At 43.5% G+C, this 70,064-nt stretch overlaps 3 protein-coding genes across 11 annotated transcripts; 1 reads left to right on the plus strand and 2 right to left on the minus strand.

Annotated features, from left to right (window-relative positions):
- Positions 1-930: 930 nt before the first annotated feature.
- Positions 931-4,561, minus strand: CCDC103 (coiled-coil domain containing 103). 5 transcript variants are annotated; one of them, XM_061588730.1, is made up of 4 exons: positions 4,424-4,561; positions 3,393-3,538; positions 2,522-2,654; positions 931-1,653 (listed from the first exon to the last, which is right to left on the minus strand). In XM_061588730.1, the coding sequence occupies exons 2-4, from the start codon at positions 3,527-3,529 to the stop codon at positions 1,210-1,212; spliced, it is 714 nt and encodes a 237-aa protein (XP_061444714.1). In that variant the 5' UTR covers positions 3,530-3,538; positions 4,424-4,561; the 3' UTR covers positions 931-1,209. The 5 variants fall into 5 exon arrangements, with proteins under 5 accessions (XP_061444714.1, XP_061444713.1, XP_061444712.1 ...); XM_061588729.1 differs by lacking the exon at positions 4,424-4,561 and adding an exon at positions 4,225-4,414; XM_061588728.1 differs by lacking the exon at positions 4,424-4,561 and adding an exon at positions 4,176-4,414.
- A 1-nt stretch (position 4,562) lies between these two features.
- On the plus strand, positions 4,563-37,019 carry EFTUD2 (elongation factor Tu GTP binding domain containing 2). The gene is made up of 28 exons (XM_061588725.1): positions 4,563-4,698; positions 6,226-6,340; positions 6,770-6,935; positions 10,474-10,552; positions 12,975-13,050; positions 13,855-13,920; positions 14,437-14,472; positions 15,070-15,160; positions 16,189-16,271; positions 16,862-17,028; positions 19,594-19,718; positions 21,046-21,109; positions 21,907-21,997; positions 23,316-23,451; positions 24,830-24,957; positions 26,414-26,607; positions 27,013-27,124; positions 27,724-27,864; positions 28,560-28,661; positions 28,831-28,913; positions 30,593-30,679; positions 31,176-31,302; positions 31,709-31,796; positions 32,676-32,794; positions 33,902-33,996; positions 34,842-34,995; positions 35,811-35,918; positions 36,030-37,019. The coding sequence occupies exons 2-28, from the start codon at positions 6,236-6,238 to the stop codon at positions 36,123-36,125; spliced, it is 2,919 nt and encodes a 972-aa protein (XP_061444709.1). The 5' UTR covers positions 4,563-4,698; positions 6,226-6,235; the 3' UTR covers positions 36,126-37,019.
- A 1,327-nt stretch (positions 37,020-38,346) lies between these two features.
- Positions 38,347-59,893, minus strand: HIGD1B (HIG1 hypoxia inducible domain family member 1B). 5 transcript variants are annotated; one of them, XM_061588968.1, is made up of 4 exons: positions 59,790-59,893; positions 42,005-42,107; positions 40,398-40,532; positions 38,347-39,115 (listed from the first exon to the last, which is right to left on the minus strand). In XM_061588968.1, exons 2-4 carry the CDS (start codon positions 42,099-42,101, stop codon positions 39,069-39,071), a joined length of 279 nt encoding a protein of 92 aa, XP_061444952.1. In that variant the 5' UTR covers positions 42,102-42,107; positions 59,790-59,893; the 3' UTR covers positions 38,347-39,068. The 5 variants fall into 5 exon arrangements, with proteins under 5 accessions (XP_061444952.1, XP_061444951.1, XP_061444948.1 ...); XM_061588967.1 differs by lacking the exon at positions 59,790-59,893 and adding an exon at positions 43,124-43,392; XM_061588964.1 differs by lacking the exon at positions 59,790-59,893 and adding an exon at positions 42,939-43,114.
- Between the last annotated feature and the right edge of the window lie 10,171 nt (positions 59,894-70,064).

Raw genomic sequence — 70,064 nt, forward strand, 5'->3', positions numbered from 1 at the left:
ATGGTCAGACAGAGAGGCAGGACCAAAAGGAACTGATTGCTCTTAACCTTCCCTCTCACTGAGGTCAAAAGGAGCTTGAGGCCTACATCACTCTCTTCCTGTAAAACAGGGCTTTATAAAGTTGAAGTGGTTCTGGAGATGTACAGATGCACTACAATATAGGTTAGGGGTTTCCTAATTTTTTCCATGTCCATGCCAAAATGTTTCATTGTCTTGTTGGGAATGGCGTATTCCCTCATCCTTTCTACCAAAGCCAGATCAAATCAATGATGTGTCCATTTAAACTTTCCTATTCCTTTGATTTAAAACATGGATGTGGAACCTGTGGTCCTCCAGATGTTGCTGGACTCCAGCTCCCATCGTTTCTAAGCATTGGCCATGTTGGCTGGGGCTGATGGGAGTTGGAGTCCAAGAATATTTATTATGACCAAGTTAACATCAAACCTGGATATACAACAGTATCTCCAGTTTTCATATTTTTCTCACTTTGATTGCTGTGTCTGAAGAAGAATTCAAAGACTGCCTTCCAAAATTTTCATTGGCCACTGCTGTTAAAAGCCATCTTGAAAATATGGGAGACAAGCAATCCACCATACCTTGTGCATGCCATTGTGCAACTCTAGGGGGAAAATGTCAGTTTTTTTTTAAAGGTGCTATGGCTCAAACTTGCCTTCAAGTTCTGTCATCTGACATAGAAGTCCTTCTCTCTAATCCCATATGTTAAGGGCTGGTTATTATTACCCATTAGTGAAGGGAAAACACTGCATATTCTCAAAGGCACCCACACTGAAAGTTAGTTTGGGTGGGTCTTGGTAAAGCCAGCTAGTTCTGGAGCTAAGCCTTGGCAGTTCTAACAGGTGCCATGAGACAGGAAATAAATTACAGCAGAAATTAATTCATTAACAAATATTATTTATTTACAATGGACTATCTGCCTTGTTGGAGAAGGTAGAGCCCGTCTAAAAACCCAGTCACTGATACATAGAGATAAAAGGCAAGCAGTAAGGGCCCATTCACTGAATATATGTTCTACACAAGCTGTACTGAGATTAACTGGAGATGCACAAGAATTCATGTATGCCCTAGAGGATCTCCCATTCACCTTAATGGGAATCAACAGAAGATATTCTTGGTGGACGTTCCTATCCTCCATATCTTGTGCATCATTTTCCTGTGTGGCCTGTCTGGTGACAAATGCTGTAGACAGTTTTAGGAGACTTGGTAAAGATGCATCAGTTCTATCAATTTTCTTTCATCTGGTCCATCTGCCTGGCAATGGATTTGGGCAACAGGCATACCTTCCTCAGGAGGACTGCTGGGGTCAGTCCCCATCCTTTGTAATTTTTCAAACAACTGCTGACAGTTTTCCTTCTCTTGCTCCCCCAGGAGTTCCACATTCAGTCCAAAGCGTTTGGTGTCTGAAAAGCTCTCCAAAATCTCCAAGACATAGTCCCGGTCTTTGATGCAGACATTTTCAGTGAACACTGCTAGGAATTCACCTAGGAGACCAAAAGCGAGATCTGTTTGGAAGATCCTGCCCAGGTTCTGGGATCCAAGTTGGAGCAGGAGCTGGTAGCGTTCTTGACTGTTTTTCATGCATCTTCGCCAATCTCTGTAGAATTCTGCAGAGGTCTCAGGTAGCCGTTCCAATTTCTGGAGGATAAGAACAATATCACAAATTCCAATCCATACAGATCCTGCCTCACTCTCCAGCCCCCTGGAGAAAGACTTCATCCTTGAAAAGGGTGGTTTATATTTGTGGCCATTATGCCTCTGATGGAAAGTGTGAGATTTAAATAGGGCTCACTCCTGTGCTGAATTCCCCTAATCCTGCCTCAAATTCTGTCCCTAAAATGTGCTGCAAAGCTATTCAAGATTTAATTATATGCCATTTTTTCTGTTGTGCACATTTACAATAAGCCCTTTAAAACAGCTGAAGCATAGAAAACTCTAAAGAATATCTGTTCTATACTATCACATTTCCATTCAAATTATGAACTCAGAATTTGCTGTGAAAATCAGTATTGTGTGCACTGATAATGCCTATTTTGCATATATATTGTTTGCTAACTTTATTCTAAATATGCTGGTTGAGCTTTTGTAGAATTTGAATTAAAAAGAAAACTTGGAGTAGAAAGAGAATATGAATGAATGACGGGCAACAGGGGGTGTATGATTAAAAGACAGGGATGGGAGTCAATGAGAGAGAGATAACTGTCATACAGAGCTCAAAAACTCAACCTCTCTAAACACTGGGTCCTTTTGCTATCACTGTATGTTTTCAGGCATTGTTCCTCAACTAAACAACGAGGATTAGAAACAGACTTAAAAATAAATATGAACTAAGATTCTCATCATGATTCTACACACACTGCCAGATTCTTCCAAATTTTGCCCGCAGCAATCCTCTTGTTCCAGCACCCACACTGGGGCAAAATCTGCCATAATCCATCTGGAAAAACAAAAATCCTGTTCAAAAGGGACCAAAGATTTCTAAACTCCTAGAAAGAAGCAATCTCACCTGAGACAGCTCTACCTTGTTCTCTTGTTTGCAGCTTGCTTTCATTGCACAGGAGTTCCACAACACATTTCTTTTATTCCCCATCTTGTCCTTTTTCTCTAGAGGCTTTAAGTGCGATGCTAAAACAATATCTCTGCAAGCAAGAGTGGAAGGGGTGTTATTGCAATTTTGAAGGAAATTCAGCTAGTATAATGTTGCAAAGATGAGAAGAGCTGTACCTGCTGAAATTTCCTCTTCTATATAATTTACAAGGATATAGGTACAGGAATCTTAATCATTCTTGGATTCACCCTACCTGAGCACTGTTTTGCTTGCCTAAGGGTCAGGATGGCCTTGGACATCTGAAACATTAGGTGGCTATTGAGATCATCCTTGCCACCTGCAGCTTACTAAAATGTACACTACAACATGGAAAGCAGATTGTAAGGTGACTACCTCCACGTCACGACAATTTCTATCAGTAGCAAAGAGATATGGTAAAATTATTTTCATCATGTCATGTGCTCCAGCTGCTCCTATTTACCAAGGTCACCTCTTATTGGTAACTTACCCTTGATAAATCACTGTCCCTATTTTATCTTTGGGGGCATTTTCAGAGTCCCCCCCCAATTAATAATGTTAATTGCCTCCTTTCTCTCAGACATCCAAAAGGTTAAATCAAGGGTGACAGAGCTGCATTTAACTGATAATATACAATAAATGAATGCACATGACATTTAAGTGTTATTTAGTGCATAACCTGCACCAGCCTGCCACTCGGTTGCACAGATGCTGCATTAAATTCACAAGAAGTTGCCCCCATGGAAAAATGTTTGGCTGTATCTACTGTTTGTATCACACAAACCAAAGGAACCAATGGAATTAAAGAAACCTGAATTCTTCGTAAGATGCCACTTTCTGGTGCACTGCTCGGAACTTGGCCTCATTTTCTCTCAGGTACTTCTCGTCAGCAGCAATAGCTCCTTCCAACTCTTTCTCCAGAGCACGGATATCTATCGCACCCTCCATTTGGGGACTCTAGAAACAACATGGATATCCAACATCCCATTTAAGACAACTCTTATTCCAAAGAAAGAGCTGAACGGTCAAATAATCTCATGGGAACAAAAACAATAATGAATTGGAACAAACAAGTGCAAAGAAATTAAATCATGCTAGTGCTAATCCAAGAATATTGCTGTGCGCTTCTTACTTCTTCAGGCAGTCAGAAATTGCAGAGGTGGAGGTGCCCCACAGGGTTTTGTTTCCTTTGAAGAGACAGCACTAAACATTTACAGTATTTTTGCAATATTTGTTTTACAGATATACAAGAAGAGCATAGTAGAAAGAAATCAACACTGTATTGCAAATCCACTAACCCAGAATCAAATTCTCAGAGAAAGTCCCTGCACTCTGAAGTGCTTTATCTTCAGTCAGCTAACAACCTCAGACTCTCTTCGTCTCTTAGCAATTCAAACTGAAAAAACGGGATATAGACAATTTCTCTATCCCTTCCTTTAGCTCCGAGGTATATGTCCTTCCCAAATTTAGATGGTTATTATTACATCCCAAGGTCTGGAGAGAAATGTCCAGGCCACTCCATATCCTCTGCCACGGGCTACATTGTGTGTGTCTCCACATACATCTCAGGAAAAGTGAATCTGGATATACCCACACCACCACACAGATACCAGGAAGGGGACTGAGAAAGGAAGGCTTTTTACTCCAGTCTAGGGCACTATGGAAGTCTTTGCATTCCCTTCCCTCTTCCGACTAGGCATCAGGTTTCCATGGAAACGAGGCCTCTGTTTGATTTCCATAACAACTAGAATACGCGGAGGCGGGATGGACCCGCGGCGATCAGAGCTGACCCTACTAGACGCTTGATCAGAATCTCCTTTGTGCTTATTTCTGTTTGCTCACCCACACCAGTAAGAGTCAAGGCTACATCTTAACACATCTCCCGAACACCGAGATTTTATTTTATTTTTTATGAAAGGGAAAAGGCAGCAGATCAATCAGGCAATGGAGAGAGCAGCCTCATCCGGAGGAAGCGGGAAGGTCTTTTCACACCAGTGTCGCAGCGGCGCGCGACAGGAAAGAACGTCTCAGGCAACGCGCGCTTGCTTTAGTGAAACTCCATCTGGGTTGAGAAAAGAGTTGCCAAGGAAGGAAAGTTAAAGAAAGGAAGGGAACAGGTGCGTGTTATTTGTATGCGTATATGAATGCGTTTTCCAGCTGTTTTATTTTGCAACCTAGATAAGGACTAGGAAGTTATTCAAAACGAAAACAAGAAATGACAATTTGAGCTGCGATCCTAAACACATACAGCGGAATGGGACTACATACCGTGAAAACAGGCATAGGATTGTGCTGTTAAGAGTTGTGGAAAGGAGCAATCGGTAGAGGCTAAGGGGTGACAGCTTAGGACCAAAACGGAATGCCTTCCAACTGTATAAATACAGGCCAAACAAATATAAGCACTTCTAAGTCTCATTGATTGCAATGGTGGAAAACTGAGTATGTTTAATGTGCCTGCTGAAATGAAAGGGATTTTAGAAGTAGTTGCTCTGGTGGAATACTGCCGTTGGTGTGTGTGTATATATATATATTTGCCAAAATGGTTAAAAAAACTGCTGTTTTGTTTTATTTTGTTAAATGGATGTTGTGGCACCAGCTTTAAAAAGTGAGTTTATGTGATTGATTTAGATGCTGTTGATTTAGAAAATATATAACTAAATATTTATACAAAAGTAATGTCTCATACATTCAAAACAGTACTTGTAACTAGCGAGCGTTCTCTTTACTGGAATTATTTCAGTTGAGCCATGGGATGTAAGTGGAGGTAACGGGACAGGCTTTCTGTTTATAAATGTTATTTTTGCTGTAACCTTATGAAAAATACAGCAAAGTTACTGAACTTTCACAGTTGCATGCTTTATCTAATATGTCTGCATATTTTTTCTGCAGATGTTTAGAACAGAGCCTCCCCCCCCCATGAAACTGGAGTATTGAGGAAATTTGGGCTACCCAGGGATGGACATGCTGTGGCCCTCCAGATGTTGCTAGAATGCAGCTCCCATCAACCCTGACCGTTGGCTGTGCTGGCTCGGGCTGACGGCAGTTGAAGTCCCAACAACATCTGGAGGGCTAAAGGCTCCCTATGCCTGCATTGGAGGAATGAGTGATGGTAGGATTGGGTACTGTGAGGAAGTGAGACTGAGGAGAAGAAGGAGGACATCGTGAAACAGTCTTATGACTGAAAAAGACTTGGAAGAAGGTATAGGTAATGTAGTTAAAAGAAACTGAAATAAAGAGGAGGGTTGGGAAGGCTTGAGGTGTTTGGGAGGAAAATTATCTGTTATGGAGATGTAGGAGTTAAGAAGAGAAGAGGTGATTGGGTAAACTAGTAGGCAGGAAGCTGGATGAACTGGGAGCTGATGAGGGATGTGGGAGGGGACAAGTTAAAGAACTGGAAATAGGGACCAGGCACTATTGTGACAGGCAGCTGCAGAAGCTGCTAGAAGTGAGGGCCACAATAAAAGTGAGCTACAAAAAACACAGTAAACAGGAAAATAACCTAAAACACAAATATAAAATCCTTTCAATCAAGTGCAAACACCACCAAATAACTAGTGAGATGCAGCAATAAAATACAGGAATAACACTTTCAGGATACAAAGTGGCATTGCTGTATTTATTTCTATGGTTTCTTTTTTCCTAAGGTCCAGCAACATGGATACAGACCTGTATGATGAATTTGGGAATTATATCGGCCCAGAGCTTGATTCTGATGATGACGATGATGAGATGGGTCACGATTCAAAGGATCTTGATGAGGTATAGAGACCATGTTGTAAATGCTGAGTACTCTAAAGACCACCCAATGATAATATGGTTTTGCTTAAGGCTGTCAGCCGATTAAATATTTTGGTCTTTCATTTTGTTAAGCACTTTATTATATTTCTGTACTGTTATACCTCAAAGGTCCCTTTTTGAGGATCCTGAAAAAAGGTGCAAGTTGCTTCAAGACTAGCCACATTATACTGTTGTTGCAAAGGCAACTGAGTGTCCTGCAGCTATAAAGGCAACTGAGTGTTCTGTCCTATAGTCTAAGAACCATATTGTAACATGAGCTTTTGCAGCCTTGATGTTGCAGTCATCAGTTAATTAATGTGCATGAAGGAGCCGGCCCCAAGTTCTGTAATTGGGAGCGTGCTGGATGGAAGATACTGGAAACCAGCTGAGGGTCCTTTATTTTGTTTTCAGCTTGACGATGACGACGACGATGATGAGATAGGAGACCATGACGATGACCACCCTGGAATGGATGTGGTGCTGCACGAGGATAAGAAATACTATCCAACTGCTGAGGAGGTCTATGGTCCAGAGGTGGAGACCATTGTACAGGAGGAAGACACGCAACCTTTGACAGGTGAGAAGTTTGAGGGGTAGGACTCTAGTTTTAAAATACTTTATTACCATGATTATGGCAACCAAGAACTATGTGGGTAGGACCAGAGCCGACCCTAGGCACCAAGAAGCAGGGCAGTTGCCCCGGGCCCCACACTTTGAGGGGCCCCCGCGCTTGGCGATCTGCATATAAAAGCAGCTGCCACGTCCTCCTCACAGCTGCAGTAGCGAGCTGAGGGGAGCGTAAAAACAAGCCGGGAGGAAGAGGTGCAGCGGCAGGCTCCTGACGGCCGCGGTAGCGAGCCGGGAAGGAGAAAACCTCGCAGCGAGAAATGCTAAGCGAGTCTACAACAAAGGCTGCAAAAAAGGGAGCCGCAGCTGAAAAATACAAAGCTGATGCCGCCACCAACAAAGGCTGCAAAAAAGGGAGCTGCAGGCGCAAGCTCCTAGCAGCCAAAATACAAAGCCTCCGCCGCTGCCTGGAGGAAAGAATATATATAGAGAGAAAGAATGGAGGGGGGGGCAACTATGCTTTTGCCCTGGGCCCCGCACATGCTAAGGGAATAGGGATCCAACTTGTGCTGGACGGGGTTACACTCCCCCTGAAATCACAGGTCCGCAGCTTGGGAGTACTCCTGGACTCGGCTTTGAGCCTGGAGGCACAGGCCTCTGCTGTAGCAGGGAGTGCTTTTGCTCAATTAAGATTGATATGCCAGCTGTGCCCGTTCCTTGATTTGTCAGACTTGACTATGGTGACACATGCACTAGTTACATCCCGATTAGACTACTGTAACGCGCTCTACGTGGGGCTGCCCTTGAAGACTGCTCGGAAACTTAAATTGGTACAAAGAACTGCTGCCAGAATGTTAACTGGTGCTGGACTTAGAGAACGTACAACTCCTCTATTGTACCAGCTCCACTGGCTGCCAATTTGTTTCCGGGCACAATTCAAAGTGCTGGTTTTGACCTATAAAGCCCTATACGGCCTAGGTCCAGGCTATCTGTTAGATCGTATCTCCCCTTATGAACCTGCTCGGCCTTTGAGATCATCTGGTGAGACTCTTCTCTCCATTCCATCTTCTTCGCAAGTTTTTCTTGCGCAGACACAGTGTAGGGCCTTTTCAGTGGCTGCCCCTAGATTATGGAACTCTCTCCCCAATGAGGTTCGTACGGCTCCCTCGTTATTGTCTTTTCGTACCCAGTTGAAGACTGTTTTGTTTAGACGGGCTTTTAATTAACAATGTTTATTTTTAATCTATTTTGGATTTAATGTATTTTTAACTGTTTAATTGTATTCTTGCTTGATTTTAATTGTTTTGGTTTTAGTCTAATTATGTTTTAATTGTAAGCCGCCCTGAGTCTTTGGAGAAAGGGCGGCGTATAAATATTTTAAATAAATAAATAAAATAAATAAATAAGGGAGGGCCTGGGTAGGACAGATCCCTACACAAGTGGTAAAGGAAGATGTTTCCCTTCCAGGAAAGTTAGAATGCAGGACAGGGAAAATATTTTTTAGAAGCCAGTGTCAGATGTTTAGGCCCTAGCTCATTTCAGGGATGGGGGGGGGAGTAGTAGGCCATTTTCCAGACTGTTTTCTTAATTGCATCTCTCTCCATAAACTGTATTAGGAGCCACCTAATTCTCTTTCCCTGATTTTATTTATTGAGTACATTTGTATCCCGCTCTTTGATACATTGTATTTCAAGGGGGGCTTATGTAATTTCAATAAAAACAATAAAATGTAGAAGATGAAACAAAAACTAAAAAAGTCAAAACCCAGCTGCTTGTAAGGGCAAGAAACTACATTTTTAGCAGCATAAACCACAAAAAGTATTTTATTTTTCCATTATAAATTTTAAAAGTCTTTTCTTGGAACCTAAAAGATGTTAGTTTGTGTGCCAGGTGAGCCTGAAATGGGCTGGGGAGAGCATCTGAAAGACAGTGCACCACAACCAAAAAAGTCCTCTCCCCACTTGCTAGATAGCAGGAGCACTTGGAGGATTACCTAAGTAATGATGTGGGGTTGACATTATATCAGATATCCAAACTGTGTAGAGCTTTAAAGGTAAACACCAGCACTTTATTGGGCCCAGAAACTGACTAGGAGCCAATGAAGTACGCCTGTGGCAGGGCTGTACCACTTTGGACTGCAGGTGGGTGCTCACATTTGAATACTGCTCCATATATAAAATATTATAATTAAAAACCGTGCACACATATCATGTCATTTGGAATTCTCCCTGACAAACTAGTTCTATATACACAGGGAAGTGGCTTGTTTGTTAGTTTGTTTTTTTAATGGAGCAGCATTAATACAGCTTGAAATGGTACAGTCAAGACAGTTTTATTTCCACAGTGGGGGAATTGCTCCATCTGACAAGTATTGTCTACATCCAATGATTGATGGTGACTTCCCAAGATGTTTCCCAACCCTAACAGATTATTTATTTATTTATTTATTTCATTTCATTTCTAAACCGCCCATAGCTGATAGCTCTCTGGGCGGTGTACAAAACAAGATTAAAATACAATATTAGAATAAAATCAGTAATAAAAAGCAACAAAATTAAACTAAAACATTAAACATAAAAACATTGAACATTAAAATGCCTGGGAGTATAACCAGGTCTTAACCTGGCGCCTAAAAGAAAGAACCGTAGGCGCCAGGTGTATCTCCTCCGGTAGGCTGTTCCACAGTTCGGGGGCCACCACAGAAAAGGCCCTAGATCTTGTAACAATCCTCCGGGCATCCTGGTGAGTTGGTACCCGGAGGAGGGCCTTAGATACTGAACGAAGTGAGCGGGTAGGTTCATAGCGGGAGAGGCGTTCCACAAGGTATTGCGGTCCCACACCGTGTAAGGCTTTATAGGTCAAAACCAGCACCTTGAATCTGGCTCGGAAACAAATAGGTAGCCAGTGCAAGCGAGCTAGGACAGGTGTTATATGCGCGGACCGATTGGTCCTCGTCAGCAACCTGGCTGCCGCATTATGGTGATTATATTTATATCCCACTCTTCCTGCAAGGAGGCCAGGGTGGCAAACATCAAAATGTTAAAAACAGTACAGTTTAAAAGAAAAGAAAAACATATTTGAAAGCTTTGAAACCAACTTAAAACAATCTAAAACGTTTAAAAGCAATCCTATATCCTCAGGTACTAATTTCAAGGTTGCCATGGGCATTATCTTTCAACCATCAAATGCCTGAGTAAACAAGAATGACTTTAGATTTCTCCTGAAAGTCAATAATGAGAGAAACAGACTCATTTCACCAGGGAGGGCATTCCACAAACAGGGAACCATCACTGAGAAGGCCCTGTCAGTGCTAACCGGGCCCGTGCCAGTTGTGCAGCAGCCACAGGCAGCAGCACCAACTGGGCCTCTCCTGCCCTTTGGAGGGCACAAGATGCTATTTCAATCAGAGATGCCAGCAGCTGAACCTGGATCTGTGACATGCAAAGCATGTGCAATGCACTTTCCTTCTGCTCTATTACTAAAGTGTCAAGTTGGGGCTTTCTTACTTTTGTCTTTCAAGAGATATTATTTCTTGTGTTTCTCTTCAGAGCCTATTATTAAACCAGTGAAGACCAAGAAATTCTCCCTGATGGAGCAAACACTGCCAGTCACAGTGTATGAAATGGAGTGAGTATACCATGCAGCTTGTTTGTTCTCTGTCTCCCTCACTTTATAAGCCTCTTGTGTTCCTGTCAGTGCTTCTAATGTTCTCACATTTACAGACTGAGCAATATAGGAATTAGCAACTATTTTAGTCATCTAAATTCATACACGAATCTATTTTGTAACCTTGGGGCATATTAGAACATGTTAAAACTACCTTCCTGTGATGTGTGTATTTCTGCACCACCCTCTCCCCTCCCACAAGCATCCCCCTTATCCCTTTCTAGCCTTAAAGTTCAAATATATAAAGTCCTAAACATTTTTTTTTACAATTATTGATCCCTCTCTATCACATACAAACTCCTTCCAACTTACCAATACCAGGGTGAGGAACCTGAGCCCCTCCAGATGTCACTGAATTATAACTCCCATAATCTTTGACCATTGGCCATGCTTGTTGGAATCCAATATCTGGAGGGCCATGGTTCCCCGCACTGTTTTAATGCTTCAGAAACTCAGGTCAGCACCATGATGTTCTGTAGGATTTCCTTTGCTGTTTGCCAGTGATGTGGAAGAGGGGCAAGGAAATGCAGAACACCATGAAGTTGCAGCATGAGACCAGAAAATATGCCCTGCTGGATTGGAGCAAAGGCCCATCTAGTCCAGTATTCTGTTCTCACAACAGCCAACCAGATACCTATAAGAAACCCACAAGCAGGACTTGAGTGCAACAGTGCTTTCCCCACTTGTGACTCCCAGTGCCTGGTATACAGAGGCATACTACCTCCAACAGTGGAGTTAGAGCATAGCCACCGTGGCTAGACATTATGGAGGGAGAAGCTAAACACACATTTGCTGCTTTTTTCTGGTGGCAGATGAGTGTTTAGTGTACCTCTTCCTTCCTCTGTTGCTATTCCAGCTGACACTTAACACTGAATTATCTCTTCCCAATTGGACACAGACACCACAGTTTTAAATACATACCCGTACACACTCACAGACCCCTTGCTCTGCTTGGTGGAGAGAGCAGCTTTAGGGAAGGGAGAGAGTAAAAAGCTTTCTTATTTTCCAAACTTAGCATGGTTTTTGACTAGAGGTGATACTGATGCAACAGCTAAAGCAGCTGCTACCCAGATTACTCATCTCGCTAAAGGCAAGCAGCAAATAAAATAAAAATAAAGGGTACCAGTGTTCTCTTCTCTTGTCTTGGTTGCATAGGATAATGTTTGTACTGCATGCACTTTAACGTTAGAACCCTTGTCCTCCACAGTGGTCTGCCAGGTGATGTGTTTCTGAGGCTCGCACATCCTCCTATATCAGTTTGGTTTTGTGAGGCCTGTTTTGCTTTTGTTTTTAAATTTGTTTATGTTCATACCGACAGAACTGAGATTCGCAAATATTGTAGTCTTATCAGGTCACAGAAAGAATCCAGATGTAATTCAGATGCAACAGAGAAATTGGTGGGTAGTCAGCATTCTTCCAGGGCTGTGGAGTTGGTACACCAGACCTTCGAGTCCGACTCCTCTATTTTTCTACTGTCCGACTCCGACTCCTTCATAAATGGCAAATGTATATTAACTAGTAATAACAAATTTACTGTAGTAAAATGGTAGCACAAGGCATTTCATCACCACCACGTGAATCCAGAGCTTGGAAAAATTACTTTTTTGAACTACAACTCCCATGAGCCCAATCCCTGGGGCTGATGGGAGTTGTAGTTCAAAGAAGTAACTTTTCCAAGCTCTGGATTAATGTGGTGGTGATGAAATGCCTTGTGCTACCATTTTACTACAGTAAATTTGTTATTACTAGTTAATATACATTTGCCATTTACGAAGGAATCGGAGTCGGAGTCGGTACATTTCTACCGACTCTGACTCCGACTCCACCCAAAATTGCTTCCGACTCCACGACTCCAACTCCACAGCCCTGCATTCTTCCCAGGCATGACAGCTGGTGCATCAGTGACTCAGCCCTTGTGCTTATGTGTAAGGCTAGGGAAAACCCAGACTATGTCTGAAAAATACAGGTTTTTTCCCATTCATCTGCAGCTACTGTTTGTCTATGAGATAAAAGACTGGGGTGCAAAGTACAAATCAACCCTGTGATACATGAATAAGAGGCAAGCTGCTGTTCAGATTTAAAAATTCATTGTTTCCCTGCTTTTGGAGCTGCTGCATAAAACTTGCAAAATTAGTTTATAATAGTGTGGATTAACCTTGAGAATTGAGGACAGTTTAGAGTACTTGAAAAACAAAATGGGAACTGCAGTAGTAACTAAAACTCAAAGCAGCATATAAAAAGTGTTTCAGTGTCTCCAAAAGATACTGGTGATTTTGGTTCCTTCAGCAGGGATGGGATTGTAGCTCAGATAATGAGAACATCTCTATATTCCTTGGCAATGTGCATCACTAAAGACTCCCCCCCCCTTGGTCATCTTCTCTAGCTTCCTAGCAGACTTGATGGACAACTCGGAGTTGATTCGAAATGTTACACTTTGTGGGCACCTACACCATGGCAAGGTTAGCATCAGTATCTTGATTGGAAAGCAGCTGAGGGGTGACTAGTGTTTGAATAGATATGGTGGGGCTACTTGATGTACTAACTCAGTGGGAGGGTGGGTTGTGTGGTGTATGTTTTGGGACAAACTGGAGACCATGTAGGATTTTCCACTTTTGAGGTTTTAGGGTTCCTTGAAGCCCTTCCAAGCTTCTAGTTCTCACAGTTAGCTCTGATATTGTCTACAAAGAATGCCTCCTAGAGCAGCTCGTTATCAGTATTGCTCACACATGAGATGCAGTTATGGTGTCATAAGTGCAACTTGCTTAGTTAGGGCAGTAGGTTTATATGAAATATTAGGGAGAGATCTGCAACTTGACAAAGAGATGCTATGGAATCTTCTTTAAAAAAACAACAGTGGACAGGGACACTTGGCATAGATTTCATATTCAACTGTTGGCAACCCCTGGGCCAAATTCAGCCCTGTGGTCCATACTGTTGGCAACTCAGCTGCCAGGTCTCTATCCTGTTATCTTTCCTCCATGCTTCCATAAAATGGTGTGGGCTGGTAATGGAAAGAAATACTGTATTTATTGTCAATGTATTTATTGACAATAAATAAATTATTGTATCAAATATGTGTTGCTGGCAGAATTGTGGAGAAATAGCAGAACTACACTGATTGCAGTACTGGAATTAGATCCAAATTGAGTGGGGGAGAAGAGGCAGAGATGCAGCATCCATGTGCCTCTTGGCCTGGACACATTTAGCTAGCTAACATGTGTCTTGCCAGTGTCACTCCTATTTGCTTTTCTGGTGCCTTTCAGACTTGCTTTGTGGATTGTGTGATTGAACAGACTCACCCTGAGATCAGGAAGCGGTATGACCAGGATGTAAGTTACCTGTATATTTTGTTTTTAATTCTTTAGGAAGTGGGCTTATGATACTGCTTGGCTGGTCTGTGACCGAAATAAATTTCATTCATTCATTCATTCATTCTTATGATATTGCATCCAAAGATTTAGATGCATATGTGCTAGTGCCTGATTAAAGAAATCTTTGTTGATTCATCATGGAGTTTGATTAATAAATTGATTAAATGTACATAAATTTACACATACTAAAAACAATATTTTTGAAGCAAATTAATTGTAATAACGTATTATAGAAGGTGTAAGGAAGGATGCGCTGTTAATAAATTTTCAGAAGTTGGAGCTTGTTTATTAATTCCTAGAACTCGAAATTTTAAGATAATATTCAACCATATGTTTTATTTGAATTAATTGGAAGTGATTTGAATTTTTCTTTATGTACTATTGATCGATTTGCCAGTTGTTTATGTACTGGATGAAAATATTCCACCTTTGGTGATCTAGCCTTTGAGTGATATGTTTTGTTGTTCCTTTCAGCTTTGCTATACAGATATACTGTTCACTGAGCAAGAGGTAAGCATGTTTACTTTACTGAATCCTCAAACTGGATAAAGCCCTTTTAAAAGTGCAGAGGGGGGAGAGAGTGAGAGTGGTAGCGCAAAGTGTTGCAGAGAGGTCCAAAATGTATCCACCGTGTCTGCTGAATCTCTGTAGTAATGCTAGCTTCTCCAATAATCCCAGGAAAGCTCTTGAGCTCCCAGATTTTTTAGGTTGTATCTAAGTTCTACTCAGAGTAAACCATTGAAGTGATTAGACCTAAGTTTGTTTATTTATTTATTATTTGATTTATATCCCGCCCTTCCTCCCAGCATGAGCCCAGGACAGCAAACAAAAGCACTAAAAACACTTTAAAACATCATAAATACAGACTTTAAAATACATTAAAACAAAACATCTTTAAAAACATTTTTTTAAAAAGCTTTGAAGACATCTTAAAAAAAAGTTAAAACCATATTGTTTTTTAAAAAAAGGTTAGTGTTGCAGTCCAAGGAATGCATGGTCACGCCACTGTCATTAGTCCCCCACCTGGTGCCCTCTATAATGGTCCACATTTTCAATCCAAAGAGCAACTTCCACTCCACTTCCATCTTGATCTTGTTTTCTTTTCAGAGGGGAGTTGGGATCAAGAGCACACCAGTGACCATTGTTCTTCCAGACACTAAGGGCAAATCATTTCTCTTCAACATCATGGACACACCAGGTGAGTTTTGTTGGCTGGCTTTTAGAACACTGACAGTTGGTTCTTACTGAGCATTACTGAGCACGTTATCATTCAGTTTGCATTAATTAAAAATCAGCCAGGTATTTTCTTAACTTTTAAACTGCAGAGGATGAAAGTCAGAGTATGGGGCAAGGTCAGTAATAGGATTACAGGTACTTTGTGAACATGGCTGATTTTTAATTAATTTCAACAGATTATGAGAACTCTGAGAGAAAAAAGCCCAAAAAGGGTCTGGGTTTTTTCGCTCTCTTTTTAGACTTTGAACTCTCGATTTTCTCTAACTGTTTTGTGTATTGCCATGAAAATTTCGAGGGTTGTTAAGCAAACGTTTCTAAGTTCAGGACTGTAAGTGTTGTAAGGTTTTGTTTTGAAATGAATTTATGGGAAACATCAGAATAGCATGGGGAGGTATTTTCAATTTAACATTGCGGAATGTGAAAAATCCACGCTGACTATAGTATACAGCCGCTCGCATGGCTGTATAATTTAACATAGATGGAAAATAACCAAACTACTTCCTACTTGTATTTTCCTTGCCCCTTTACTATCCTTGTAACCTTAACTTCCTTTCATTCCAGTTGATTGAGGCTTCAATCCTAACAATATTTGCCCCAGACTTACTTCTGAATAGACATTGTTAGGATTGTAGTTCTGACAGCTTACACTGGAAGCAGAATCTGTGTGTCAAGAGAGTTACTTTCTCCCATTCTTTCCTGGCTGGTATCTGTGATTCTCGGAACAGGGAAGGCATCATCATCATGCCAGGGCCCTCACTTGAACTGCAGGGGCTGCATGATTTCCTTTTTGGCTCTTTCCACCCTCTGCTTTTCTGTCATGTCCTCTTCACTCCCAGCTTTTTTCCCTGGAACTCTGCCTTGACCTGTCTTTTCCCTTCACGTAGGACTGTGCAGAGACAAGGGATGCTCCAGTTAACACCCTTCTCTGTGAAGTATATACTGCAACTGTTCACTTCTAGATGATTATTGTCATTTTTTAACTCCCTAAAGGTCATGTAAACTTCTCTGATGAGGTCACAGCAGGCCTCCGCATTTCTGATGGTGTGGTGCTCTTTATTGATGCTGCCGAGGGGGTGAGTATACGTGTGTGCACTTTCTCTTGGGCTTGGCTTTTCTTTCCATTAACACAAAGAGAAGTATCGCACAAAAAATATTAGCAGTTAGGAGGATTATTTCAGAGAAGGAAACGTCTTTTGTTAAGAATTGTATCCAGAGTTCCTGGAATTCCACACCAAGAAGTTGGCAGAAGGTGACAGATTTGGAAACTGGAATGTGCCAAACATCGATGGTGAGAATTCATCATGCGAAGTGGAGGAATTTTCCACACCTACCATGGAGGACAAGAAGTAGATTTTTCTTACTGCAGTAGCTAGTTTCCTGCTTTTAAAAGGGTTTCTTCTCTTTCTCTCTGCACTTGCATGCTGCTGCACCATAAAATGTAATCTTCCTACCCCTCCTTGCACATTCATTGTCAAAGGTCATTGGATAGGGCAGGCTTAAAGGACGACAATGTTGCATGAAACGCATTTTCTAAAAGTGACCTTCTTGCTGATAGTTTAGCATAGATGCTCCTGCAGGCTGCTCTCCTAGCAGGGAAGGGTCAGTGCTCAATTCCTCACACACACACACCCCTGGCATCATCTTCTGTTGTGTGTCCCTGTAGGTCATGCTCAACACGGAGCGGTTGATCAAGCACGCAGTGCAGGAGAGGCTGGCAGTGACTGTGTGTATTAACAAGATTGACCGGTTGATACTGGAACTGAAATTGCCTCCTACTGACGCATATTACAAGCTGCGGCACATAGTGGATGAAGTCAATGGCTTAATCAGGTATAGAAATGCCACCATTTATAACATGTTTTTGCAGGCTAAGGTAGTGCTATTGGCAGAGCCTTGGGTTAAGGTGTTCGACCTGGGAGACAAGAGTTCGAATCCCCACATAGCCATGAAGCTCGCTGGGTGACCTTGGGCCAGTCACTGCCTCCCAGCCTCATAAGTCGGAATCGACGTGGAGGCAGTACATTTGGGTGTAGCCATAGATTCAAAGCCACACTCAGCTCATTCATTAGATTTCTTTTTCAAAAAATTGATCAAATTTGGAGACTTGCAGCCTGATCCGTTATGAAGTTAGAACCCCCAATGCTGGATATAGGAAAAATTCTGCTGAAGCATAGACACTTGACCCCCACAAAATTTAAATATTCTTGTCTTTTCCCCCAGCCCCTTCACTCCTTAATAGATGAATTTTCACTGTGCCAAAGTTTTATTGACTTTGCTTAACTGACCTAATCATTTTAATCAGTTAAAGAATTGAAGTTTTGATAACAAGCAAAAATGTATTTACACTTGATCAATGAATTTGTTGAAAGGCAGACAGTGTAATTGCATGTTTAATGTATTTCATCAAAATCTTAATAAGAGTACCATTCTGAGATAATAAAAGGAAGCATGAGAGAACCATTTGTTTGTAATATTTTTATTTCCTTATTACAATAGCCAAAATAGCCTAAAAATATTAAATAAATGTGCCCATAAACATGGAATAGTTAATCCAGGGGCTGGATCTGGCCCAGCAAGCCACAGAAACTTCATTCTGTGAAGAGCAAAATATAATGTTCCCCTCATGCCATTGTTGCAGTGTCCCTGTATGACAAATTTGCTCTGTGCAAAGTGAAACCCTAAGCATGATTTCTATATAGGAGACCCTGCGTCTAGCAGTTAAGCTGTACCCTTGCTCCCTCTGCAACAGATGCCATGTTAGCCCCCCTCTGTATTAGCATCCAGAAAATGTCTAAGGTTCAGGGATGAGTCTTAGGTATATAAGTTTGAGGAATACATTTCCTTTACTTAACAGAACTTAATCAAACCTTACAGAAAATGTAATAAATGAAATTGGTCAATAACAGAAGCATTATAAAATACAACTGCTATCACTACAGTTCTAAACTGTTGATGCAAAGCTGAGAAACCCTATTAACAGAGCAATCCAACTCATGGGAAGCTGGTGGATGGGCTAGCAGAGGAGTAGCCAATGGGAAGGTCCATGGCATCCATTTCACGTGCAGGAGCCTCCGGCCAGCTCTCACGAATACCCCTACCAGGGAGTAAGTGCTCTCCATATTCCGTTTTAATTATTTTCTTAGGCCAACATTTTTTCTGGTGTAACTTTGGCCTGGATTGGGACCTACAGGGGTGCTCCAAATGCAAGTTGGATGTGGCCTAAGCCCCCCCCACCAGCCCCTCCTCCAAAACACCCCCAAAATGCCCTTTTGGGGGACCTTCCGCCAGGCTGGGCTTCCCTGCAGACCCCCGACTGAGTCGGCAATGTCCCGGGTCCACCACGGCTGAGCCAGCGTGAGGGGTTTCTGCTGGCGGAGCCTGGCAGAGGTGGGACCCTGCCGACTCAGCCAGGGGTCCGCCACATCCAACTCCCCTAAGCCTGGTGTAAATACGAGTTGGATTGCGCCCTAAATCATAATTACCTGAATCGACAAGACAGTCTGGGATGCAAACAAGGTGATAGGTGCCTCTGAAAAAGAAGAGGGGCAGATTCTCAAAGGAAGGGATATTTATACTAAATGTTTCTTTTGAAGAAGATACATTTACGACATATTCCTAAAAATTCCTAAATTGCTAACTTTCCCAATTATCAAAGAAAGACAAATCTACATTCAACAAAATGTCTAACTACATGAAAGACTTCAATAAATCATGTGACATGCATTGCAACTTTTGCAACAATTTTGATTAAACGTAGTCTGCTATCAAAGTTAAATAATTGTTGCCATATTACTAGAATTTCATCAAATACAAACAATTGCTATTTATTATCAAAACCTAGATTATGTTAATATGAATATGCCTGGTTCACCTCTGTGCATAGTAAATATATCAATGTTAAAAATAAAATTTGCTGTGTATACAACTTCTTTAGGTTATCTACAAATGTAGGTTGATTGTGCCTAGCCAATTCAAAGTTTTCTTCATATAAAAGGAGACACAGGTATAATGGTTCAAAATAGGGAAATGGGAAGTAATGATGTACCAGTCTGGGCTGTCTCTGAAGGACATTACAAAAAGGGAGAGAGGTCTTCTACTCCCAATAAAATTATTTAAACTGAGCTGTACTGGGGTAAAGAAAATCAGCTATGGGGCTTGGTCCAGCGTCAGAATGGGTGCAGAAGTGGGTATATTTGCCACACCTGGAGTGCCATAATTGTTGCTGAAAAATGTACACTTTATAGGTTACCTTTTCCAAAATGAGTTGTTACAATAAACAAGATTTTGTAGGACCTGGAACTTCTTCCTCCCTTTTTTAGCCTGATAGTCGTGCAACCTGGCTCTGTGATTATTATTTTATTGGGTCTTATTTTAAAATCACCTCCTTGTTTGCAGCATGTATTCCACCGATGAGAATCTGATCCTTTCACCGCTCCTGGGCAACGTCTGTTTTGCCAGCTCCCAATACAGCATCTGTTTCACGCTGGGTTCCTTTTCCAAGATCTATGCTGACATGTACGGTGAGCATCAGCTAAATTTTGTGGGTGTGCATCAAGACGTCTGGGTTCTTGACTTCTGAAAGGCTCTTGCATATTGTGAAACCCAACCCCATTTGACACAAGGATATGTATGCTATATTTTTTAGCTTCTTTTTGTTGAGAGTCATCTTTGGTGTTAGCGCATGTATTTTATCCATACCAGTTCCCAAGGTTCTATCACACTGTAGAAGCCCAACAGTGGGAGACTCCTGTGGATGAAGGCTCTGCAAATGGCTGGAGGTATCAGAGACAGGGATCTAACTTGTGTGCTACTTCAGTGATGTCACTGAGTGCACCTTGTCTTCCATTTAGCCTCTTCCTCGCTCCTCCCATTTCACACAACAAAGCCGGTGGCTAAGGAAGGAGCGCACTGTGTGCCAGAAGGTTCTAATTTTGTTCTGATTTTGGCCACTGCCGCAAGCTCACTGGATAGTCTTTGATCAATCTGCTATTCTCTCAGCCTCAGCCCTTGCTGTCTGCAATATGGGGATAGAAACTTGGGGTTGTTGCAAGAATTATTAAGCACTTCTCTGCTCTTTCTCCTGCACTTTGCCATGTTGGTCCCTTGGCTTGGAGCACGCTCCCCGTCTCTGTTGGGCAGGAGGACAGGTGGGCAAAGGGGCCAACTGTTTCAAGGACCCCAGAAGGTGGGTGGCTGTCTGTGGCATAGACTGTATGCCTGTCAAGTCCTTGGGGAAGGTTGCTAGGACTAGGATGATGATGAGAGGTCTGGCAGGTTTTGCACCCACCACAGGGTCTTGTAGATTTTGCTTCCCCCCCCCCCTTGAGTTGCTTATATCAGCCCGGTTACATTATGCTATAGAACTCATTGGGAGCCTGGTGTGCTTTAATTGGATTATTACTTTATTATGTTTTATTACTGTATTTTGTTAGATTTTGTATACCACCTGGGAGGCAGTATATAAATTGGTTAACAGTAAATAAATCATTGGGAGCGAAGCCCTCTTCTGTTTGCATTGCCCCACCCGTTTAGATAGTTTTGCATTGGATTTGTTTCATTTTCTTAGTCACGCAAGAGAGAGATAATTTTTTAGGAACTGGCTAGAGTGCAAATTGTTGTAGCTGTAGTGATGCGCTGCCCTCGTCAATGTTAGCATATCCAGGGCAGGTCCAAGTTGGGTAAGCAATGGTCATAGTGAAAGGAATTATGTAGCTTCAGAGGAAGCTATGGTTGAAGATAAAGCTGTCAGTCTGACTCTCAGAATTCACTGGCTGCCTTAAATCATGTGATAAACGTCCCACGAAAGATACGCAGCTGAGGCCCTCTTTTTCCTTCTGTCCGCTACAGGGGACATCAATTACCAGGAGTTTGCCAAGCGGCTTTGGGGAGACATCTACTTCAACCCCAAGACGTAAGGTTTTTTTATTCTCGTTCCATTGGTAGGCTTCTTCCATTGCGACTTTACCGTGGCCATGTAAATTCAGCAACCCAAAATTGCAAGTATCTTAAATATACCAAATGCTAAGATAAAAGACTGAAGAAGTCAGGCCATTTCTCTTCTTGGATGGTGTCTCTGGTGTAAGGCTGTTTTAGATATTTGAGTTACATGGAGCTACTTTAAAACCATTATGGCCAGAGGTGCTCTTGGACAACCCCCTGTGTTCCAAGGTGAACCATTCACATAGGCACATCCCTATTTATCGCAGGCATGCCCATGAATATTTAGACCAAACAGTGTTGTGCACAGAGAGCAGGTACATTGGGGAAATGACTGGATTACTCCCAGAAGCAAGCAAAGTTGCATGCCACTGAGAAGGGGCTTCCAAGCCCCAAATATAGCAGTTTTCAGACACTTGAGCATAGCCCATGCACTGAGTCATCTTGAGAGAAAAATAAACGTGCATTTTCACACTCTCCAGCATCCTGTTCCAGAGGTGATCATCTGCTGCTCCATAGAAATGAAAGGCAAAAATGGTACCTCTAGTAGCAGTTCTTTGTATATGTCCCAAGTTTTCTAGTCCCCATAGTTGGAAAAGGGAAAGGGGATGTATGCATTGCACTCATATGCTTTTTTCAGATTATCTCTCAAGTTTTTTATTATAAATTTTCTGAAGCATCCAGATAATGAGCACTGGGAAAGGCTTTTTTAACTAGGCTTGCTAAACTATCCTTGAGAACCACGTAAGACGTTAACCTTCTGTTTTCTAGGAGAAAGTTCACCAAAAAAGCCCCGACAAGCAGTTCCCAGCGGAGCTTTGTGGAATTCATCCTTGAACCTCTCTACAAGATACTGGCTCAGGTACATTCTTGACTCCCTCTGATGGATGCATGCCTGACCCCTGACTGTGAATGTTTACAGCGTGTGGGCTGCTGTATATATGTGAGATGTAGCCATTTCAGAGAGGATGATGGACAGGGGAGGAAACAGAACCTTTCCTGGGAGATACAGATGTGTGTATGTGTGTCCTCTTCTGTGGCTTTGCTCTGTTCTGTCATCGTTTGCTGGAAGGGAGGTTGATCCAAAGCTCAGTGTGTATGTGCTACAGGTCCTTGACACCACAGAAAAATCACTCTTATGACCATGAAAATGTTTGAAAGTATGTGAGCGATGCCTGCTGAGTTCCAGAAGCCAGAAAGGTAGGCAGCTAGGAATCTAAGTGGCAGAGTTGTAAGTACAAACGAGGGGGGGGATATATGTAGGTATGTAAATGTGATGGTATGTAGACATGGATACAAATATATATCCAGGAAAATATAGTGATTAAAATTTGTATGAAATCATTTACATATACAGTGAAAATATGCAAAAAGAGATTTGATTATTAAGGCAGAGGTTTAAATATGCAAAAGGCATTTTGTTTTAATGAACCAGGAACTTCAACCTTCCTCAGGAAGGGAGTTCTGTAACTGTAGAAAAGGCAAGTTGAAGATATGGGCATTTGTATGTATATAAGAGATACAGATAGAATGTAGCAGAAAGAATGTGTGAGATGGCACACGGAACTACACAGTGGAAGAGAATATTGGGGAGGGGGTTATATTGGCCAAATTCACATTTTCCAGCATTAACACCCACCCATCCCCTATAGGCAGACCTTCAGCCTTCAGGCAGCATCCAGTCAATGAATCCAGGGCCCATCAGCCCTCTTCCAAATTGGGCATGTCTTTGTTTTACTCCACAACTTCTTTGCATAGGCACCTCTTCTCCCTCTGGCATGGCACCATTGCTATGAGGTCTTAGCGTTCAGGAAACAGGAAAGAGCGCCACTTCCTATTCACATTGCAAAGTTGTTCGTGTTGCATTTGATAGGAGAGGAAGCTGCTTTTGTCCTTCTGGGGGGAGGGGTGTGTGTGTGTGAGTGAGTGTGTGTGAGAGAGAGATTGCTTTGTGTTTTCATGTGTAGTAAGAGTGTGTGTGCTGTTAGTGCATGGTGAGTATGCACATGTGGTGTCTATGCGTGTGTGTTGGCCATGCCCACTGTTAGTATGTTGCCTTCAGAGGAGCGGGCAATTTTCACTTTAGCCCTTGGACCAAAACAAGTTAGCCATCCCCAGTCTAGATTCTTTTCTGCAGTGCTCAGAGCTTTGGCCCATTCACTTTGCACTCTTTTCCACAGGTGGTTGGGGATGTAGACACCTCCCTGCCCCGGACTCTGGATGAACTGGGAATCCACCTGACCAAAGAAGAATTGAAACTCAACATCCGCCCCCTCCTGAGGCTCGTCTGCAAGAAGTTTTTTGGGGAATTCACAGGTAAGCATCATTGCCCTTCTCTTTTCTCACATCTGGACAATCTCCTGCAAAATTGCTGGGTTTGAATAATCTCAAGCAGAGGGTGGCTAAACAGGTGTACTCAGGTTAGCTACTCGTGACTGAGGGATTTTGAGAAACTCTTTTTGCATTGAGTGTCAAGGGGTGGGTTACAATTAAAGACTGGCCTTTATTCCAGATATTTTAACCCAGAATAGTGTGGAGTAGTGGATAGATTGTCACTCTAAGACTAGGAAATCCTGGGTTCAGATCTCTACTTCTCTGTGAAGTTCACTGGGTGACCTTGGGCTAGTCAGTATCTCACAGGGTTATTGTGAGGATAAAATGGAAGTGAAAATTATGCTACCATGAGCTTTTGAAGGAAGGGCAGGATTAAACAATGACATAAAAATAAGAGTGTGTGATAGTTCTGCAGTTAATCCTTAACACTTCAAAATACAATACACTTCGGGTCCTCTGCTGCCAGTATGGTACAGAGTATTTAAAGATGGACAAAAGGGAAATACCATTTCACACAACTTATACTCAGCCCATGGAATTAATTGCCACAGGCACGAAGCTCTCACTAATATCTTTCTCCAGTCCATATGACTCCATGAAGGCTCCCAAGTAGGAAGGCAGACCAAAGGAGAAATAAATGCAACTGGAGCACTCGCAAGATCACACACTCTTATTTTTATGTCATGCTTTTGAAGGAAGGGCAGGATTAAACAATGACATAAAAATAAGAGTGTGTGATCTTGCGAGTGCTCCAGTTGCATTTATTTCTCCTTTGGTCTGCCTTCCTACTTGGGAGCCTTCATGGAGTCATATGGACTGGAGAAAGATATTAGTGAGAGCTTCGTGCCTGTGGCAATTAATTCCATGGGCTGAGTATAAGTTGTGTGAAATGGTATTTCCCTTTTGTCCATCTTTAAATACTCTGTACCATACTGGCAGCAGAGGACCCGAAGTGTATTGTATTTTGAAGTGTTAAGGATTAACTGCAGAACTATTTATAAATCCTCTCTTTTGTCTTGCTTTGGCGAGGAGCAGGAGGAATGTACGTGCCCCGTGTCAGGAGCTGCCAGCTTAACTCAAGAAATAGTTGGGACAGATCAGTAAAAAACAGATTGTCTGCTGCTACCCATCATCTTCCCACACAATATGCAGTGCAGACCTGTGTTCTTCAGGGTGCATGCTCAGCAAAGCTAACCAGAAAGCACCCCCTAGAACAATTTCCAATGAGTAGGGATTCAGACAAATCAAATCCTTGCACGGATAAAGTAGCCCAGTAAAATTTGGAAGTGATACATGTCCCTCCCTCTCCCTGGAAATCTTGTCACTTCACTTGCTGTCTCACTCTGTTTTGTTCTTCTAGGCTTTGTGGACATGTGTGTGCAGCATATCCCCTCCCCAAAAGCAGGAGCAAAGGCGAAGATTGAGCACACCTACACAGGCGGAGTCGACTCCGACTTGGGAGAAGCCATGAGCGAATGTGACCCTGATGTAAGATCTATGTCTCACTTTTCCTTAATGGCAATAGCCTGGCTCATGGGGCAGGGCCTGGGTGATATGGAGGAAGAGCTTCTTTCGGCAGTAAGACAAAGGTGGCAAGTATTAAATGAGCACTTTGCTTTACCCAGAAGCAGCTTTGCGCAAGCTTGTTGTTTTGATTTGGTGGTTCTCTCCATCACTGTGTAGATTATCAAGAATAGAACTGCAGTTGTTTGGAGACCATCACCTGCTCCACACGGCAAACTATCATATAATTTATATACCACGCTTTACACAAGCCATGTGTATGTGAACAAATCTCCACTCCGTGCCCACTGTCAGATGGGGAGTTTTAAAGCTGTTTCTGTGATGCACCTCTGACATGTATATAAACTGTTTCTAAGAAAGATCTGTGTCAGGAGTGACCAAGAGCACTTGTAATCCCAACAGCAGACATTGAAGTTTTTTTGTTAGCTGCCCAGGCCTGTTGCTAGTGGATCAGAGAAACAGGAGAGGCTTGAGGGGCAGAAGAGAGGCATGTCTGTGCTTCAAACGTAAACCAGATTTAACTGTTGTGGGTGCCCTAGGAATGGAGTTTGAATTCTCTCAGGGAGCTCGAAGCCTGTAGGTCCAGCTAGATGTGATAGCAGCACCCATCCTTGATTTTTCATGTGTCTGCCCCATTCATGGGCAGGGTGGAGTGGGCTATAATTTTAACATCAAAAGGGAAGACAAACGACGGGAGCTGAACTTCACCAAAATCCACCTCCCTAGGCATTTTTTTCCTGAGTCTCGCTACTTCTGAAATTGGAGCTAGGCTGAAGAAGAAAAAAACAGATGGGAAGTGGATGGTGGAGAGGTATTGCAGGTGGAATTCCACTCTTCTCAACATGTGTCCCACCCCCAATATGTGAACAGGACTTATGAACTGTGGAATAGTCTTCCCGATGAGGTGCGCTTGTTATCTTTTCGGCGCCAAGTTAAAACCTTCCTCTTTTCTCAGGCATTTTAGTTTTTTAAGTATGTTTTAATTGATTTTAGATCTGTGGATTTTTACTTACGTGTTCCTCGCACTGAATTATAGGATTTTATTGTATATATTTATATTTTTTCTGTTGTACACCGCCCAGAGAGCTATGCTAGTCGGGCGGTATAGAAATTTAGTAAATAAATAAATAAATAAACATGGCTGCTGCCATATGTCTGTCTGTCTTTTGTGTATGTAACAGGGCCATTTTTGGCACCTGTACAGTTCCTAGGTTTATTTGGAGAAGCCAATGTCTGCTACAGCCAATTCAAAATACTCTAGGTTTGTAATAAACTGGCTTTTATGGCATTGGACCAAATGTTCCCTTAGCCCACTACTGGTACCCTTGACTAGCTGTGGTCACTATTTTCATACTCGTTTGCCTGTGTCCAAGCAAGTGGTACACAAAGGCTGATTTTTATCAAAACCTTTTTTGGAAAGGGCCCGCTCATGTGCCACACGACAAAGATGTACAGTACGGATGATGGGGTCCAGTTCCATGCTTTTGGCAGGGTACTGAGTGGGACCATCCACGCAGGACAGCCTGTCAAGGTCCTTGGAGAAAACTACACCCTAGAAGATGAGGAGGATTCACAAATTTGCACTGTCGGGCGCCTCTGGATCTCTGTAGCAAGGTAAGTGCTTCTGGGAGAAGTTTCACCCAGGATCACTGTTTTGTACTCTTCCTGTGTGGGGTTGCAAGTACAGTGTGAAAATCAGCTCACCCTTTGTGCAGTTTGGGCTGAGGGGGGCATAGGTTGTGTGCTGAGCAAACCTCCACTGGTAAGGGGCTGTGCTGCAGTAGTGACTAGCATGGTTTCTGGTCGTGCAGATGCTTTCCCCTTGGCTACATGGCTCACCTGTTCTCAATCTCTACATCTGTGTAGTCTCCCAGTAGCTGGCAAGCAGCTCCGAGAAAAAACTAGACTTACTGCAGAAAAAGTAAATATCTGCAAAAATCTCCATAATGGAAAACCAATGTATTCCTTGGATAAGGAGTGTGACCTTTTTAAATGTGTAAATCAGGCATCTTATTTCAGGTATCACATAGAGGTCAACAGAGTCCCTGCTGGCAACTGGGTACTCATCGAGGGAGTGGACCAGCCTATTGTGAAGACAGCCACCATCACTGAACCTAGGGGCAACGAAGAGGTAAAGCAGCCAACATCAATGTTTCCCTTGTCTTGTAGGCAGCAGAAACAGATACCAAAACAGCATTGTGCATGTCCTCTGCAGTAGACCAACATGACGTTCTGTGCATTGACACTTTGTCCTTGCCTGTCAGTCCTTCCATCCAGTCTGTTTTTAGCCAAATTATGTAAAAAGCTCCTCCTCAGCTGGGGTGGGGGTGGGGCAGGAACTTAAGACTTTTTGGTAAAGTTTTTTCCAGTTTGCTCTTGTGCTGCCAGTGGCATAGAGCCGCTTCAGGCAATTCCGGCTTAATAAACCAAGCTGAGAAAAAGTGTCAGGTCCATGCTTTTCCCATTTCTCCCTTCACATGCCAGCTTCAGTGCTTCTGTTGTGGATTGTTTAAAGCATGATTTCCTGTTACATCTGAACTGGGAAATTGCGATTTAACGTCAGCTTACTAACCAGCACATGAAACCAAAATCTGAACCTCTCTTTTTGCCTTCGACTGCTGTGAGAATAATCTGTTACAACCTCATGGCTGCCACACAGAGCTCTTTGGAGTAAAAAGGCAGGATGCAGTTATTGATGGTCGTGGTCATGATGGTCTTGTTTTGTTTCAGGCTCAGATTTTCCGTCCCTTGAAATTCAATACCACGTCTGTCATCAAAATAGCTGTTGAGCCTGTAAATCCCTCCGAGCTACCCAAGATGCTGGATGGCCTGCGGAAAGTCAACAAGAGCTACCCCTCTCTCACCACCAAGGTGTGTTTGATTGCTTTGGAGATGGGGTGGGGAGGCAATAGACATGGGAGCAGATTGTAACTTTCCTTGGCTACACTGTACCATGTCCCCATTGGGCAGAATTCTAGACAACAAGAAAACCTAACTTCAGTGGTAAAAAACTTCATTTTGAGCACACCATTGATAAGGGGACCTGGGAAGCCTAAGTCAAGGCAGAAACTTGGGGGTTCTGTGTCATGCTGTTTTGGTAGGTCTTTGCTGATACGTGTAATGGACACTTCTGCTGTAATTAAAAGGAGAAAATTAGGACGTGCTTTGTTATGGGTATCTGTGAATGTAGTTAAAGTGACAATGTAGGAAATAATAATTCTTGAAATTTTACTAATGGACTGTAGGTATTACATTTGAATGTATTACTTGGCATGTGCTTCCTGTGAACTGATTCTGTCTTAGATGCCTATTTTCAGTTGCTGATTACCATTTTTTGGCCAAGGATTCAGGGCAGTGCTCCTTGGGCTTGACTTCTGCCTCACTAGAAAATGGCTGTGATATTTCTTGTGTCTCCCCAGCATCCAGTACTCAAATGTATGCTGGAAGGTTCAGTTTAGCTGTCAGTGCCTCCGGATTCTGCTATCCATTCCGGCTGCTATTACAGCCTGTGTGAAGTTCAGAAAGGTTTCTATTTTGTTAAGTTTGTCCTGTGCATGTGGCTGCAGGTGGAAGAATCCGGGGAACACGTGATCTTGGGAACAGGCGAGCTCTATCTTGACTGCGTAATGCATGACCTACGGAAAATGTACTCAGAGATTGATATCAAGGTACAAAAAAGATTGCCTTTCTAACTCTGCCTGTGATGTTGACTTGATGGGGGGGCATCTTCTAGCTTCATCTTGGTTTGCCCATCTGAACTGCACAAGGGAGGCTGGGGTTCTTGGTCCATCCCTCCATTTTATCAGCCCTACCCCTTCTTATCTTTACTCTTCGAAGGTAGCTGATCCTGTTGTCACCTTCTGTGAGACTGTTGTGGAAACATCTTCCCTGAAGTGTTTTGCTGAGACACCCAATAAGAAGTAAGATCTTTGGGAATCTTAAATGTGAGCTGCAAACATGATGGTGTTTCATAAAAGCAAAACACCATCTTGTGATGAATTAATTGGCTAGACTTTGGCTGCCGTCACTCATCCAGAGCTGATTATGCTGTGTTTAAAAGGTTTCAGGCAGACTGGGAAGGAGCATGACATGGAAGCCACTTTAAATTCCTCCCTGCAGCAGTTGTCTTCAATTCAGCAAACTGTTTATATTATCCCTACGGGTTGGGATATTTTCTCTATGCGGCCATAGGCATTTTTTCCAAAAGCAAAGGAGGAAATGCAATCTTGCCTAGAAGGAAAGCAAGCGAGCCATGCTGGCATTGTTTTGTGTCCACAGGCCTTTCTTGCTTACAGTTGCTATTTTGAATTAATAAGCTTCTTCCAAACTAAACTTCAGAAGCAGGAAATACAGGAAAACAAGATGGCACCTGTTAAGTAGAACCTCATTGGAAAATAAACCCTAGAGCAGGAATGGGGAGCCTGTGTCTCTCCAGATATTATTAGACTACAACACCCATTGTCCTTGATGATTGACCTTCCTGGCTGGGGCTGATGGAGTTGGGAGTCCAATATCTGGAGCAGTGGCGTACCTAGCGTATTTGACACCCGGAGCGGATCATTTTTTAACACCTCCCTCCTCTGTACGACAAAATTATTTTCAATAATAATCATGAAATGAAACTAATAATAATAAGGATAAGGATAAGTTTGGCAGAGATTCATAAAAATCCCATTCTCCCACTCTGAGGAACACAGCAAGAGGAGGGTGGGGTAGGGGTGTTTCAGCCCCGGGGTGGGCAAGAGCCACGCCACCACCTCCCTCCATCCCTCCCTCTGCCTGGCTGCAGGGATGGGTCCTCCTGGCCCCAAGGCAAGGAGGTGAGCCCACCCGCCTGCCTGCCTGCCTCTAGTGGCTGCTGCTGAAAATCCTGCCTCCGTTGCCCGCCAGCCCCAGCATCGCCACATGCCTCCCTGCCGCCCGGCTCCTGCCCTTCGCAGAGGGCGCGGGAATCCCCTGCCAGGGGATCTTGGGGGTTGTCCAGCCTCCAGGCGCCTCCTATGGGTTTCCGCTGGTGGGGGCACCCCCTCTCCAGTGGGGGACCTACCTCTAGTCCATACCCAGGATGGAAGAGCCGGTCCACTGTAGCCCGAGAGCAAGGTGGCGGGAGAGTCCCGCCTGCTGCACAAAGGACATGAGGAGCAGGTGCCTGCGGCAGGGCAGGGTAAGGAGGAGGCAGGGCAGCTACACCTTGCGGGTGGATCCTGAAGGAGGAGCCGCATGACGGCTCCTCAACAGACGGCGCTGCTCAAGAACCAGAGGTGGGGAGGTGGGCGCGAGCCCCCCAAGGAGACCGTCCGAATGGGCACAGACTGCCTTGGGTGCCCCCAAAAGCCTTGTCCATCTCTCTGACAGCGCCCGGAGCGCCTGGACATTCTGTACAGGCAAGGAACCCTCTTATTGCCTGCACCTGGGGTGGACCTCACCCACTGTTCCGCCCTCAGTACCCCACTGATCTGGAGGACCACAGGTTACTCACCCCTGCCCTAGAGGAAAGACAGTTAGGAATGGATATGCTGGTCCTCTAGAAAACATTCCTGCACCTTTTCTTTATGCTTCCTCTCCTCCCCAGCTAAATGACATCTGTCTTTCTGTTCAGAAACAAGATTACAATGATCGCTGAGCCTCTGGAAAAGGGTCTGGCTGAAGACATTGAGAATGAAGTGGTGCAGATAACATGGAACAGGTATGGAGTTTGCTGAAGAGTCAGCAGTGCGGGAAAACTCTTGGTGCAGGTATCCTCCTGTTCCCCCCCCCCTTCAGACACTTGGACTGGTAGGCCATCTCTACTCCTTCAGAGGGACACAATTGTACTTGCCTTACCTAGGGCATCTGTATCTGAAATCTACTAATGCACAAAATCATAAGGAAGGTAGGCCTGTGGAGTCAGCAGAGAGAAATATATATATATATTTTAATCTACTGCTTGATTAGTCAGGGGCACTTTTTTAATTGACCCAAAGGTTTTTAATTAATCAGCCAATTAATTGTGTAAACATTACAGCCACAGGAAACACTTTAGAATTGTTGAAAGTCAGGTTGCCAATGAACAATACAGTCTTCCTTAAGAAGTGTTTAAGGGGAGAATAGACTGAAATTCAGGGGGTGGCCGGAAAGTTAAATTGGATGGCCCTTAAGTTCCCTCTCTTCTGCTCTTGCAATATTTGCACATCTTCCATTAGGAAAAAGTTGGGTGAGTTTTTCCAGACCAAGTATGACTGGGATTTGCTGGCCGCCCGTTCCATTTGGGCCTTTGGACCTGATGCTACTGGACCAAACATCCTGGTGGATGACACCCTGCCCTCAGAGGTAAGGATCCTGAAGAAGAGATTTGGATTGGGTTTAAGCCTGCAATGATCAAAGGCCTCTTACTGAGGATTACTTCAGTCTCGCACCCGAGTATCGTAGATTTCACATTCAAGAATATCTAATCCTGTGACCCTGAAATAAATTGTGCAAATTATGCCCATTGAGATTGAAAAAGAAATTATATGACTTAGTAAAAGCTGTATTTCTGTTCAGATTTTCTCCCTAATCTTTGCAAGCCAGTGATCCAGAATGCCAATGTGCTCTTCACTCCATCCACTAGGAGGCAGGCTCATTTGAAGAAAAACTTGCTTGGCTCCAGGCTGGACTAGGAAGCACCTCCCTCTTCCTTACTACTCTTTGCTTTTGCTGCTACTTCAGCGGCTACCTGTGTTTTTCTTCTTTACAGGTTGACAAAACCCTCTTGGGTTCTGTGAAGGACAGTATTGTACAGGGCTTCCAGTGGGGGACCAGGGAAGGGCCTCTCTGTGATGAGTGTAAGTAAAAGATCTAGAAAGATGAACCTTGTCCTGGGGATTTTGAGGTTCCTCCCATCCCAGGCATATTTTCTACACAAATCACTTCTTAGTGGGTCTGAAATGACAACGGCTCCAGAGTGTTTTCAGTAACAACTTCTTGATTCATTGCCATATTGTTGAGTTTCTCTAGGGAAATGTGAACCTTTCCCAGAGATGAATCCAGAGTCCCTGGTTTTGTTCTAATTTGACCTCCCACTGTTAAAACATAAGCAAGTTGGAGACTAAAGCAATCGGGATCTCCGGGGTGGGCTAATATTTCTATGATTGTTTTAAATTGTTTATTGATTGCCCTACATTGTTTTATACTGCTGCTATTTAAAATGGTTATGGTTGACTGCATTGTATTTTATTCTGTATTTATATTGTATTTTACTAATTTTAATGTGTATGTCGCCTAGAGTGGCTTCGGCCAGATAGGTGACACAAAAATTAAATTTTACTTTACTTTACTTTACTTTACACAATAACTAATTGTGTCACACAGGCCATTATAAATTATCCTCTGATAGCAACCCTTACGTTGCTTCAGCTTGTTTTTGGTTCAGTCAGGGGCATGGTGATTCAAGGGCCATTGAATAATTAGAGGGCTTTTGAACCCTCTGCTGTACTTCAGAAAAAATGACCGTGTAAGCTACAGAGAGTTCACTTGTGTAGAATTTAAGATGTAAGTAAGCTGAGAATTGCCCCAAATAAAAAGAAATATCTGGTTAAACTCCTTTGCAGTTCCCTGGTGGGTTTCTGGGTGGCAAGCCTTCCTGAATTGCTAACACCAATGCCCTTGGTGGTATGAGCAAGCCCTCCGAATTTCATTGTGTTCTTTGCTCCCTCTTACCCCAGTGATCCGCAATGTGAAGTTTAAAATCCTGGATGCTGTGATTGCCCAGGAGCCGTTGCATCGGGGAGGTGGGCAGATCATCCCAACGGCCAGGCGCGTGGTGTATTCTGCCTTCCTCATGGTAAGAACTGTCCTGCAGCATCTAGTATGCCACCATTGCTCAGCAGTTTCTCTTACAAAGTTGTTTTTTGTATGATTGAATAGTAGGGGCACAGCAGTACTGGTGTTAAGCACCTTAAGGATTTGCAAGTGCGTTGCCACCTGGAAATGCCACTGTAACATGACTTGTCTCTTGTCCTCGTAATGTGTAGCTTTTAGAATTCTTCACTGTGCAGAGGGCATTTTGAGGACAGCCCCCAGGAAACATGCACTGCTGGCATAGAAATAGCCCCCCATCTGATAAGAATGCCTTTGTCGGTGCTGACTTTTAACAACAGCAGTAGCGCAGGAAGGAATGCCTGCACCCAGACATTGCAGTCATTTGCTGATGCCCTTCTGTGGGGGCGCTCATCATCAGAGGTGAAGTCGGTGATGGCCCAAGAGATGCTGTTTTCAGTTGAGGTCTCCTGCTTCTGGCACTCTTTCCACAGAGAGCCTCCTCCCCCAGCACCTGCACTGTTGGTGCCACGGAAAGGCCTTTTTGTTCTCCTAGCCTTTAAAAAACCCTTTAAAAGATGTTTAGGTAGATTTTAGTGCTGCTTACTGCTGTGTTTTGTTGATTTGGTTATATATTTGTATTGATGTCCTTTTTATTTATTTTATTTGTAAATGTCCTTGGAAACTGATGTTGAAGGGTAATATGAAATAAAGAAAAATAATCAAAGGCAACTCAGGAGAGACTCCATAGCTCAATGCAAAGCATGCATGCAGAAGGTTCCATGTTGGAACTTCGTTTCTTGTTTCTTCAAGCAGGGATGGGGAAGAGTTCTATCCAAAACCCTGGATTACTGCTGCATGTCATTGTAGGCTATACTGAGCTAGAAGGACCTGTGGTCTGATTTGGAGTAAGGGAACTTTCAATATTCATATAAAGGTCTTTATGATAAAGTGCAACATGTAAACCAGCCCTGATTAATCAGGGGCTTGTTTTGGCCTATATTTTAAAAACTCTTGTGCAAGAGAGGAGATAATACTGACTAGGATACTTGGATATTGCAGTCTGATGGATGGAGAGGTCTAGGACCATCATCTATGGAGTAGTTCTCCTCATCTGTTCTGTTCTCCTCAGGCCACACCACGATTAATGGAGCCCTATTACTTTGTGGAGGTCCAGGCCCCAGCTGATTGTGTCTCTGCAGTATACACAGTCCTGGCCAGGCGTAGGTGAGTGACAGCCATGTTGTGTTGTTTAGAAGCGATCCATGTTAGGATGTTCTTGGAGACCTGTTGTCTGAAACTTGCCAGCACTTGGTAGAAATTGGGCAGCTGAAACGTATAGTCCTAAATACATATTGAAAAGTAGGAGTTTTCATTTGTTTTGCAAAAGCAGGAAGGGAGAGTTATGTGTCTTGGTCTACATGAAGAATGGGTAATGGCAATGAGTTATATCCAGTGCTAGTCGTACTCATAGTAGACACATTGAAATTAATGAATGTAATTAATTTAGGTTGATTATTTTGAGTGGGTCTACTCTGAGTAGAACATGGTCAACTTCAACCCAACATCTTTTCACTCCACCCCATTTAGTATTTTCTGTCATAGCTGCTCAGTTTGATCGAAAAAGGAATGGGAAAAACACCATTTTACACAGAGCTTTTAGTTTGGATATGCAGGTTAAAATTGTCCAACCTCCCCTAGCCCAAGTCCTGGAGTTGGTTATCAGGGAGAAAGGGAAGAGATGGGGCTGCTGTGTTTTGTATCCTCCATAATAGCTCATTCTTGTCTGGGCACCTTGGTTAGCTAATGCTGGAGATGGGATTTTAGGCTGGTCTACTTCAAATGCTTGCATTCCTACATCTTTCCTCCCAGAAATCCCAAATATCCCATTTCAGTTCTGTTTTGTGACAACATGTGGTGTAGCTGTATAGGTGCATTTGTGAGTCTCTCCAGTTCACTCTCTTCTTCGAATCTTCCTTTTGTCACCTAGGAGGAAGTCTCCTGAGTTGGCATTGGAGTGGGACTTTTTGGCAAGCAAACCAGGAGAAAATTTAAGTCTTTTTGTTTTGCAGAGGCCATGTGACCCAAGATGCACCAATCCCAGGTTCCCCTCTGTACACCATCAAAGCCTTTATCCCAGCTATTGACTCATTTGGGTTTGAGACAGACCTCAGGACACACACCCAGGGGCAAGCATTCTCGCTCTCCGTCTTCCACCATTGGCAAGTAAGTGGCATAGAGGGCTTGTCAGCAGGTAGTGGGGAAGAGGCCAGTGCTCCAAATCTCAGGTTTTGCATTCCAGCTGCCGGCCTGCTAAGCTTGGTAATTCACAGGGAGGCTCTTCTTGTCCCGGTAGCAGAAAGTGCAACTGATGTGCATGGCTGACACAACTTGGAACTAGAACCATATTCTGTGCCACAAAAAGCTAAATTCTGTGTCCTGGATTATATAAATTGGTACATTTGTTTCTTTTGCAATTTTTTTGCATAAATTTATTCTACTTTTGGGAGGGGGGGCAAAAAGCTGTGTGCACTGAAGTCCTTACCCATTCAACCCTCTGGCCAGTGGAGGCCCTGCTCAGCCTGCCCCATTGCCTTTCTCCTGACTTCATTGTGCTTGGGAAGATGCTGGCAATAGTGGTAGAGTTTGATGTGTTCTGCAGCCTGGGCTGTAAATGTTTCATGCCGTGTGTCATAGTAGCCCCTCTTGACAGGTCTTTCCTTCTTCCTTTTTATCTTCTCTCATTCCTGTGACCCATATAAGTGACTACTTGATCCAGTAATGCATGTTTTGATGTAAATATGCAAGATGTAGTGAGACTGATGTATGGACTGTGCTACTTAGAGGGGTGCTGTACTAGGACTTTATGATCCTGTCCAGGTCGATAATTCTATTAAAATTGACCTTAGTAATGCTGTGGAAAACCTCCATGGTTTCCACTTAACCTGCCATGTGACTGTGCCATCTATGTGCCCAATCTGGCCCAGGAATCCAAGATAACAACATTCTTTAACCCACACTGAGTGTTCCCTGCATTTCAGATTGTGCCTGGTGATCCTTTGGACAAAAGCATTGTGATCCGACCTCTTGAGCCCCAGCCAGCCCCCCATCTGGCCAGAGAGTTTATGATCAAAACTAGGCGCAGGAAGGTAAGTCTTAGATGGGAGGCCAGTATCTCTCTGCTTGCCTTACAGGGGAACATACAAATATCCCCCCTCACTTTCCATATAATGCCTGTCATCTCATTATTTCTCTCTCAGGGCCTCAGTGAGGACGTGAGCATCAGCAAGTTCTTTGATGATCCTATGTTGCTGGAGCTGGCCAAACAGGATGTGGTGTTGAACTACCCCATGTGATCAAACCACCCCCCGCTGGACACCAGCGTTTTCCCATGCAGGACTCCAGTATCCTCTTCTTGCCATATTAACATCCTGCTGTCCTATGGGCAAGGCACCTGTTTGTCATAGACGTTTTATGTTGTCAAGGCAGGCCCCCTGCCATGTTGTGAACAAACTCCACTGTGCTGATCCTTCTGCTCCATCTTGGCCAGACTTCAGATTGTCAGGAATGTCTTGTACACCCAAGAATCTGCCTCTGTGAGGAGAACTGTCTCTTGGGAGATTTGATGCTTGAGTCCTCTTACCTTCCCATGGCTATGTTCTTTTCCCTAATAAATATAGCTTTTATTTTTGTTTTCAAATACATTTCAGCAAGCTGTGCTCATCCCTCCTCCTCCCAAGTAGCATCGGCAGGGTTGATCAAAGATTCTTGGGGAATTTAACCTTTCCCTTTCAGACTGAATTGTAATTTCATGCCCTGGCTCCGATAGAGAGGTGATTCCTTGCCAACCAGTTCCTGTTTGAATATCGGAGGGGGGAAAGAACCCAACCCAGATACTTGGCTTTTTATTTCTCTACAGGAGAGTATATGCTACTCTCCTTGTGCAAGGTTTGGCAGAGGCCCATCCACTCTCCCCTCCTGTGCACCTGCCGGCATTCTGAAGTTTGATTTTGTGTATTTGAATGATATTTGGCATTGGGGGCAGAGTGGAGGTGTGTAATAAAGTTTTTTTACTTCTTGTGATTGCTTTTATTCTCATCTTCCTGGTCTTGATCCCACTCCTGCCCATTTGTATGAGTGAATGAGTGAGATCTACTCATTCTTTCTGCACCCAAGTCTGCAGTATGCTCCCCCCCATGCCCCTGCAGAAAAATAGCTATACTAGTAATCCCAAGTGTTCCTTTCAAAGTATTTTCCCTATTCTTGAGTTTTGCTAATGATCTCTTCCCAATGAGAAGGATTTGGCAGAGGCCAAGATATTATACAAAGCTTCCTTTTTACTGAATCAAACTGTTGGCGTACCTTGCCCAGTGCTCTCCACTCTGAATTGCCACAGTTCCCCCAGCCCCATCTCCACATATATGCTTATGGGATCTGCACTGACTGACCAGGAAAGAAATCTTGGGGTTGTGGGAGATTGCTCAATGAAAATGTCAACCAAGTGTGCAGCAGCTGTGAAAAAGTTAAATTTCATGTTACAGATTGTGGGGAAAGTAATTGAAAATAAAATTGGAAATACCATAATGCCATTATACAAATCTGATGTGACCGCATTTGGCATACTGTGTACAGTTCTGGTTGCTGCACCTTTAAAAGGGTATTGTAAAGCTGGAAAAGGTTCATAAAGGGGCAACCAAAATGGTCATGGGTCTGGAACAAGTCCCTTAGGAGGAAAGGTTTACAATATTTGGGGGTTTTCAGTTTAAAAGAAAAGGGTAAGGCAGGACATGATAGAGGTGTATAAAATTATGCATGGTACGGAGTGAGCAGTTTTTCATTCCTCTTATAATAATAGAATCTCGTGTCATCCATTGAAGGTGAACGTTGGAAGAGTCAGGACAAACAAAAGGAAGTATTTCACACACGGCATAGTTACTGAAATTCAGTACCACAAGGTGCGGTAACGTCCACCAACTCAGATGGCTTTAAAATCAGACAAATTCATGGAGGATACTGTGTACTGCCTACAGTTCTAGAGCTGGTATGTCTCTGAATACCAGTTGATGGGGAGCGCCAGTCTGAAGAGTACTGTTGTACTTGCACCTTGTTTCTGGGCTTCCCAAAGGCATCTGATGGCCACTGTGGGAACAGGTTGCTGGACTAGATGGGACTTTGGCCTGATGCAGCAGGGCTCATCTTACGTTCTCCTAGTTTTTACTGGAGATGCCTCCTTGCCTGCAAAACATAGGTCAACTGCTAATTTATAGCTCCTCCCTATCCCCCTGCAATTCTTCACATTTGTACCTTATAGCAAGAACGCCTAGTTCTGTTTCTCTAGCATTTCACTAGTTGGGTGTGGATTTATATTCCTGGAGGTTACCTGACTGCTCCATGTCTCAGCCTTATATCTGAGCTTACCGAGCCCTGCCCTCTTGTATTAGTTTTCCCTACTCTTGAATGTCACCTTTCCAGAAGGCCTGCTGGAAATATTATTCTGTGTACAAATATGTACATGTGCAGATATATCCATGTCCAAACAAATAAGTTATTCAAATGAGTAATGCTGCTGTAAACCAGTTTACCAAATATGTGCATTTTAATGCCTTTTTAAGCAAGGTATTTTCTGATTATATTTGAAATAATGACAGTAGATATTACCATTGCCCTTAAGTCATGTGCAAGGTGGAGCCACTGGAAAACAGGCTTAGTTACAAAGGTAATTAAAAATGGAAACTATACAGCGCAGAACTTCACAAGACAAGTGGTTTGCATTAAAGAAGGGATCGTTGCGGTCAGAATTGGGCGAATCATTTCTCGTCAGTGTGAATTTGCTCTTTATGTGCATATGTGCAATTTACATGCTTAATTCTGAATTATATTTTGTAGCATTTGGTTCCCCCCCCCTCTTTTTACCAACACAGGGTTATAACTTTAGTGTGATAAAAGCAGGCAGTTTCTTCCACACTTAGGCAGGTTGTGAGAAGGGGAAAAATGGTTTAAGGAGACGTTGGCCAGGTAACTGTTAAGGACAGTATTATCCTGTCCTTCAGCAGGGGATTGACTACTCAATAATCCCTTGGGGGTCTTTTTCAATCCTCTGTTTCCATAAGGTTCCCCTTTACTTCTCAGGACTTATTTTAAAGGAAAAACATATAAGCTGTAAGTAAGCAGTTGAGGCTGCAGGGCCTGCTTCTCCTGCAAGAGTAAACCAAATGATCTCCCAACCCTGCTGGAGCTGCCACAGGGGTCTTCAAATCCATTCAGGGAGAAGGAACAAACGAATGCCATCCACGTCTCATTTATTTTTGTTTTGGGAAGTAGTCTTTGTACATGCTGTAGACAGCGCCTAAGAGAAAAAGTAGTATTAGTGCAAAGGAGACCATTGGAAACTGGACTACGGGGGGGGGGGGAGGAGGAACCAGTGCTTTCTGTCACTAACACATCATTTTGCTTACTGTTGCTTTTGCTTAGTCACAAGAGGTAATGAATTTTGCAGAGCACTGGAAGGCCACCCGCTGCCCCTTTCAATCTTTGCAGGCCATCCACCGGCTTCCCCATTTCTCCACTGTTTCCCACTCCTTTTCAAACTGATGTTTCTACCTCTAAGGGCTAGAAACATTGGGTGGTATTCAGTGCTAGTCCTACTCGGAGTAGATCCACTGAAGTTAATAGACACAACTAACTTAAGTTCATTAATTAGAATTGGTCTGTTCTAAGTAGGGCAGTGGAAAACAACTTTTTTTTAATGCTGAATTTCTCAGGATTCTGTGTGCAATACCGTATTCCCCATGTAACTTTGGGCCTGATTGCAGGATTGTCTTAGCAAAATTTGCATAGTCAGAAATGAACCTGGCTCCTGCTCCTTCTGGCTTCTAAGGAAAACAGCAACTTTTTTATCCTGTAGTCAAGCAGAGCCAAGGTCTGTTCTGTTTCACTGGTTGCCCGCTGCAATGTCTCCTATTATCTGCTGTGTTACAACTTGTGATTCATTTATTTTTTAAAAAAGGAAAGAGCTTGTGCCTTCAATAAGCCTGGCAACCACTCTGACCCATTGGGCTTCTGTGGTTCAGGAAGCACAATCTCCAAATCCAGATGTGTGAAGCTTAATTATTTGGACAATAACAGTGGTGAGGGAACAGGATGCTGAATGTACTGGGAGGTGCACTTTTTGCACTGAGGGTGCAGAGGCCAAGAACAGGTCCCAGGAAGGCCAGTGTGGAAGATGCCTAGTTTGCATGTTGATAGCAGCTGACCTGGAAGCTCTGCCTGTGGCAGTTAGTCTTGTTGGCCCATTTATGCCAAGGGATGAATATGTATGTGTGAACTGGCCCAAAGGGTTAAAGCAGGGGTGGGGAACCTTTGGCCCTCCAGATGTTGCTGAACTACAACTCCCATCAGCCCCAGCAAGCATGGCTAATGGCTAGGGATGATGGGAGTTGCAGGTCAGCAACATCTGAGGGCTAAAGGTTTCTTACACCTCAGCTAAAGACTCAGTCCCACCTTGGAATAATGACCTCAGGAGACTTGGTGTCCCTGTGGGACTTTGCTGTCTGATAGATGTTGCAGGTCCTCTACCTGTGCCCACACCCATCTCTTGTGCCTCCTTTCTCTTCATCCCCCAACCTTACCAAGTGTTACGGCTCCAACCACACAGGTCTGGGCAGCTAACCGAGTGTGAATCAAGTGGACAGACATCTTCATGCTCCCTCTTGCCTTCAGCCGGTAAAGTCCATAGGCTGCCACAGCTACAAACCCCATCATGCCTGCAAGGCCAGAGAAGCCATAGAACCATAAGAACCTAGGAAGAGCCGGCTTGATCAGACCAGTGGCCAATCTTGTCCAGCATCCTGTTCTCACAGTGGCCAACCAGATGCCTATAGGAAGCCCCCAAGCAGGACCGCACACAAGAGCGCTCTCCCCTCCTGCAGTTTCTGGTATTCAGAACTAAATTTCTGGAGGGGTCCTTGTGCAGTCAAGTAGCCCATCCCACCTCCTTCAGGTAAGGCACATTCTACACTGCCGAGAGACAAGACTGATGCTTGGCCACACTTTCTTTAAAAACTCCAAGGAAGCATCACAACCATCCTCTAAGCAGCCTCTTGTGTTACTAGGCTCATCTTCCATGCAGGAGGATTTCCCAATTTCTTTACTGCCTTTATGCTAAAAGGCTGCATACAATGCTAATAAGAACAAGCTTGAATCTAACACCCTGTATAGTTTTAGATTACTGAATATTTGCATCTTTTATGGATTGTTGCTTCATTTTGGGAGCTCTGTAAATAATTAGAATATTTATAGGCTGAGTTCATCCTTAGTTTTAGGTGAAGACAGAACCGTGTGTCAGAACAATTTCAGCCTCCCTTCAGTTTCAGAAATAAACGTTTTGAGTTTGCTGTGGGGTCAGGGCTGTTTGCCAGAGACAGCAAAGAGCAATGACAAATATGCTTTGAAAACAAAAAATCTAAGAATGGAGAATAAATAATGCAATGGTAGAGCATATACTTTGTAGACAGACAGTCTTGGGGTCAAGTCCAGGCAGCTAAAGGCTTCTACTTCAGGTGTTGGAGAGCAGTAGGCAATTTTGGGTTAGACCAGGGTTGGGGAACTTGTGGCCCTCCAGATGCTTTTAGACTCCAACTCACCTCACCCACTCTAGCCAATGGTCAGGAGTGATAGGAGTTGTAGGCCAGCCACATCTGGAAGGCCACAGATTTCCCACCCCCAGGCTCAATGCACCAGTGGCCTGACTCATACATTCCTAGGGCCACATTTCCCACACAGCACACCCATAGCCCCATAATAAGAACATAAGAAAAACCCTGTTAGATCAGGCCACTGGCCCATCTAGTGAAACATCCTATTCTCATAGTAGCCAACTGGATGTGAATAGGAAGCCCACAAGCAGGACCTGAATGCAATAGCAGTCTCTTCACTTGTGATTCCCAGGAACCAATATTCAGAGGCATGCTGCCTCCAACAATGGAGGGAAAACATAACCATAATGGCCTCTGAAAGCCTTACCCTCCATGAATTCATGTAACCCTCTTAGTTTTCCTCCTCCTCCTCCACTACCCCCACCACCACCTAGTCACAGACATGGGTCTTCAGACCACATTTGGTTCCCAGCCTATCTTCAGCAGCAGGAGCATCCTTGGTTCTGCTCCCTCTACAACTAAGCTAGAAGGAAACCACACACATTTCCTAGGAACTGGCACTTCAGGCTCCCCAAACTTACCAAATGGCACCAAAGGGCTCTTCCGTGCCTTTTGTAGAAATTTAGCACCAACCGTAGTTTCATGCTCTGGAATCCAGTCATCTTTGTCAGTTGACATTGGAAGCTGCAAAAATGAATTTCAAAGTTACATATTGGATAGAAAAAACACTACTTAGCCTTTACACATTTCTTTCCTTAAAGATGCACGTGTCTCAAAGATGGGAGTTTTCATTAAGGTACGTCCCTAACAGGTAGGAAGCTGACGTTTGGTCCAAATAGAGTGTAAGACAACCTAATTGCTATAAATAGCTGAAGAACTAGACGTTTGTATCCCTATTTCCTGGAACTTGGGACACAAAGTCTGCCTCTTAATCATTGCTAGGACTCAAAAATAATCTGAACTAGGCAAACCATGGATGGGTTTGAAAGTTAGGATCATACACCTGAAGCAAGTTATGATTGTGGAAAGGTGGGAACTTCCAGTGGCAGCGAGGAATGCATCAATGTGATGTAGCGGTTAGAGTGTTGGACTACGACCTGGGAGACCAGGGTTTAAATCCCCACACAGCCATGAAGCTCACTGGGTGACCTTGGGCCAGACATGGCCTCTCAGCCTCAGAGGAAGACAATGGTAAACCACCTCTGAATATCACTTACCATGAAAACCCTATTCATAGGGTCGCCATAATTCGGGATCGACTTGAAGGCAGTTAATTTCCATTTCCATTTACTAGAACTACCCCCAAAATAGGTAAACTCTAATGCAAGAGTATACACACATTTGTTACCAGATTGATGCCTTCTGTAAAGAGACCCATTTAAGGAGGGCAAAAAGAAGAACTGCCCTGTCAAAACAGAAGAAACATGCTGCCAAAAAAGAGGGCACAGCTAACACATATATAGATGCCCATTTAATAATCATTCCTAATTTAAACAGAAATGCAATGCAGCTCACCACAATGCAGACTGATGGATGGGCTGCTGTCCACATGCTAGCAGTTGATGGGCAGCTTCAGAGCCCTGTCTTGCCTTTCTTCTATTTTTTTTTTATCTTCAACTGGACTTGGAATGTACAGCCCTTCAAATAAAGAGCCCTGTAAAGTAGGGCACATTGCCCACCTAGCTCCACTGGAGACTCACCTGCTGCCTGAGAGTAACTGGCCTGTTTGAATGGTTGCTCCCTTACTTTTCTTGTAGGTTGCTTCTGTTGGCTGCTACAGAGAGATCTCTTTGGAAGTCTTGCTGAGCAGAGTTGTTTTTACATGAGCTGCCTGGGTCTCTTCCCATCCTGTCACTTTAAGGTTACAATGAAGTCTCCACACTATTGCCTTGATGTTTCAGCAAGGAGACGGCTGCCAGCTTGATTATCTACTTGCTTGCTCCTTAACCCTTGCTCTGCCTGTTGTCTTCTTCAGCAAAGGGTTAAGCAGCCAAGTACAGTAGAACATAAAGCTCATTTAACAAACTGAATAGAGGGCACTAAACCTCAAAAAAGAGAACACTCATCTGCTACTGAAACACTAAATCTAAGAAGGGATTAGGAGAGTAGGATGAGAAGCACAAGCAGGGCCAAGAGTATTTTGAGATCCCAACAAACAAATACAGAAATTGTTCTTCCACACAGAATTCAGCATCTTTAATCTGGAAGAAGAAAAAGCAAGTTACTAATCCTTATGGATAGACTTGAAAGTGCACAGGCAATGCTTGATGAAATCTCAGAGAGTAAGTACATTTATATTAGACAACTATCTTAGTTTGCATAATTGATATCTGTAGCTGTTATATATATATATACATTATGCAAATTAAGAATTTTATTCACTAATAGGCAAAAAACGTTGTGGTTTAAGAACATACCTATAGTCAACAGCTATTTCTATCAAACTTTAAAAAGCAGGGAAATTGGGCAGCTCTAGTGAATGCACCAGGGGAGCAGGAGACCTGACCTCCTCTCTGAGATATTGGACTGCCCTACAAATTTGTAAATATGCAAACACAATTTGGGTTGGTCTTTCACAGTCCAATCCACTTCCTGTGTAGCTTGGAATAATTTGGTAACGTGTGCCTCTGAGCATATGGAGAGTGATGGCAACACCTGCCATCTCCAAAGATGGAGAATTACATTTTTGTATGCTTGTTCGTGTTCTTCTTACTTTGCTTCTTGTCTGTGTTACTACTGTTTCTACAGAGAATCTAACCTAGAAAACTATATTTTTTCTAATTATTCACCCTAGAAATCTGTGTCAAAATTATTTTTATTAATTTCAAAGCCTTTTTATTGGTCAATGTCATACAATGGTGAAGACAGCCTTTTGTGTTTCATATGGAGGTTATGTTCTTTTTCTATTTTGGGTGCATTAACAGTTGCATCTGAAACTGCAGCTTAATGTAAAATCAGACCGATTACAATATGCTGCTACTTAAGCAATGAATGTAGCTGTTGGAAAAAAACAAACTTGGCCTTCTAAAGGTGCATGTTTTGAGCCTGCTTTCTATTTAAACCACTCCACTTAAGGAAAGGTGGGCACAGTCAATTAAAAACATAGAGCACACCTAGAATTTTGCTAGAATATATTTCACCTCCCACTGTTTTATCTTGTGCAAACTCCTCATGTCCATTGGAAACTATTCTGCAGAATAGTTAGTACTATTATTCCACAATTGTTTTTGGAGTTTTTTTTATTGTTACAAAGTGTTGCTGTACTTCACATATTCACAGAAACAGAAGCAAATGAAAATGATTTACTATAGGAAAGGTCACTAAAATTGCAAAGTAAATCAAACATATTTAAAGTGACTTCAGCTGTCTTAATATTGTTGCTTCCTCCCTGCTAAAACAAGATCAGCACACAGCGCGTCTTGTTTCTGTAATTTGGCTTATTGCAGGTGTTGCCACCACTCTCCATATGATCAGAGGCACGTTACAAAATTCTTCCAAGCTGCACAAGAAGTGGATTGGACTGTGAAAGACCAACCCAAATTGTGTTTGCATTTTGACAAATTTGTAGGGCAGTACAATATCTCAGAGAGGAGTTCAGGTCTTCTGCTTCCCTGGTGCATTCACTAGAGCTGCCCAATTTCCCTGCTTTTTAAAATTTGATAGAAATATCTGTTGGCTATAGATATGTTCTTAAACCACAAGGTTTTTTGCCTATTAGTGAATTTCTCTGCTTTTTAATCCGGGAGGTAAGAAATGGGATCCTGTGCAACTTTGCTGAGAATGGGTTGATCATATGCATGCTTATTGAGTTCAGTGGGATTTACTCCCCTGCAATCATGCTTAGGATAGGTGAAATTGATTACAGGGGATGAGAAGGGGGGAGGAAGGGAGAGTAGAGGGGAAGGAGGGAAAAGGTAGGTCATTTGCATGCTTATTGAGTTCAATGGAATTTGCTCACATGCAATCATGGTAAAACTGACCATGGGGTAGCAGGAGGGAGAAGGAGGGGATTGGAAGAATGGAGGAGGGGGAAGGAGGGGGCAACAGGAAGGGGATAGGAGGGGGGAGGAGGGGAGGGCAGATTTGGTCATTTGCATGCTTTTTTAGTTCAGTGGCATTTACTCCTGTGCAATCATGATTAGGATAGGTAAAACTGACCTGGGGGAGGGGCAGGGAGGGCAGGGGGAGGGGCAGGGAGGAAGGGGGAGAGGAGGAAATTGGGTGGGTAGGCACTGGGAAGAGGGGAAGTCCCTTTCCTTTCCAAAAGAAAAACACTGTGAACAGTATCATGGTTTTTCAACATTTCCCCCACCTTTTCATTCTACAGCAGCCACCCAAATTTACACCAAAGCTGTCACTGGCCAAATCCACACCAGACTGTCAGCACTGAGCTGAAAACAACAGAATGAAATTTAACAGGGATAAGTGCAAAGTTCTACATCTAGGAAAAAGAAACCAAATGCATAGTTATAAGATGGGGAATATTTGGCTCAGAAATACTACATGTGAGAAGGATCTTGGAATTGTTGGTCACAAGCTGAATATGAGCCAACAGTACAATGTGGCTGCAAAAAAGTCAAATGCTATTTTAGGCTGCATTAACAGAAATACAGTTTCCAAATCACATGAAGTACCTCTCTATTCACCACTGGTTAGGCCTCATCTTGAGTCCTGCATTCAGGTCTGGACACCACACTTGAAGAAGGGTGCAGACAAACTAACAGTTTCAGAGGAGGGCAACAAGGATGTTCAGGGGACTAGTAACAAAGCCCCATGAGAAGAGACTGAAAGAACCGGGCATGTTTAGCTTTGAGAAGAGAAGACTGATGGGATAGATGACAGATCTCTTCTCGATCATCCCAGAGTGCAAGGACATAGAATAATGGGCTCAAGTTACAGGAAGTCAGATTTTGGCTGAACATCAGGATAAACTTTCTGTTAGAGCAGTAGGACAATGGAACCAATGACCTAGGGAGGTGGTGGGCTCTCCAACACTGGAGGCATTCAAGAGGCAGCTGGACAGCCACCTGTCAGATATGCTTGAAGTTGGATTCCTGCATTGAACAGGGAGGTTGGACTTGATGGCCTTATAGGCCTCTTCCAACTCTACTATTCTATGATTCTATCTAATAATTCAGGGTTTTTTGTTCAGGAAGCTATCTTTTTTACATATATTTTTTAATGTTTTTGTGCGTCTGCTGAATATAAGGCATGGGACAATGTTATTAGCAGCACTTTTTAGAATGATGGAGGGATTCTAGAGGATATAAAACTAAATCTAAATGTGATGTACTGTTTCTTTGACTCTTACTTTATGTCAGAGTTTACTTCCAGATTCATTGTGAGTCCAGTTGAAAATAAGCTTAATATCGATTACTGAGAGTTTTGTGGGACTTCCAAACTCATAAAGTCACATTACATATGTAAGATCTGGCAATGAGGATTTTCTGACCCACCAGATGAGATTGGAGAGATACAGTATAAATTGTTTAAAATAAATCACTTTTTGATTCAAGGTATCCTTGCTAGGGATTATTAATCTGGAATACATCCCTCTGATCAGGAGGGATTTTGTCTGTTCTCTTACTTAGCAGCCAAGTTTTTTAGATTGCTTTGAAATGGAAACACAACAAATCTTCCTTAACTGAAGGATGTTGCAATAAGAGGCAAAGTTTTGAGAGGTTTGGATGAGAAATAGGAAGCTCTTCTCAGAGTGCCCTAAGTAGCAAAAACTGGACTCCTGACCTCCATCATGCCTAGTGAACAAGGCACATCCCTCCTAAAATAGACAAAAGTTCCTACTTAAATCCTGTCTGGCAAGAAGGCTGAGAAATCCCAGTGATGCTTATCACCAGATAGCTACTAACTTCCCAAAGTGTGAGCCATCTCACCCCCACCCCAACTCCCCTAAAATGTGCGTATGGGCTACCAGAGAAACCTAATGTGAGATATGATTGGCTGATAGGTGCCTGCTGTCTGTCAAATGCAATGTGTGTAAAAAAACCAAAACCTTTAAAATGTGCTGCAGCCATGCAGTACTTTGTCCCTCACTGACCATCAGAAAAATGGTCATCTATGTTGTGTTACTTGTGAGGAGACCAGAAGTCTGCTTTGTAAACAGCAAACTCACGGGTGATAGATTTCAGCTTTTATTTTCACTATTCTGCTTTGTCCGTTTGTCTTCCTCCTTTCCTTTTTTATTCTTAATAGACTAATGTGGCTGTCAGGGTCTTGCATGTATTGTTGCCAAACTCATCGGACTGTTGTAAAACCCTCACTGGACTCAGTCACTTGGTTCACGTTACAGAGGTATAGGATTGGCGTTGACTGAGGAAAGCAGGTTGCTCTGGTCTCTGGGATAGACAGGGAGCTGGGTACTGGTTCTCTGCCCCTTGTAAACTGAGTGGGACCTTGGTAGAGAAAATCAAGTTTCTTTTGCCACAGAGAGGGACAACTAAACTGGATGCTGCTATCTCAGGGTCCCTGTCTAAGTAATTGCCTTGACCTCTCAGAATTCACTTCTGTCTGGGGGCTGTAGGTATTAAAGGGCAGGGGAGTGTGGTAGAAGCATTACCGGATAGATTTGGGACACAACTGGCCTACCTTACAAGGCAGTTGTGCAAGGAAGAGTGTAAGCAGGCTCTCCTAGCCTTCCCCCTCTGCTTTGACAAATTAGGTCAAGAATGAGGACCACCTGATCTGTGATCCTAAACAGGCCCACTAGGCCTCTGTATCCAACCCCCATTAGGTAAATGGGTAGTGGAGAAAGGGTCTTTCTGGTGTTTGCACCTCATTTGTGGAACTTCCTCCTGAAGGTGATCCACCTGGCACCTTCTTTCTTGCTCTTAGGTATCAGATGAAGGCTATACTATTTACGCAAGGTTTTTTTTTAATTACATATATTTGCCCATCCTTTCAGCAATGACTGATTTTGCTTCTGTGTTAATTTGTGCTATATAATTGTTGCGGTTTCCACAGTTTATGAAGTTTATGTCTGTTGAAATTGCCCTCAGATGGTTATTAATTGGCTGTTGTAATACACTGACTTTGCTGCTGATGGGTCTTTCCTTGATTGGCTTGTTTTATTATATTTGTGAAGCCACCTGGTATGCTACCTTACAAAAATATTTTAAATAATAGAAATATTTTAAATAATAGCATGGCATGACTGGCAACGGGTTCCTCAGTTGAGCCCTGGCTCATATCCTGCATGTTTTTGAATCAGCAATATAACTTGAGCCACCACATGCACTGCAAATCACAGGTGGCAACAAAAGGAGGCTGCAGGAATCTGAATAAAAGGGCATCTTTCTATGGAAAAACATTACCGCCTCTCTTATCTCCCTCTGTTTCTTTTTTCCTCTGCCTGCCTCCCTCTCCTTTATGGTCTCTGTGTTCCCACCAGATCAGTGCTGGGATATATTTCTCACACAGGATGTTTATAGCAAAAGCAGGCTCGGGGATCCAGCTGCTCACATCCAGTCCCCCAGGCTTGATGAACGCAGTGGAAAATGCTGACCCGCTTTCAGATTCCAGATCTGACAGATGAAGTCAGGACACCAAAATAAGGGAGAAAGATTTCAAAGATGTCATGGGCAAAAAAATACATATCGGAGAATCAACCCATCAAGTGTCAAGGCGCACTCTTCTTCAAGTGAAATTGGTAAATGTTGCACAGAAGGCTCAAGCAATATGTTACTCTTGTAAGAAAATCCTGACAGCCCACGTATTTTCTGAAAAGCAGTGAAAGAAAGCAGAGGTTTCCATCAGATAAGTGGTGAACGAAGGGTTGCTTTACCCCTTTGCCTACTCATCACTTGCCCATGGTAATTCTTCCAGTTTACTCTCTTTCCCCCACCCTAGATAGGGTTCCAGAGTAAAATGTGTTTCCAAGTGAAATATATATATATATATATATATATATATATATATATATATATATATATATAAATATATATATATATATATATATAATCCATACAAGGGGAGGATGGCTTGGGAGGCACTTTGGGGGTATAGAAGAAATGGGTGGGAAAAGGGTTGACACATATCCCCTACACCAGGGAAGGGAAACCTTTTCATCTAAGGGCCATATTCTCCTCTGGGCAGCCTTTTGAAAGCCACATGCCAGTTTGGCCAGAAGCAAAAGCAGGTGGGGCAAGTAACCTTCGACTGCTGTTATGTAACACCAGGTCTGTGGTGCAGAAAACAATGCTCATCCATGACTTGATCTTGGATGAGAACGCAGACCTGGTGTGTATTACGGAGACCTGGCTGGATGAGGCCTCAGCTCCTACGCTTGAGGCCATATGTCCAGCCGACAGCAGCCGAGGGTTGGTAGGCAGGGAGGGGGAGTGGCAGTCATCTATCGAGGGTCCTTGGTTTTTGCCAGGCCCCCTCTCCATGAGACCAAGTTTGTTGACTGCATGTACTGGAGGTTGGGCCCAAAGGGCAGTTTAGGGATTCTGCTTGTGTACCGCCCACCCCGCAGCACAGCAGACTCTCTGGCCGAGGTGCTCGAGGTGGTCTCTGGTGTACGAATGCTCTCCCCCAACCTATTAGTTTTGGGGGACTTCAACGTGCACGCCGAGACAGTCCTCACTGGAGCCCCTCGGGATTTCATGGAAACCATGACTTCCTGGGAACTGCACCTTAGTAATATAGGGCCCACCCATGTAGCCGGTCATGCTCTTGACCTTGTGTTTGTCTCGGGAGGGGAGGGAAGTGCTCTGAAAATGGGGGCTGTTCTTTCTAACCCCGTGTCATGGTCAGATCACTACCTGGTGAATATGGACCTCTCAATGCCACACACCCTCCGCAGGGGACAAGGACCTATTAGGATGGTCCGCCCCAGGCGCCTGATGGATCCTAAAGGATTCCTGAATGCGCTGGGAGAATTGGAGCCGGCTGACGGCCACCCGGTCAAAACCCTGGTGATGGAGTGGAATAAGGAGATCACTAGGGCAGTAGACCGGGTGGCACCGAAACGTCCTCTCCCCCTGAATAGAGCTCAGATAGCACCCTGGTATACACCACAGCTCCGGGGTCTGAGACAGGAGGTGAGACGACTAGAGCGCCGGTGGCAGAAATCTCGCTCTGAAGATGATCGGACACTGGTTAGAGCAGCAATTGCTGCTTACCAGGTGGCAACAAAGGCAACAAAGAGGGAATTCTTTGCTGCCTCTATTGCGTCCGCAGAGTGCTGTCCCAGGAGGTTGTTCCAAGTGGTCCGAAATCTGGTCGGTCCAGTTGCTCAGGAACCCATGGAGCATTCTGAAGCCCCCTGTGACACATTTGCTAAACACTTTGCCGATAAAATCGAGCATCTGAAGAGCATGATTCTGTACGCCGTGGAGACAGGAAGCGAGCCAGAGCCGGCCAGTTGCATTCCAGTCCGGTGGGATCGGTTTCAGCCTCTTCCCTCTGAGGAAGTGGACAAGGTGCTCTCTACTGTGAAGCCAACCACCTGTCTGCTGGATCCTTGCCCCTCATGGCTCATTATGAGCTGCAAAGAGAGACTGAGCGAAGGGATCAAGGCAATAGTAAATGCACCCTTGGAAGAGGGTGCAATGCCATTAGCCCTCAAGGAGGCAGTTATAAAGCCCATCTTGAAAAAGTCCTCCTTGGATCCCCAAGAGTTGAATAACTTCCGCCCAGTCTCTAAACAGTTACAGACACACTTGGATGAAGCGGATTATCTAGATCCATTCCAATTGGGCTTCAGGACTGGACATGGAACTGAAACAGCCTTGGTTGCCCTGGTGGATGATATGAGGAGGGCGTTGGATAGGGGAGAATATAACTTCCTCGTCCTCCTGGATGTCTCAGCGGCCTTCGATACCGTCGACCACGGTATCCTGTTGGATTGCCTGGAAGGATTAGGAATAGGGGGTACTGTTCTATGGTGGCTCCGTTCCTATCTCTCAGACAGATGCCAACGGGTAGCATTGGGGGATGAGGTCTCAGACCCTTGGCTTCTCAATTGTGGAGTGCCACAGGGTTCTATCCTCTCCCCCATGCTATTCAACATCTATGTAAAGCCGCTGGGGGCCATCATCAGAAGATTTGGGCTGCGGTGCCACCAATATGCGGATGACACTCAGCTCTATCTCTCATTTAAGTCCTCACCAGAGTTGGCTGTGGATACCATGTCCAAGTGCCTGGAATCCATAAGTGAATGGATGGGAAGGAATAGGCTGAAACTAAATCCCGACAAGACCGAGGTGTTGCTCGTGGGAGATAGGGGCAGGTTGGGGGATATAGACATGGTGTTCAATGGGGTAAGATTACTCTTAAAAGACCAGGTCCGCAGCCTTGGGGTCATTCTTGACTCCCAGCTGTCCATGGAGGCTCAGGTCTTGGCAGTGAGCCGGGCAGCTTGGTATCAATTGCATCTGATAAGGAGGCTGCAACCTGGTCTTCTCCCGCTTAGACTACTGTAATGCGCTCTACGTGGGGTTACCCTTGAAAATGGTCCGGAAATTACAACTGATACAGAATGCGGCGGCACGTTTGATTAAGAACAGCCGTCGCCGTGATCATATCACTCCGGTGTTAATAGATCTACACTGGCTACCAGTTGTTTACCGGGCCCAATTCAAGGTGTTGGTGTTGACCTTTAAAGCCCTATACGGTTTTGGCCCAGTTTATCTGAAGGAGTGCCTCCAGCATCACCAATTATGCCGCCTGACAAGATCAGCCACACAAGACCTTCTCTCGGTCCCGCCAGTTAAGACAGAGAGGCTGGTGCGGACCAGAGAGAGGGCATTTTCGATTGTGGCCCCCACCCTCTGGAACTCCCTTCCTTTTGACCTCCGCCATGCCCCTTCCTTGATAGGTTTCCGCCGGGCCTTGAAGACCTGGCTGTTCAGGCAGGCCTACGGGACCTCTGGGGTGGGTTAGTTTTTAATATGGTAATATTATTATTGTTGTGGTCCTCTTTGGCTTTTATTGTATTTTTACTGTGAAGTTGTACGTCGCCTAGAGTGGCCGTTAATTCGGCCAGATAGGCGACTCACAAATAAAATTTTATGATGATGATGATGATGTCAATTTCACCTTCCTGCATTAGGTTAGTTGCCAGGTCAGAAGCATCCCAAACCCTGAGATTCCAGGGTGGGCCCTAGTGATGTCATGGGGTAGGCCCTAGTGATGTCATTAAGCATGATATGTTAAGCATCATCCACACCTGCTTAAAGTATACCATTCAAACAAAAAAATATCTGATTGGAAATTAAGATCTTAGCTAAATGAGGGTGTTCCTAGGTCCAGGTGAAGTGATGGGATAATTTCTTCTCACCTGCTTAGGGACCCTAGGTAGGGAACATTTAATCTAGCCTACTTGCTTCTGGCAAGAAGGGTTTAAGTTCCCTCAGGCCAGGCCAGTCACCAGAAGGCCACTGTAGGAAAAAGGGAGCTAGTGTTGTGGAGATGTTACATGGGAGCACTCAGAAATAAAGACGGGTGCCCTTGAAGGCTGCAATTCTAAACACACTTACTAAGGGACTAAGCCCCATAGAACTCAACAAGACTTACTTCTGAATTAGATATGATTAGGATTGTGCTGTTGGAAAGGCTTGACTAGGGATTCTTTCCAAAGATGTCCCTATCAAAGCAGGGTGGCAAGCCCCTGCCTGGAATGCCCTGCCTGCCTTTTAACGTGGCTGCTCCAACCATCTTTACAGACAACCCTTCATGGCAGAGAGAGGTTTCAGAAATGAGTAAAAGTTAAGAAGATTCTCTGCCATTTCCTGCCTACCCTGTGGGCTGCTATAAACTCACTTTGCCAGTCCACCCAATTCCAGTGAGTAATAATTGACAGAGAGAAACCACACATGGTTTGGTGTACCTTCACAGGCAGCAGATTGGGAACAACAGCAATTGCAGCCACACTCCCAAATATGTGAATTTTCTTTTACCTCTGTTTGGCAAGAAACAAACTATCATGCAACCAACAAGGCAGGTTCCGTTCCGGACTGCCACCGTAAAGTGGAAATCGCTGTAAAGCGGAACCCATTGAGTATAATGGGGTGTGTCGTGCGAAAATGCCGCAAAATGCCGCAAAAGCGCAAAAACGGCTTTAAAACAGGGAATTTCCCTTAATTGAAAGCCGCCACATTAGCGGAACGCCAGAATGCGAGGCGCCGGTAAGCGGGGCCCTACTGTACATCATCAGTGGGTTTAAGGGGGTTGATCTGACCTCATGGAAACACTGTTGCTGCTTCTATGGATGTAAGGGAGTGATTGATGTCAGAGGTAAATGAAATGCAAACAGGAAAAGAAAAACAAAAGACAGTTATGATTTCTTGAATACAATATCATACCAACCACAACAAGATTCCTAAGAGTAAGGTAGAAAACTCATCATCCCACAACCAGTCAGGTTTCCTAACCAAAACTAAAAAAATCCTGGTTGCCAGTCAGCCAAGGTCACAGAAATCCCCATGCAGCACAATCTGACCCAGGGACTAGTTTGTGGACAATGCTGTCCATGATTGCTGACATGAGTGAGACCCTATTAGCACATAATACCTCTGCTCTGAAATCTGTACTGGTTGCCGATTTGCTACCAGGCCAAGTTCAAGGTGTGCTTACCATGTTCCGGGTTCCATATAGTACTTGTTCTGCTCTCCTAAGAAATCGTTCCTTTTGTGTGGCAGCACCTACGCTTTGGAACTCCCTGCCTATTGCCACTCTTTTTGGCACCTGCTAAAATCATTTTTGTTTAGGCAAAATTACCTAGGCATATAGAAGCTATTATGTTCTTTTTTGTTTTTGTTGGCTTTATTATTTTGAATGTTTAACTGTTTTTGCCAATAATTTAATTGTTTTAATTTCTTCTGTAAACTGCTTTGACGTTTTTTACAATAAATGTTGTAAATAAAATACACAAATTTGGGAGTCACTGTGGCCCTTGGGCATCTTTCCTCTTTTAAGAACAAAGGAATCTGCCTTATACCGAGTCAGGCCATTTGATATCATCTAGCTCAGTACTGATAGCATTGTCTCTCCAGTATTCCAGGCAATAGTCTTTTCCAGATATTGGACTTTGGACCTTTGCATGCAAAGCATGTGCCCTACCACTGAGCTATAGCCCTTCTCCTGTTTAAAACTGTTCTTTTCTATTCACTAATGAATGCACAGCACACCTAGGGCAGATCCACACCATTCAGTTAAAGCACATTCAACACAATTTGAAGCACATGAATCCTAACACAGAATCATGGGAACTATAGTTGTGAGGAGGAAACTACACTAAAGGATCCTTCCTGGGAAGTCATGAGCTTTAAATGCAGGTTCGATGTGCTATAAATGTATTGTGCGGAACTAAATAAACTTTGCCTGCATGCAAATCATTTTAATTAATTTTTTAAAAATGGAAATGAGCTACAAAGTTTACTGGGTGACCATGGGCTACTCACCATCTCTCAGCCTAATCTGTCCCTCAGAGTGAAAAACAACAGAGCGGGACCACAACCACCCCAAGGAAGAAGGGCACACTGAAAATGTAGAGGAAATAATAATGTACAACCATAGTGTGAAATCAGATACTTATCGGGACATACAGGCGGGTCCCGCTTATACGGCAGGTTCCGTTCTGGACTGCCGCCGAAAAGCGGAAATCGCCGTAAAGCGGAACCCATTGAAGATAATGGAGCACGTTGTGCGAAAATGGCACGAAAATGGAGCACGACGAGCAAAAACCGCTGTAAAAGCGGAACAAGCGCCTTAAAGCAGGGACTTTCCCTGATTGAAAGCCGTCACATTAGCGGAACGCCAAAAGGTGAAGCGCTGTAAAGCGGGGCCCGCCTGTACTATGAAGAAATATTTATATAAGCATGACTGTTAAAGATGTTTATTATTTACACAACCTGTAAATATATTTATAGTGCCATCCTATGCATGTTTACTCAGAAGCAAGTCCCAATGTATTCAATGGGGCTTACTCAAAGGGAAACATGCACAGGACTACAATCTCAAGTGATAAGGAACTATACTTACCTGACCCAAAATTCAGAATCATGTCACTTTAAGCTGTTTGGCAACTTTTTATACTTGTTTTATGATTATTGGATTTTAAAAAGATTTATTTCTATTGTGAGCTGCCTTGGTTCCCAACCCTTCCTCATAAGGTTGTTGGAAAGATTCCATATATACACATACTGGAGATGTAAAAATACATATACCCCATATAATAGTTTATTGTCAAAACCAGTTGGTCATTGCAGAACATTAAAAAAAAAGTGTTAGTTTCGTACATAATAAAAGCTGTGACACCTAGGTAAGCCCTGCCTAATTGATTTAAAAATAGAATTGGAGGGGAGAGAAAGATTTACAACATAAATACAATCCTTTGCTATGTTCACTCAAAAGTCCAGTTGATTTACAGCACAATCCTAACCATGTCTACTAAAATGTCCTATTGAATTCAGTGTGGTGTACTCCTGGTATGTGGGATTAGCATTGCAGCTTTAATTCCAGAAAAATTAGTTTAGGATTAAAGCTTCATATTGGGAAGGTTTTCAAAACAGGCTATAAATTAAACAAATAAACTTCCCTCTTCAACAGCCTAGGAAAATTTAAACAAGTTGCATGTACTCTTCTTTTAAATTTCTGTTTAAAAATTATTTGAAAGACAAAATGTATAATATGCTATTTTTGCAAGTAATTTAAAAAACCCTGCATGTACACTTTTATTATAATCATAACTGAAATAGTTTAAAGTAAACAATTGCCTATCAAGATCCTGCTGTAATTATTTTGTTCAACATCTTCTGACCTGCACACACAAAGGGACTTTTGCCACTGCTGAAAGCTATAAACCAAGAAAAGACAACAACTTTCTGGCCTTGAAATGGGTTCCAGTTATTGCCTGGAGGTCAACAAATCCCTTGTCAATCCCAAACCTGACTTCATTTACTGGCTACAAACCTGAAAAGGTGAGGTTAGAGCAGCCAGCTACAAGCTCATTTAACAGAAGTTGTGGGAGCAGGGCGGCTGACATTTTGGTGTATACCTCTTGAACCAGACTACCTAGAAACTGTTTTTAATGAAAGCTGGGAGTCTGGAGATTGGAGTGACTCAATCACCCAGGAGACCAGGAGAGGACCCCAAAAATCCAGAGTCTCCTGGCGAAAACTGGAAATCTGACAACCCTATTCTACACACACTTGCACACCCTTCTCTATCCTCCATGCAGGCAAGCAAGAGGCATGAGGAGGGTTCAGGGACAGATTCCAGCCAGGCAAAAGTGCTAATTGAGGGTACAAAACAGGCTTGGTGAGGGACATGGCTAGGGAGGAGGTGTGGCCTAGAGAAAGGCCTCAGGGCCAGATAGCCTTGAAAGGCCAGTTTTGACCCCTGCATCTGAGTTCTCCATCCCTGCCTTACACACAACTGCTCCATTGAAAATTGTCCCTTCTCAATGCTGCTTTTCACCAAAGAATTGGACCATTTAACATGTAGTCTGACCCTTTATAAAGATGAACACAAGACCCGATGACAAGGACATCAAAAATACATGGTGAACTCTGTAGTTAGGATGAAAATATAATTGTTAGTAAACATGTTGTATGTAAGAACTTATCATAAAATGGAAAATGTATGCAGTCTATATTTTTGTTCCTTGACTGTTTTTTAAAGTTTATTTTACTGTTAGTTTGACTTCTTGGTGTAATTTTTAAAAAAAGTACTTTGACCCCAAGCCATGCTTATTAGGGTATAAATGTTCACCATTTTGTTTTCACCATTTATAATTAGAACAATGCAATAATATATTTCTAGGATGTTTTGACCAAATAGAAAAAGTCTGCACTTTTCACTATTGGTAAACACTTTTAAATAAATAATTCCAGACTTACCTTTACTGGAAAACTCTAACATAAAATTAGACCGTTAAGCACCTGGTAATGGGGCTGGAGTGACAACAACAGAATTACAAAAGTGGTTCCTCATATGCAACAGAAGTAGCTAAAACGAACCAAACTGTGTGTTTTAATTAGATTGGTATTAAGTGGTTAAGTTGTTATTTATTAAATTTATATCCCACTTTCCTCCCAAAGGAGACTAGGGCACCACACACAAAAACGATTACACATCTAAAAACATTTCCAATACAGACTGGGAAAAGACTGCAGACTGGGAAAGATCTTGACTTACAAGACTTGTTGGAATGCTATGTCTTATGTTAATGCTGGTTTCCACCAATGCTAAGCCTTTAAAATTGGCAAATTTAGCATATGATGATCTGGTATTATGCAATTATGTGTTGCAGGTTAGAAAACAAACAAGTACATACATAGAGAAGTTATACATAGAGAAGTTTAGCATCAAGATTCTGGGATCTTAATGCACTGAAGTCTAATTGCATGGGGACTGACACAATGTTATAACACAATGTTATTTAAAGTGCCCTGATTAGTACAGCAGTGTTCAATACAATGAGCTGAAGGTGTCATGAAAATAGGCTGGTCATGTGTCCTACTTTACAGAGGATAATCCTCTATTTGAAGGAATCCTCTGTGCATGGCTGTCCAATCCAAGTATGGTTTAAAGATCAATAATCATTAGAAGGGAGAGCAGGGTCAGCAGTTAGCACCTGGACAGCAGACACAGCAGGCCAATAGGTCACCTGGTCACAGTCTTCCCTGCTATGGTGAGAGGTCTAAAGTGTATAGTAATTCTTTTAAATGTGCATTTATATCAATATAAATCAACATGGGCAGATCTGCCGTCGGGTTTGGATTACGAATAAAACATATTTTTCTAGCATTTTGCTTTCTCACCCTCACATTTCCGGTTTTAGATGCTAGCCACTTTCCTTTGTTGCAAATCTGGCCCCTCTTTTATCCTTTTTTGGGGGGGGGCAATACATTTCCTCTTTGTTGGCAATATGTAAAGGGATGCCAAAGGTGAAAGGCTGGAATCTTCTCCATGGGTAGCTGCCTTTTTCTCAGACAGAGTTTCAGTACTTATAAGAGCCAGTGTGGTGTAGTGGTTAAGGTGTTGGACTACAACCTGGGAGACTAGGGTTCAAATCCCCACACAGCCATGAAGCTCACTGGGTGACCTTGGGCTAGTCACTGCCTCTCAGCCTCATGAAAACCCTATTCATAAGGTCGCCATAAGTTGGAACTGACTTGAAGGCAGTACATTCACATTTTTTAAGAGCTGCACAACTGGCAGAAAAACAATCCCAAGTATAGTGATGCGGCAATAGGGAAAGCTTTGCTTCACACTTGCCAGCCATGCCTATTATGAGGTCATTTTCATGGCCCGGGTTTTTATCATTACAACTAGGCACATTGTCCTGCATCAAACAAGCTTGGGATTTTATTGGCATGGATGTCAACATACCTCCATATATGCTACGTGGGTGGAATGCCTGGTTCCCAATCATGAAATCATAGCAGAAATCCACAACATAATAGGCTGTGCCCTTGATAATTTCCCAGGAAGACTTAACTGCTGAATCTGACCCAATTGGATGATAGCTCTCGCTTTCATCATTCATAATCCTATATGTCAGGGATGGGGAACCTCAGGCCCAGAGGCAAACACAGCCATCCAGGCCTCTCCATCTGAACTCTTTCCGGGTCACATACCCTTCCTCAGCCACACCCTCGTTCCCAAGCCACAACTGTCACTAGCTTTGCTTCTGAGCCTCCTTGAGTGTCTTTGCTTGAAACTCCAGTTTCTTTATTGAACTCCAATAATGAGTCTTGCTTGCCTAGATGGAGGATAGTGAGGGATGTCTGAGTGGCTGTAGAACCTAGCCTGTTGTATCAAGGTAAAATTTATATTAATTGTTCCATCCGCTTTTGCCTGTGGCCCTGCCCACTACTGGCGAGTGGCCCTCAGAAGGTTGCCCTGAAGAGAATGCGGCCCTCAAGCTGACAAAGGTTCCACATCCCTGATATATGTTAATAGCAGCTTGAATATCAATCACATCAGGATGGAGGCAAGGGATCTCCCCAACAACAAATCAATGGCACAATAAAAGTTTGGAGAAAAGACATGGAGAAAATGTCACATAAAATTCCAGAACCACAGGGTACCAGAAGACAAATAAGCTTATGGGACTGCTGTTCCCATGACTGGCCCATATTTAACAGCTTCCTGAAAGACCCAGCCCACAACAATCTATTTCTTTACCAAAGTACAAACACATGATTTTTATAACCAAATGCCAAGCTAACAAATGAAAATGTTCTTGCCTTTAATTCTACACTTAATATTAATCATTTCAAGATAATTTTGAACTACACCATAAAGTACAGAAACCACAGTAACCAATACAGCATGAATCAAGAGCAGGTTCTTTGATGTGGCTATATCTCAGAAGAACCGCTACTGGTGGGAAATTACCTCTGGAAATATGGTAGGTTGACATTCACCATCTTCTTCCAAGCATATCCTGGCCTCTCTGCAGCTTCCAAGATTTGTTTTCTTCCACTTGAGCTTATTGTCGTTTTTTGATCATTTTTGACCTGACAGATAATGTACTTGATGAAATCAACATGACATTCTTCTAATACTTCCCCCAAGAACTGTACTTTTTCTCTCCACATGATCTGGCAGGGCCTCCATGCATTTCAAATCAGATTGCAATCTGAAGACAAAAACAGCTGCTTATGAATTTAGCTGCAAATATAATAATTCAACAAAGGGACTATTAACCCATAAAACTACACTTAATACAGTCTTTAATTGGTTATTTTTAGTACATAGTAAATAAAATACGCAATCATTTGAGCTGTTAATTTATTAAAATAGGGAATTTGTAAGCTTGCACAAGTGACAAACTCCGTCAATAATTTGATATATGTAGTATCACATGTTTAATTACATGGATGTGGGGCGCTGGAATTGTCTAGGCTCTCTTTCGGAAGTATGACATTGGAACCATCTTTACTGGATTCCTTCACCTTGATGATGCCGTTGATAGTGGTGGCCCCTCCCTCCTCCAACTGCCATCACAGAGGCTTCTGAGGAATCATCTTGCCCTGAGGAGAAAGGAGAAGAAACAGACACAGCTTCTTCCAAACAGTTTTATTTTAAGTTTTATTATAAAAATGTTATTGATGTTTATTGTAATAATTTTACGTAAACCATTTGTGAAGTTTGCCTCAAACGCAGTATATCTTACTACATTATATTTTTCTAAGCATCACACTACCTGTGAATGCTTCTGTGCAGGCGCACACCTGCACAGAAGCGTTCACGACTAGCGTGGCGTCTCAAGGTGAGGAGGGGCAGTGGTGGCAATGGCAGTGGTGGGTGAGGCACCTTGCAGCGGTGGCAGTACCAGTACTCAAGGCGCCTGGTAGAAGCAGCAGCAGCACATGGGTGAGCAGCTGGGCCTGGCTGGGCCGGGCCCTCAGTTGGTCAGTTGGTCAGTGGATGGGAGGGAGGGGGAAGGAGGGGGACTGGGGACCCATGGCAGGAGGGAGGGGGAGAGCTAATGACCCATGGGGGGAAAGAGGGAATGCACAGGTGACCCATGGGGGGGAGGGAAAGGGAGTGCTGGGTGACCCATGGGTGGAGGGAGAGGGGGCGCACTGGTGACCTGTGGGGGGAGGAGGGAGGGGCTGGTGACCCATGGGGGAGGGGGTGCATTGGTGATCCATGGGATGGAGGGAGAGGGAGCACTGGTGACTTGTGGGGGAGGGAAAGAGAATGCTGGTGATCTGTGGAGGAGAGAAAGGGAGCACTGGTGGCCCATGGGGGGAGGGAGAGGGGGTGCACTGGTGACCTGTGGGGGAGGAGGGAGGGGCTGGTGACCCATGGGGGGAGGGAGAGGGAGAGGGGGTGCATTGGTAACCCATGGGGGGAGGAGGGGTGCACTGGAGACCCATGAGGAGGAGGAGGAGGAAGGGAGCACTGGTGACCCATGGGGGGAGGGAAAGGGAGTGCTGGGTGACCCATGGGTGGAGGGAGAGGGGGGGCACTGGTGACCTGTGGGGGGAGGAGGGAGGGGCTGGTGACCCATGGGGGAGGGGGTGCATTGGTGATCCATGGGATGGAGGGAGAGGGAGCACTGGTGACTTGTGGGGGAGGGAAAGAGAATGCTGGTGATCTGTGGAGGAGAGAAAGGGAGCACTGGTGGCCCATGGGGGGAGGGAGAGGGGGTGCACTGGTGACCTGTGGGGGAGGAGGGAGGGGCTGGTGACCCATGGGGGGAGGGAGAGGGAGAGGGGGTGCATTGGTAACCCATGGGGGGAGGAGGGGTGCACTGGAGACCCATGAGGAGGAGGAGGAAGGGAGCACTGGTGACCCATGGGGGAGGGAGGGGAAACACTGGTGACCTGTGGGGGGGGAGGAGCTGGTGACCCATGAGGGGAGGGAGAAGGGGGCATTGGTGACCCATAGGGGGGAGGGGAGCTCTGGTGAGCCATGGTGTGAGGGAAGAGGTACACTGGTGACCCATGGGGGGGAGGAAGGGAACACTGGTGACCCATGGGGGAAGGGGCTGGTCGCTGGTGACCCATGGGAGGAGAGAGGGGAAGCACTCGTGACCTGGGGGGCAGGGGGAGGGGTAGCGCTGGCAATCCGTGGGAGGGAGCTCTGGTGACAGTAGATGGGATTGGTGAGCAAAGCAAGCAGGGGTGGAGTCCTTAGTAAATCTCATCAATAAGATAAAAGAGACACCATGATTCCGTGGTAATGTACTTAAAAAGAGGAGATACCAATCACCAAAGAGTGGTTGCCACCACGTTCAAAGGTGGCACCCTCCCATGTTTTATGCACTGCATGATGGAGTCTACTCTAGTGTGTGTGTTTTCCTCTTTTACATGTGCTCACTTAACTACAGGTGGCTGTGTTAGGCTGCAGTCTTAACCCCATTTATCTGGGAGTAAGCTCCACTGAATATAGTAGGATTTACTGAATAGACATTATTAGGATTGTGCTGTTTGCTGATTTTTCTATGGGGGCCTATGCTGGAGACAGGGCTATTTTAAAAAACCATGTATCTTGTTAAACATTTATATAGTACTGGCATAGTACTGACTCATGCTTCAGTGTTACCCAGGCCAAAGAAGAGGATTGGGACTGAAAGACCAAAGGAATCAGTCTTTACTATTATATTGTTCATTTCCTACATAGCAATCATAGGAAGCTCCCTTATACCAGATCAGACTGTTTTGTCTGTACTCTGACTGGCAGCAACTCCCCAGCATCTCAGAAAGAAGTCTTTCACATAATCTGCTACCAGAAACTTTTAACTGGAGATACCAGGAATTGAACCTGGGCCCTTGTACACATACACGCACACGTACAGACGCACACACACAAAGAGATACTACCCTTCCCCAGCCTATTGGCTTTTAGCAGCTATAGGCTTTTCAGTCTGATCATGGCAATTTTTCTATGGGGGAAGAAGCTACAGTAAGAAAACATAACTCCTTTGTTTGACATTATACATTTTAATGGAGTCGCTCATGAGCTACTATAAGCAGATCTTGTAATACAGCATATTAAAAGCATTAAACTAAAACAAAAGTCCCCCACAGGCAGCCCTTAGGTGTGGTTTCCTGGCAGGCTTTGAGCCTCAGTACCTCTCATTCTGTAAATTAACTACTGCTGACAGGGACTGGGATTTATTCTTTCTGTCTGCTGCCTATTCCATCTCCTGTTACTGAGACAGTTTTTGTTGGAAGCTCCCTGACCCCTTGCTTCCCATTCATGGTAAGTTTCCTGGCTCTGTTCCCCACAGTGGGAAGCAGCCATGAAAAAGCGGATGCCCCCACCCGCATCATCCTGCAAGTGACCCTAGCTAGACCTTAAAGCCCAGCTGGGAAGTTTTTGCATGGCCACTGTTACACCATCAGAATACCTAGCTGTAAATATCTCCTGTTGGAAAAAGATCATCCTAACATCCTGTGGCAGTGAATTGCATAGGTTAATCATGCACAGTTTAAACAAGTGCCTCTTTTATCTTCCTGATTCACCTGTTGCCAGTTGACATCACTGACTGATCCCAAGGGGTCTGAGAGAGTGAATATATGGTTTAATCTTTTTTTTAAAGGATAAAAAAAACCATTTTATTCCAAAATCTGAACCTTGATTAATGGGCATTTAACTCAAAGTGTTAACTTTCCCTGGCATGCTTGGTGATGCAACAATAAGGAATGTGTTACCTTTTGAATTTCTGTCTGCCATATCTGTTATAAGACAAAATCCTGTTTTGACCAACAACCTTTCAATCATAGGTTTCAGATTTTCTAGTAATCAGGGTGACTTAGACCATTTCCGCTGGTGTGGAAATACCCCCAACCATTCTGTGGTGTAATTTAGACACACACCCCCCTCAATAGAGAGATATACCTTAAATCAATAAATAAGTAAAGAATTACTGTTTTGACCGTTAATAACACGAACCCAGTAGAACTCCTCTCCTGGTCATGCATTGCAGTGGTGGATATAGCATGGAGGCAAAGCAGTGAACAGCCTCAGAGGTATATATAACCAATATATATATTGGTTAGCAACCCCTGCTGTGGCAGCCTGGCTTGCTGGGCAAAGCAAACTATTATTATTTATTAGGTTTATACCCTGCCTTTCTTTTCACCATAGAAACCCAAGGCAGCTTATGTTATGGTTCGACCCTGGTTAGCTTCAGCAGGATTCTGGCCTCATGTGCCTTCAGACCATAGCCTGGGACCAGACTAGCAGACCTGATAGCAGCCCAGATCACTTGGCGCAAGCTGGGGAGTTGCACTAAATATAGGCTTCTTGGGAACAGGCTGCTTTGTGGGGGGGGGGCGGGGAGGAGAGAGTAAAAAAATTAAATGTTGTTTCAGTTTGTGTCATCATTATTGCTAGTGATGATTATGGGCTTTTTTGAGTTAATGTTTTCTCTGCTTATTTACTGCTTGCCTTGGAAATCGACCTTGTGAGCAGGTTTTCGTTTATGTCAAGGCTCAGCTCCAGAACCTGAGTGCAGTGTGGAGGCTCTGACTTGTACAATGCACAATGCAACGCTAAAAAGGAAAGGAGCTTCATGTACACAGTGCAGGTTTTAATTTGCACAAAGGCTCATCAAAACATGTAATGTTTGTTATTCTGACCTAAGCTAATAATTCTCGCAAGCTTTACAAAAATGCCCTCCTTCAATCCTTGTACAGGTTACATGCAAAACTTACCTTTGGCTTTCAAAAGTATTAAGGCAAATGTACCCACTGCTGCAGAGAAAAATTGATGGATCCACAAGGTGAGAAGTTGCTAGGTACAAATAATTTGCCGCATCGTGATAGCTGCCCACAAGGAGCAATATAATGTGGTTTCTCTGTGGTGGTCATTTTATGTGCCTGTAGCCAGAAAGCAGTGATGTGGCCTAAAGGTTCACCAAGGAGAGGTTCAAAAGTAAATGCAAAACAGGAACTTTAAACATGATTTCAAGTTAATTTATTCATTTCTATATACCACTTTGCGATGACAAAGCCAGATTTGGATAATATATAAGGACACTTACTGTGGTTGAGCAGAGATGAATTAGCTGTCAGGTTAAAGCATAACATACAGCTTTTGCAAGAAAAGTGTGATTTTGCCAGTTTGCTAAATCAATCAGACAAAACCAAATGGAGAGGCTGAACAAAAGAAGCATATGAGGCATGTAGACTGTAGATAGTTGAATCTCTGCACCTATCAAGCGTGCTTGGTTCATAATATTGAAGCAAAGACACTTTAAACCATTGGCTTTGCTACTGAAGTGCTGTGGAATAGGTATGAACATTCCAGCTGCTAAGAAGGTTTTTTCCCCTTAAGTCACTGCATTAAGTTTAGGGACCAAATAACAGCCAGGGGTGCAAAGAAGAGAGGAAAAAGCAACAGTGCAAAGATTCAGCTAACAGCCCAGTCCTATGCAGTTTTACTCTATAGAAAGTTCTACTGAGTTTACTTCCAAGTGTACATAGAATTCCAGCTTGATTAAGGTTTGTTTTAGTGAGATACTGATACATGGATGTGAATGGGTGGCTATATAGTGCATACATTATGTGTGTGAGTGGGGTTATATATGAGAGAGTGAATGGGAAATGGATGTAGGAAGAATAATCCTATATTCAGTTCTTCACATGCTGTCACTTATGAAGTCAAGGCATCCACAGCCATGCACAAGAGGGAGGCATCAACAGATGTAGGATAATCCTGTTGTATGCAGATGCTCCAAATTTATTTAGGGGAGAAAAACCCTAAAGGAGGGAAAACCTCAAAGCAGCTCAATGAGAACTGAGTGTGCTCAGTGAGTGACTGTTGAGAAGGAAAAAAATATAAAGCAATGGAGTGGAACATGCTGGAAAAGGAGGCTGGAGGAAGAACCACATAGATAAAAAAGATTTGAGAAAATCATCTCATTGTCTGGATAAGTAATTTCTTGATTCACGCTGAAAAGCTATCTTTAAATGTCCCTAGGGATCAGAGCTTGGAAAAGTTACTTTTTTGAACTACAACTCCCATCAGCCCCAGCCAGCAGGGCCCCTGGATTGGGCTGATGGGAGTTGTAGTTCAAAAAAGTAACTTTTCCAAGCTCTGCTAGGGATGGAAGAGAGAGCTGTCCATAGAAATCAATAGAGAAATCCAATATTTTAATGTAATTACTGTTTTGGTTTTCACTGGTTTTTATTGTATTTTACTATGTAAATGTACATCGCCTAGAGTGACAGTTAATTCAGCCAGATAGGCGACTCATAAATAAAAATTTATTTTATTATTATTATTATAGTTGGGATTGGACACCAGTATGTCTACACCCCTCCCACCCCCAACAGACAAATAAGGACTGAGCATGCTCAGCAGGCAATTTTGCGGGGGCGGGGGAAAGTGGGATGGAATGGTGTGGCTGGTACCCTGAACAGGACAACTCCACACTGCAACATTTTGTTCCAGGGCCCCACTAGCTTTAAAAAAAATGTACAAGTGGGTGAAGACCCCAAAAATTACATTTGGTTTTTAATACTTCTTATTTGTTTTAAGTTTGTGAGAAATATTACAGCATCACACACACTCTGTGCCTTCGAAGCCAAGTTTAAGTTTTCTTTTAGTAATTTTTGTATAGCGCTTCATCACTCTGTGGCTGCAGGCCAGAGAAAGTGACTGTTGCACAGTCTAAACTAGTTTATGGCTTCTAGTTAAACCCAGGGAGCACAACCCAACCGGAATGTATCTAGTGATTCCTTCATATTGTGACACTATATCCCTTCCCCCCCCTTTACTTTCCATATGCAACCCCATTAGTACTCATACTTCCATGTCCAATATAAACCTCTGACGTGTACCACTTGTATTAGTTAATAACTTTTATAAAATAAATACACTTTTCATAAAGTGAAAAGATGGGCCAAGTGCCCACCAATATAAAGCAGTAATTAAAAAGTGTGCCAAGTTTGCAAACATTTGGAGTAGGTTTCCCTTTTAGAGAACAATTGGGTAGAATAGCCATTGCCTTTCTTTCTTGCAAATAAAAAGCAAAGAAACTTAGGGTGCAATCCTATACACTCCAGGTATGCCAGGAAGCTGGGGAGACTTGCAATACAGCCAGCGGAAGGCCTACTACTCTGGCATATCTCAAGATGTGGCATGGCTAGTAGAGATCTGCTGGCACAACATTGCAGATGCACTAGTGCAGCATTCCCCAACCTGCTGCCCTCCAGATGTTGCTGGGCTACAACTTCCATTATCTCTATCCATTGGCCATGCTGGCTGGGGCTCATGGAAGTTGCAGTGCATAACATTTGGAAGGCACAAAGCTGGGGAAAACGTCACTAGTGTAACACCATGCCTGCATAACTACACTACAGAAGGGTCAGAACAGGGAAGAGAGGGGGGTCGTGGCATTGGTTAAAGGATCCTCTCAGACTGTTGTGCTAACCCTGGCTGGGGTGGCTGATGCAGTTCCCCCAAGCACATTTTTCTGGCCTCCAAGACCCCACAGATATTGGCATGGTGGCAAAGAATAAAAAAATAAAGTAGACACAGTGCTAGGGTGGGCAGAGGGGTTTAAACCACTTCGTCCACCCCAGCATCCCTAATGAGCATGCAGATAACTTCCTCCCATCATCACATCAATCATTTGATGGGTAGGAATTGGATAATAGTCTTTCCTCCTTAGCTCATCTGCACCCATCAGTTGTAAAGTGCATGTGTGTGCATGCATGTGCCTGTGTGGGTGCATGCAAGAATGTTGGAGTGTCCATACCCACACTGGCATGTAGCTTCCAAAGGGTTATGTATGCACTATACTTTTAAAACATATTCAAAGCATATTTTCCCACTCCCTGGAAGAATCCTGGGAACTGTAGTTTACCCACCACAGAGCTATAGTTCCTAGAAGCCTTAACAAACTACAGTTCCCAGAATGCTTGGGGATTGGGAAATGGGCTTTGAATGTGCTTTAAAGGTATAATGTGTACGGTGAAGGGTTAGCCATCCCTCCTATAAAACTCCAAAGAACTTGGGCAAGCCAAAGGGACTACCATTTAAAAGTACCACATTTTTAATTGTGGTACTTTTGTTTTTTCCAGATTCTCAAAGTTACTTGCAAAGCATAAACATCACATATATATATTCTTACATACAACAAACAATCTCATATTAACCTGTGTCAAGAGGTAACAATCATCCTCATATTGTAGCACATCTCTGAAGACTTTTCTAAACAGAAAGAAATTGCATTACCTCCTAAACTGGTCTGAGTTCTCTAGCAGTAAATTCCGTAATGTTGGAGGTACTATATCCCCCGCTTGCTGATGACAGAATGGAGGTTTTCTGCAGGCCTCTTCATTGTGTCTTTCTGTGCTTCCAATTTAGTCACATTTCCCACTTTCTAGGTGAGATGGTTTGTAGGGCACTAGAAATGGGACCCCAACGTTATGGAACCTCCTGCTAGAGTCCAGCTCGGTTTGCAGACGTTTAGGAGGCAATGCCTAGGCTAGAGTTGCTGAGGAAAGTGTTTCCAGAGCTTGAACTCAGGAATATGTGATCGGTTTGGGCTTTGAGTGCTTCATTAACAAAACAACGATGACAAACTGGAGGGAAGAGTAGAGGGTGACGCGACTGATCTCGGAGCCTCAAGGGATGATGTTATGAGAAAAGGTTAAAAGAGCTAAAAATGTCCAGGGTGGCAAACTGGTGAATAACAGGAAGACATTTCATGTGGCTGAATGAATATGAAGGCAGGGGAGTGGGGGGTGGGGATAAGATAACGATCATGTGTTGAAGAATTTGACTTGTGAGCTTAATCTGAGCTTTACCTTAGCCCCAGAACCAGTTTTCCATCCCAGGGCTACGCCTTGTGAATTGATGTTATACATCAGCCTTTACCAACCTGGTGCCCTCAAGATGTTTTGGGCTACGCCTCTCATCGGCCTCAGCCAGGGAAAGGCTGGTATAAAGAGAGGTTTCTGGGATGCAAATAATGTTTTCCCCTCAGTAGCCACATGCCCTTGCACATCTGGATTTGGAGAAAGGTTGTGGGGGCAGAGGATGTGACTTCCAGGCCAGTGTGAACCCCAACACTAATCAACATGGTACAAAGATGTGCAAAACAAGAAGAAAAAATGAAAATGGCACTCTGGATGTAATGATGTATGCAAAAAGAGGGGGCACCAGGGGCAAAAATTGATTTAAATGGGACATGTGAGTGTATCTGATAAAGTATAGTATTTCTAAATGCTGAGGAGCAGAATTGTGCTGTTTGTCAAGGTCAGTTACCTGGGATCATCTGTGCTAATCAGAATTAAAACCAGAGGACACGAGTGTGTAAAATTCCCCTGACGTGCTGTTATCTATTGGCAGAGTATTTGAATGTGCAGATTGCATACACCCGGGAAATGGGTGTGGTTATACATATTGGGCATGCATTGGAGAAGTGCTGGCATGTTAACTATGTAATATGCAATGAGCATTAAGGCCATAGATTCTGCACAATTGACATTTGGGATATGTAAAATTTCCCACATTGCACAGTTGCTATTGTAAATGTGCAACCAGGGTTGCACAGCTGAGTGTGCAAATATGGCTTCACAGAATGTGAATAAGGCGTTTAATGAGCAATTATCTCCATTTTTGATCTGGAGATGCAGATTATGCATGTTTGCATTTTGGGGTTGTAGAGAGCACAGTGGCTATAAATCAACAAAAGATTAGGTGTGCTTTGAATTCAGTAATTGTAACGATATTGTGAGTTGTGGACAAAATATTTAATTTCTATGCACTGGAGAGTTTTGCTGAACAAGAAGCAAGGGCATGCACAAGCAATATATGCAAATTTAATGAATGTGTTGTACTGGGACACTATATGCATTTTCCAAGTCTTGTCCTGCTGCTGTCGTAGCAGTTGTTGTCCAACAACTTTCTCCTCTGTAAGAACATATCAACTCCAGAATGAATAAATGATGAATGATAACGCTTGTCTTTGTTTGTTGACATCAGTGATGAAGGACATGCTGACTGCTGTGACTATTTGTGTGTGTGTGTGTTGTGCCACGTGCGTACGCTGTCTGGTCAGAATCAATTCAAATTTTTGCAACTCCAAGAATATGGGGGTGCACTCCCCATCAGATGTGGAGCTTTGTTTCCACTTTGTACATGTGTATCCTTCTGCCACCCAAAAACTAACAATTCTATTAAAAAGGGTTTGTAATT

The sequence above is a fragment of the Rhineura floridana genome, chromosome 11 (assembly GCF_030035675.1).
Source record: "Rhineura floridana isolate rRhiFlo1 chromosome 11, rRhiFlo1.hap2, whole genome shotgun sequence".
Lineage (NCBI taxonomy): Eukaryota > Metazoa > Chordata > Lepidosauria > Squamata > Rhineuridae > Rhineura > Rhineura floridana.

What these genes read in the sequence shown, in the direction of transcription:
- HIGD1B (XM_061588963.1), bottom strand. Translation starts at nt 42,801, where the DNA reads ATGGGTCTCTTTACAGAAGGCATCAATCTGGTAACAAAT. An exon ending in GCATCAATCTGGTAACAAAT is followed by an intron (nt 42,108 to 42,762) that starts GTGTGTATACTC and finishes TCATTTTTGCAG; the next exon opens with CTTCCAATGTCAACTGACAA. An exon ending in GGTTGGAGCCGTAACACTTG is followed by an intron (nt 39,116 to 40,397) that starts GTAAGGTTGGGG and finishes TTTTTCTCTTAG; the next exon opens with GCGCTGTCTACAGCATGTAC.
- EFTUD2 (XM_061588725.1), top strand. Translation starts at nt 6,236, where the DNA reads ATGGATACAGACCTGTATGATGAATTTGGGAATTATATCGGCCCAGAG. An exon ending in ATTCAAAGGATCTTGATGAG is followed by an intron (nt 6,341 to 6,769) that starts GTATAGAGACCA and finishes TTTTGTTTTCAG; the next exon opens with CTTGACGATGACGACGACGA. An exon ending in CCGTCTTCCACCATTGGCAA is followed by an intron (nt 34,996 to 35,810) that starts GTAAGTGGCATA and finishes CCTGCATTTCAG; the next exon opens with ATTGTGCCTGGTGATCCTTT.
- CCDC103 (XM_061588730.1), bottom strand. Translation starts at nt 3,529, where the DNA reads ATGGAGGGTGCGATAGATATCCGTGCTCTGGAGAAAGAGTTGGAAGGA. An exon ending in GCATCTTACGAAGAATTCAG is followed by an intron (nt 2,655 to 3,392) that starts GTTTCTTTAATT and finishes TCTTGCTTGCAG; the next exon opens with AGATATTGTTTTAGCATCGC. An exon ending in ACAAGGTAGAGCTGTCTCAG is followed by an intron (nt 1,654 to 2,521) that starts GTGAGATTGCTT and finishes CTTATCCTCCAG; the next exon opens with AAATTGGAACGGCTACCTGA.